This window comes from Echinococcus granulosus (assembly GCF_000524195.1).
Source record: "Echinococcus granulosus chromosome Unknown EG_S00026, whole genome shotgun sequence".
In the NCBI taxonomy this organism is placed as follows: Eukaryota; Metazoa; Platyhelminthes; class Cestoda; order Cyclophyllidea; family Taeniidae; genus Echinococcus; species Echinococcus granulosus.
Window position 1 is genome coordinate 864,035 of NW_020170406.1, and position 66,292 is coordinate 930,326.

Here is a 66,292-nt window from a genome sequence, read left to right on the forward strand (position 1 = left end):
AAAATTGTTTATACCTAAACTGCCAATCCGGATAGTAGTTGCATCCTGGGAAAAGCATAAATGCGGGTAAAGTTAAGTAATTGTTACTCTCCAAAATTTGTTCTTTTTATTTATACGCCTAGAATCGCCGTTTGGTTTGAACGCTGATGAAATTGTGCGCATTCTCAAATTTGGCATTTTATTTTGATGTAAACAATGCGTCCTGTATTAACGCTATGATGATTTGAATGCTCTATTCTTTGACGCGGAACTGTAGTTACTCCAAGAGCGGTGTGTAAACTGCATTTTTTACTGTACTTTTCTTATCAATTCCACAATTTGAGCTTGTTGAGTTCCATCTGAGCATTTTCATGATTGTTGAATTTCCTTGTGAGTCATTTTTATGGCATTTCATTATAAGTTATAAAATGGCTGATTTGCTACTATCGTTCGTAGGTGCATTTGCTCCTGCACGACTTTATTGTACAGGCTTCCGATGATAAGAAAAATTACGTTTATTTACCCCAACGTTCTTTTGTTGCTTACATGTTTCTTCCGTTTGGCATCAGTTTGATGCGCTTTTGACATTTGCATCGTTACCCACTAGGACCTTTGACTAATCTCGTTGGTTAACGGGTGGAAGCGATCCTAATAATGACGCTGATTGTTTAGCTATTCGTCACTGGGATCGCACATGCGTGAAGCTCCGATACTCCAACCTGGGTTTGAGGGTCACACATATGCGACATTTCATTAAAGTGGAGTGGAGCAGGTTTAAAAGGTAGGCAAAGTCGGAACAGGAAGTGCTATACTGGAACAACTATGAATATAAGTTCTGAGCTGCTGATAATAAAGATGTTAGACATTTGTTGACATGGTTGGTAAAACAATTTTTTTCCATTTTCCGCTTCACTACACGTTAATTGTCTTTTTCATAGTCCGCGATTCATCTTTTCGGATTTATCACAGATTTATGACACAGCCTAGGTGGCCTTTTACTTCGCCTATGATCTGATTTACTGAGTTCTTCCTGTGTTGAAAGGCCTACTCTGATTAAACATATCAAGACCGCCTAGATTTTATTTTCTTTTTAATCCGCTATTGTTTAAATATGCGACTTTGTTCACAAAAAATTTGAAATTGGCCCGCATAAAGCTACAAGAATTGGACAAGTTCTGTGGATTGAAATTTACCAAATTTACCAATTACTCTGGCGAAATCACAAGGAGCAAAGTAATTTAAGCTTGAATTGTCCGTAAAATTAAACTACTTACTAAATAATTTCAATATTCTGAGTGTTGCGTCCCGGGTATTACGTGAAGACAAAAGATTGCATAATACTCGGGCAGAATATACATATTTGGTATACAGTGCAACTTGGGGCTGCTGGCATGGCCCGGATGCCAGTCTACCCCTCAAAAATACAAAGGCAGAGACCCACATTGGACCCTTTACCAAAACCAAGTGTTAAACAACCAGCCAACGCGTTGCACTTATATTTTACTATCCCATTCAATTCCCCTTTGATATTGCATCAACGGCTTCATTAAATGTAAGGCAAGGAATTTATTTTTTCTTTATCAAGGTAGCTTCATAGATGGAATTTGTGGTTTCGCGTATTATTCATCTTGCGAGCTTATTTGTCACCAAACAGGAGAGGTGGGAGATAGACAAGCTGATGGCCAAGACACCGAGATGGTGGTAAAATCTCTAGGCACTGAAGAACCTACACACTTTGGTATAAACTTAAATTAAGATAGTTTTACCACGGCTCTTTTCACCTTTTGAAGCTATTTTTGGTGTTTTACGTGATCATTTTTCGGCCCATCTAAACCAGATCTTCCAAAAGGTGTAACGAGTGTCGTGTCAGGATCTAAGATGGTTTAATGGATTCACCTCATGATTGCAAGGGCGCCCACTAATATGGTATAGCCCATAAATTTGTTTGAGATTTCCGAGTGCCGAATTTCGTACAAGGAGGGCTGTGTAGCGGTAGGGTTGACTTGGGATGGTACTAAAGGCTAGACGGGGTTCTACGGTGAACATGACCCCAACGCTAACCACTTAATCAGGGTCAACTTAAGGTTAAAGAATAACAATTCTCAGGCTCTCATATCAACCGCTGCATTTGGGAGCATAGATTACGCACTTCTTTAAGGCTGATTTGAACTTGACGAAATCTATTCTCTATTAGTGGTCGTTATGTAGAGCTATTAAAATGAAGATATTAATGACAATTTAACGCCATTTCAGCCACTTTTGGGGAGACTCTGACGCTGCAATCGCTCCCATTTCACATCTTCGGCTTCAGTCAGTAAAACCAAGATGACTGTTTACGTGGATCGGGTTTGCCTACCACCGACAGTACGCTCCGAACCGACGATTAGCCTAACATTCACATTCTCATTGGGGGGATTAAATTTAGTCTATATAACGCTGTATGGGACTGGTGACACAGGCTCAGATGGTGTATACAAAGACCTTACTTGCATTTCATCTCATTTGCTCAATTTTATAGCATTACAAATTACGAATATTTACGAAGTTAGGTATTAACACCCATTTTCACTGCCTTAAGGGTTCTTACCGTTTTGTTTCTAACTTCGAGCATTTCTTTTTTTATAAACTGCTGTTTATGTAAGTGAGCATGGATCCTCTGGAATTATTATTTAGGCTAATTTGTTGTGATTCAATACGGGCGTCTCCTGCCAGTCCATATGAGTAAACTGTAGGGAAAGGCGTGTACGTTCAGGAGTACTGGAGGCACGGGTGGTTCTCTTCATTCGTCTTTGTAGCATTTTGACCGGCTTTGCCATCATAACAATTACCAGCGCCTTTCGAATCCACTTTTACTTGATAATGGCCAATTAGAGGACTGGACGAGAGGGTAAGCCTTGGCGAGACAGTATGCGGAAATGTTGACCAATGAGTATTTCTGTGTTATTTCTCTTTCAATGCCACAAAAATTCTTGTTTATGCCTACAGTACCCTTCTGTGTGTTAATGGGAAATTGCCCTTCAACCTGTTGTCTTTTAACCACTTCAGGAAAGAAATAGGACGTTGCGTTGGTTGTAGCAGTAATTTTACCTCCCTACATTCTGAAAGTGTAGGTTACAGAGGAATGCGCTTGCTGTGAGCGGCTAGGCAGAAAAGTTCCTCAGTCAAAGCCATGTCCAGCTTTTTCAGCTCTAACTACCTCGTGCTCTATAGCAGAAAATTCAACGGTGGAAGTGGACACCAAGTTGGAATGACGTGAAAATCTAAAAATACCCCTACTTTTGGACAAGTACACCTCCCCCAAGGTCCGCGAAACCAGTTAAATGGCTAACCACAGTATTAAAAAGGAATTTCTTCGCAGTATTCATGTGAATTGGCGTCTTATTTCCACTGTTCCAATAAACATTGTATTTTTGACAGCATGAGTGATTGTTTACCGGTGCCTTATAAGTGGTCATTGGGCTTGTTTACTGCCTTTGGCAGTAGCGGCTAGTAGCAAATAGTGCCTAATCACATCATGCAAGCATTCCCACCTAATAAGCCGGGAATTCAAATGGTTTGAAGTAACATTTGCCGATTTATCCAAATGCTGTTCAAATTGTCAAAAGCGCTTAGCAACCCATGCTGGCATGTGTGCCCAAAGAAGAGACAACTCCCTTGGGTTATAACGTCTATAAATGAATAGGATGTTCCCAAAATGCCCATTACAAATGAGATAGATGCAACAACCAGTTTCGTTGGGACAAATTGGTAAATCCGTTTTTGATGGTAGAAGACTAAAATTTAAGATTGCATATTCTACCTACTGAGCAATGCATTGGAAGTTACTTATTAATAGGAGCTGTGCATTCTGCTTAAGAGGATTTTCAACTAAGGAGTTTTTAAGTGTCACATGGAAAGTCGTTGCGAAGACTGCTGTTTGTAATTCTAATCGAGCTTTTCTAATTTCTTGGGTTCATAATTATAATTCATTAAGGTGTTGTAAAAACACTGGCAATTGCATTTTCCTACGACTGAGCCCCAGCAGTAGTGGTGTGAGGTGTTGGTACTGATTTCACAGTCGTATGTAACCTGATGATAGACGTGTGTACTTAAGTCCCACCATATTTATGCAAGGATACAGATAGCGAATTGGATGGTAATGTGTCGTTTTCTTGGAATTGAGACCTCTTTTTGAATCAAACCTGGTCTTTATCATTCTACAGGCATGCTTGTGAGAGAAATAGTTTAGTGGTTGCACTACGCGCGGTGATAAAAGGTAAGTCTGTGGGTGGGTCAATGCAGACACTACTTATCTAAGCAGCAGGAAACAACTGTAGAAGTGTTCGTACGCATCCTACCTTTAACTAACAATATTCAAAAAACAAAGTTCTTTCCCTCTGAGACGCTGTATCTGGAGAAGATACAGCGCCACTCACCAGCTTGGCTGTAGCAAAACGCCAGATTGAATGTTGTCGACGATTCAAAAACGGCCAACTGTGCATTCGTATAGCAGCACTGGAACACCTGCCGGACCTTGAATGGCCGACAGAAGCATAACTAATCCATCTTTTGACGGACTAGTACAAGATATGAATTTTGTTGTGTGAAAGGTGAAAGTAACACAACCATTTACGAATAAGAGCAGTCGCAATTTCGAGAAGTGGAGCAGACCGTCTTAGGACGACTCTGTTACAAGGAGAGGATTCATTCCTAAATGAAAAGTAGCTTTAAATCTAAGTCTTCTTATCATTTTCGTAAAGTGGCTCGAACAGGACCTCACATTGGCCTTTTTTTGTTAAAAAATAAGGAAAATAAATGGTAATAAAGAAAGTCTATAAGAAAAATTATCCACTTAGTTGCCAGTAAGTTTCCCCTGATAGAACGCATGTTTGAAGGTGACTGCTGTAAGCGAACGCCAAATCATGTAGCATACATAATCTCCTTCTCACCCAACTTCATCCAAATGCCAGGATGTCTGGATGACTCCATTTAATTTATGTTCTCCTCCGACCCCTTTCCAGAGAGGGAGCCATTACGATGAAGGGAATAAGTGCGGCATCAATAACACTTTTTTCAGTAAAAGGTGGGCAGAGGGAATAGCTTTTTTCAGCTTTTCACCAGGGCCTCAGTAGAGCAGTTTGTTCAGCGTAGCATTGTGTTCACTCTCGCAATTTCGCAAGGCAATACAAGAGGCATCTTTGACTAAAGGTCGTTCCAAATGATCTTCTGGAAGCATAGATTTCACGGACTTCCAGTATTCTGCCTAATAAAGCAAAAAATTTGGTCTTTCTTGTTATTTTTTGCATTCTTAGTACGTAAAACTATTTGTGTGAGGAGTAATGGATATAAATTCGTCATTTTCAAAGACTGTTGATTATTAGGGGGAAGAATGTAGGTAATTGTGATAGTTTGGTTTAAGTGTTGTATTTAAGTGCGCCTGCTCCCCACTCTCAGTACCTTGTGCTTCCATTCTGCCAGCGTGGTTAGGAGGCCGTACCCATAGCTTCGTGGTCCAGACCACTAAACTCTCGGCAACAGGAAACCAACCCAGACCAAAAGAAATACTATTCTGATTTCTTAAACTGATCCCCATATTGTCGTTACAGAAGGATACATTTTACTGTAAATGTCTGAATTCTCAAAATTTCCTTAAAAAGTGTTGAAGTGAAGTGATGCAGCTGATATTGTGTTGCTTACACCAACTACATCCCTAAATCCACAATGAAATTTTTAATAAATGACATCACTCCAAGATGACTGGCTCATCCAGGGAAGGGGTAAGCGCTTAAATGTGCTCCATCATAATCAGAGTGACTGACAAATAATTGTAAAATAGTTTCAAAAATTTCTTCGGTTAAGTTGTCTTAAATTAAAAAAAAAAACAAATGCAAGCTGGTGCTGTTTACGGCAATGAAATATCTTTACACCAAATCTCCTATCAGGTTTATATGCTGAATGGTGCGCAAATTTTGTTTTACAGCTTTGCATAGCCATATTTATTAGCTAAATCCGATGCCTGGGTTGTGTACTTCAGATTGCTATTTATGGCTTGCGATATATTAGAAGATCGTGCGGTAGGCTTGTTGTACGTTGTGAGAATTTGTAAAAATGTATGGTATCTTATTCATTCATTCATCCCAGCCTAACCAGCGTGCAAATCTTCCCATGGGCAAGTTTTTAGTATGAGGCATGAGTTATTGTGCTGTCTTGTATGACCAAGATTACGACTTTCTTCTCATTCACCAATCGAGTGGTCCTAACAGTATCGCAGGGGTAAGAAAAAGGGAAGAGGAAGAATGGAAGAGATAGGTTGGCTTTGCACAATTTAGCGATATATCACGTCGTATCTGGTAGAGAGACCTCATCCACACTACCCGATTGGGCTTCAGCAGCGCATTACACATTAATAGTGTGGACTGGGGTGTTTGATGAGTGGGTCATCTGGAGACAGCCAATGCAGTGTTCCTTTGTGTGAAGAAATTTTGAGCAAAAAAGTCGGTTCGCATAAGAAGTAACAGAGTAGCAGGACAGCCTGTCAGCCAGTCACCAAAAAACCTAAAATTCAGTGTTTCAATGAGGCGAAGTGAAGAAGTGAAACACAACTGGATAGTCTTGGATTCATATTGTCGCCTGATGGTGGAAGCAGATACAGTCGGTGTGCTTGTGTTCTCAAACTTCCTCTGCTGATGTAGGTGCTATCAAATTATTCTATCCTCACTCATGTTGAACACTAACAAGGATCGTTCCCGATTCCCAACAGCTACAGGTAATTCCTTAATATTGTTAAGATTGCAGAACTTTTTAAAATGAGATGCCAATTTATTTAAACGATTTACCACCGGATTCAAGTCTTTTAAAACACTTTTGTGTGGCAAATGCTTCCGCAACCGCGGAAGCAAATTCACCTTAATATGCAAGGCAGGCAAGTCGAATCACATCCAGCAGGTTCAATCTCTAGTTTACATCAAGTCACTGTATCGAGCTACATCGAACAGAACAAGAATGTCTAATTATCTGACATCTTATTCAAACATCGCATTCTCATGTGTTGTAAATACTCTTTTAGGACTTTAATAAATCCATGGTTTTACAATTTAGACAGTCTAGAAAATCATGTGTCAAAAGTACCATTCTATAAATGTCCATTCATCTTAGGGCTTTTCAGCTGACTTTACGAGGTCTTTTAGTATCCTAAATTGCTTTTACAGTTTTACATTTACTTAATTAAGAAGTGCCTCAAAACATAAATGGGACTGTAATGAGATGAATGGCGAATTCCTATCTAAGAGGCAATTCTAGTTTTTAAATATGATTCTTTCGAAAAAAATCAAACTTAAATTTTAGCTAAAAACGGATACACCAAAAGTGGAATATATTCATTTCAAACTACACACGAATTAGTAACATCAGCATTTGACCATAAAATTCGAATCTTGTGACCTTAAAACTGATCTGCTCCTCCACTTACCCGTTCCTTGCAACGCTGGTTAAAGCTCTCCAAGCGGTAGGGAATTTCGGGTAGAATGTGTTCGGCAGTTTCCTCTCCTGAAATCCACTTGTGATTCGTCGTCTGGATGGCAGTGAGACGAATCACTGGTTCCACGACAAGAAGTCGACGAATGAGATCTTTGCAATGCATACTAATGCCCTGCCACTCTGCTCCATCAAAGCTGAATTCACCCTTGAGAATGGCTCGAAATGAGTCCATCTCGTTCTCCCGCTTGAAAGGCTCTACTCCAGAGACCCTGATCGTAAAGCCGTCCACGGTTGAAAATTAAAAGAAAAACGTCTACGTGAGCAGAGTTACTGCATTTCAAGTTAGTCTATTCATTTTTCTATTCACCCAGAAATCGTTTGGTTTAAGGTAGTGTTTTCGCATTTTGTCTGGTAATGCTTGAGTAAGCAGGAGGTAAACCGCCAATTAGAATTTTTTTCAAGGTTCAGACAAACTCAGTATTCACACAAATTCCACACTTTGCGATCGCCATTATTAACTGATTGGATAGATTTACAAATTGTCTATCCAAACTGTTTTCTACTCGCTGGGGAATCGCATCCGTATTTAGGAAGGTCTGGTTTAATCCTGTCAACCAATCAATCTAGTTAGATGATAAATTAGTTGACTTGATTCAATAGAGTGGATGAAGGAAGTTATGGCCCACTTTAAATAGATCAGATTGAGTCTGTGTTCATCAAACTGAAAAGCACGATTTTGAACAGACAAAATGCAGGACTCTTAACTAGAAATAAAAATAGTCTTTAGTTTCATTTATTTCACCTTAAAATTTAAACAGTGGTGAGATATGGAGATAATGTAGTCTATAAAGAACAAAAAAATTGCTAAAAATCGGAAAACAATCATTCTACTTACATGATAAACAGTAGCACTCCAAGCGCCCACATATCTACCGGTGGCCCATGCTTGTGAGTGAGAAAGATTTCAGGAGCAGTGAATGTGATATCACCATTAACTAATTCCATTTCCATATCCATACCAATAACTGTTGAGAAGGCAGCATCAGCTTCAATTAACACAGAAGTTTTAGTGATAATTTATTTAAGAAATGTTACTAAAAAATCGTCTTAAAGTGCTAAAGAATTTATAGTCTTATGTTTTAGGAAACCATAATCAGTGACTGGTATTAAAAGTCGGCTGTACGCGGTGGAAGGGAAGTACTCTTTTGTCTTTATCCCCTGCACTTCCCAAGTTCTAAGTGATTGGCATTTTCTCTTGGCAGTAGTCTCAGAGAATCTTATGCCCATATGCAAAAAAGAGTAGACATTTGAAAATTAAGGGTGAAGGGATAGATTCATCTCGACCTCGCAGAATATAACCATTTTAGGCAGAATTTGCAATTTTGTATTACATTTGGAGAAGGCATGCAGGCAACAATGGCGGGTGTTTAAACAACTGCAATATTTGTGATTAACTTCTTATTGCAATATGAACATTCATTCATTCATTCAGTAACGTACAAATTTTTACGATGATATTTTCACCGACCTTCTTCACCAAAAGGTTATTTGGCTAAAAGCATTAATGAAACAATACAATACCATAAATGTGGTCTGTAACTTGAAGAATATTTTCTCCTACTTTAAGATCTCGGTGGGCAATTCCAAAGTCATGTAAGTACATTAGGCCCCTGTTAATCTGTTTTACTGCCGAAGACATCAGCGTTTCGCTCAATTCTTCCAGACAGGCAAAGCTAAAATTCCAAAAATACTTGCAAAATTTAAACCTTGCATTTGTGTTTACAAAAATCAAAACAATACCAAATACTTTAAACCGTATTACGCTCGCACTTAAAATGTCATTTGGAAAAGAGCAGTAAATCCACGCTAATTCTGTAGCAATTCCTTTGCAAAATAGGTGGCTGCCTACTATTAAAGTCACTCCTAATTTGTTTACGAAAACGTCTTAAACACATTTTCATCATTAGATAATTTGGCCAAATAAATTACTATTCAAATAACGGTCTTCCTTCGACATATTCGGAGACCATAAAAATGTAGGCGTCACTTTCGAAGACCTCCCTTAACCGAACAATATTTTTGTGTTCTAAGTGCAATAGGTGTCCAAGTTTGACAGATTTAACATAATTCTTAGTCTAAATAGAGGGAAATGTTACAAAAATATTGTCAACCTTTTTTTGGAGAGATTTTACGGTCCATTCAAGATTTGTTAAATCTCTGCAGTGGAAAGTGAAGGACGCTGACCCACTAGAAAGCAAATAGTTGATTATTGAGCATAAATGAAAGATGTAAATGCTCTTACATTGTATATGATTAATGCAATTGTTTTTTATTAAATGTATAACTCGTAAAACACGCATACTTCTAGTTCTAATTAATGAATTCCTCTCGAGTTTTCATAAATGAGGTTGTAAATATTGCATAGGGGCATAAAACGAATATGGCTATCATCTGTTTCTAATAACGACAAATGTGAAGCATGGCCAGATGCACAATCAGGAAACTCTCCAGCTGACTTAAAGCATTAAAAATTTCGCTCGAAATTAATGTCACTTATTATATCTTAAACTACGTTTAAGACATAATTTTTTGTCAAACCTCAGCAATAAAAGCCAAAATTTGGCATTTATAGCTATTTATCAATAACATTGGCACGACAAATAGTTCCTATCATAGGGAAATAATTCTCCTGTTCATCTGACACATTTTAGGGGTATCTTCTTAAAGGACTCATAACCCTACATAGGCTGGTACCAACGGCGGCCGATTTCTTTTTTGAGTTTATAAATGCCTTCGAATTTCCTGACTTCCTCGCTTTCAATGAACCAATATCGATCACACATTTCAAATTGAAGTCGACGCGGAGGTAATGCTATGGTAATAGGTCAAATTGGGAAAGTAAAATAAAGTTCTAATAATTTTATTTTTACATGGTGGCTACTCAATTTTGACAGAGCAAAAGACTTCGCTGCACTTAAAAAAATAATGCGACATGTCAAATTACACTTTTTTTGATTACCATAAACTAATGAAGAATATCAATTTAAATCTTAAATTTACCCATAAAAACATTAAAACTAGTGAGTTGCACCATTTTTGTTTTGGATTCATTTGAATCTAAGCAAATCCTGGAACTTTCGACGAGGTGTAGAGCCTACGCCCTATATTTTTATTTCTGCTAATAGTAGTCTGTGCATTCAAATAGAAGCTACTTGAGAGAGCTGCAACGATTTTAGTCAAAAAAGGTACCTTATTTGAAATTGTGCCCAACACCCACGGTTCGTTACCAGTTAATTATCACCTAGGTAGCGCCCCAGACTTCCCTGAAGGCAAAGGGAGACAATACTCTGGCAGAATATATATATTTAACGCACAGTAGGAGTTAGACTGCTTACGTGGCCCGGGGGCCAGCCAACTCAAGAAGGTGCAATGGCCACGACACAAAGGTGCCCGTTACCAAAACGAAGAGTTAAACAACCAAGATACTACACCTTAATCACTACTACGTACATCCACCCCTCCTAACCGCTCCAACGTCTTTATTGTCGGTCATGGTAAACACGCCCAGGTTTGAGTCGCCACATATTGTGTACGCATGCCTTTCATCAGTAAAGTTGACGATGTGATAAGCCTCACCTGTTCACTTATCCAAAACCATACTTGTTCATGTATGATTTGATAACTACCAAGCAATTGCGATAAACTGATTGGCCAACGCGCTGCAGGTTGCATAAATTTTATTCGTATAATTTACAGCTACTTACGAGAACCACCAGACACCGCTGACCAGTCGGCAAAGCACATCAGATGCTGATCTTAAACAACCACCTCATACACACCGGATTAAAGACTATTGCCAAACGCCACAGGCAGCGTTGGATACATTAATGCCTTATGAATCTTGTCGACTCCTTTCAAATATTATTTGTGCCTGTGATACTCAGGCTTGACAAACTTCTGTTTCCTTTCTAAAAATAATCCATACTGCTGACTGACACTATTCGTTCCATTTCAAGAATCATCTAGATTAAGTAATTCATTTAAACTAAGAAAATTGACGTCACTTTCTTCTATCGTGTCATTGTGGGTTATTCATTACTTTGTACCAAATAAAAAACCGTATGATGAGTAGTTTCCATGAAATATCTAAGGATATTTTTCTTGTGCGCCATTTTTAGTTTTTCGACTCATTCTGTATGAATTTTTTTCAAATTTCAATTATGCATACATTGGAAGCAAGGGAGTCTCTCTGGGATGTTATTTTGGCAAAAATAAATAAAAGGCGATGCTCCCTTGTTTGGTTAGCACCTCAAACAAAAATTGACTTCGTGTGATTGGAAGAACCATTTGCACTGCGGTTATCCTGGGAACGCTTTAAGCGCCAAACTCGATTGATATGACCCCATAAAACCCCTTCAGAATTTCGTTCCTCAAAAAAATTGCTTATAAGTCTGATAGCGTTAGCAAGACCAAATTTGCTCACTCCTATGGTATATCTTTCTATGCACAAGGCGGAAAAATTTAGGAGAAAATGGGTGGCTTTTGTGGCCTGCTTTTGTCAGTCAACGCATGTGGCAGTCATTTGTTTAATGGACCCCACGACTTTCTCCGTTGATGTGGATGTAAATGACTGGTTTAATCATCAACCACTTTAAGCTTTCCTGAAGGCTGTTCTTGACCCTTAATAGCTATAAGTGATTCTTCATTATTAGTAAGAACAGATGACTCTGCCCAATGATGTGCACCTAAATTTGAGTGATTTATCAATGAATTCAGTTTTTAAAAAATCGCTATTCAGCGGTTTTTATGCTAATACTTTGCGCACATTATACTCAAAAATCAAATTGGACCCCATTTGTAGAGCAAACAAGTCAGAATCAAATCTGTCAGGTTCAGCCAACACCCAGTAACATGAGTGCAGATTCAAAGAGAACAGTAAGGAGTACAGGATGGAGAAGTGAAAAAAACTAATGAAGTAGAGCAATTTCATCTACGTTTTTTAATGCAATCCTATAAATAGTGATATGCATTGTAGCGAGCTACAGAGAATATCAAGAGAAATTTTTCGGTCTCTCAATGGTTTTTTACTACTTCTACTGTAGTTTTAGTATGGTAGTGTTGAAAAATTCTTCTAATAAATTACATAATTAAAATTTCTTCCATATTTACTAAAAATCACTTCGCACACATTCGACAGTAAGTTTGACCATTTTATGCTCATATGTACTTGTAACTAACTCCATCCAGTTTATATTTGCCGTGCAATTACCCATTCGCTTTGTCATTTAGTAGCAACTTAGAATACTGGCCTTCCTAGCCTCCGTGGCATTTATGGGATTTTTTCAAATTTGATAGATCATGACCTTTTGAGCCGCATATACTTTGTCAGCTTTAAAGGTAGCCAACCCCTCTTTAAATAAAGTCAGATTCAATTATTCGGCTTTTTAACCTCAGCTTTTTTAGTGCAAAATCGAGAAATTTGCGAAATTTATACATAAAGTGTTCTTTCCGCAAATTATTGAATCCATTTAAGTAATTTGACAATTTGAAAGGATCTGTTAAAGATGTAGTATATTAAATGTGGGGAATGTGGCATTGCTTGAACTGTGCATTTGGTAAAGTGTGGCTTTCAGTCTTGTTATCCTGATCTTCTGTACACCTCTATTAAAACTGTTTTTAAGATGGTATGCCTCATGACATCCTCTAAGAAAACTCTGCTGCCGCGGTGAAAACTTTGACTACTCCACTCTGTTGGAATAAAAATTACGTTTTTGTTAACTTGATCTTACTTTAAAATCATGGAAAAAAGAGTTATCCTAATTCAGAGCTCCATTTAATTATCATCGGTAAAATGAGACAAGATTTGAAAAGGATTAAATGGTTTTATAAGAAACGAAGAAAATATTTGCTTAAATACATCGAATTACAAGCCTCGTATAAAAAAAACATGAATTCCTTTAATGGACAGCAAATTATTAATGAATGGAAAGTCAAAATTAGTGTATAGTTGATTCATTTTATGCACCCAACTAAACATTACTGGTACTGAACAGTAGTACCCACGAATGTCCATTGACACACGAAGTATTGCCTCTTTATGCTGTCGCTTGGCTTGAACCGTCATTATCTGCTTGAAATTCCTCTTCAATAGAGTTGGCCTACTAGACCAGTTCAGAGTCTCCCAGCTCTTCTCCAGATAGGTAGATCTTGGTGAAAGTAGATAAATCCCTAATATTATAAAGACACTGTCGCTATAATTTATTCCTATAATTATTAAATCCGCCGTTGCATCGCCGTAGGAAGGTGACATACTCTTAATGCGTACTTGGTAAGAGCTATTTTTGACAAAAATACACAGCAAATTTTACTACCCTTTATTGTTTAATACTTTTCACTAGATGTTTTTGAAGTATTCCATAATTTCTAACAAAATTATTTACTGTATTTCTATGAAATATGGATCCACCAGCACACTTGGACTACTATGCTCGCTTACTGATCCTAATGATAACCAAAATACAGTAAATGACTTATTTGCCAAAAGCTCGTTGTGAATCGACTTAAAAATTGCTTATACTGGGTGGGTGAGCTCCATTTACATGAAGAATCGAATAGAAGAAGCATTTTATCCAAGAAACCATATCGTCTACGCGTCATATGTGACTACTCAACTTTAAACAACCATATAAGAAGTATTTAACTTAAGATAAAACTCGCGAAAGGAGAAACGGGAATAAAGTTCCATCTAAAAACCGCCTTTTGTATCATTGTGTAGTACTCTGATTGCTTAACTCTCGGTTTTGGTGATGAGCGCTTTCTGACTTGGCCAGTATACCGCTCCCGGTGGGGTGACCTTCGGGCCGTACCAGTAGCTCCAGTGCCTTCTCTATGTCAAATACACATATTCTACTCTAGTATTATGACTTCTTTAGAGATGATAAACTGCTTCTAGTAGACACTTTCTCGCCACCAGGCCTTTTGGAAAACTCCTCCGTACTTACTGTAAGAGGCATGCCTAGACCGATGGAGGCGTCCATACGGCTATCAACGGTACTGACGGAGCCGGTGGTGGGTGGACCACACGGTACTCGGCGCTCTCCTGGCAGATGATGCGCCGTCGCACTAGCTGTGCTTTCGGCACCGCGTACTCGCCAGGCATGACGTAAAGGAGGGTTTTAAGGCATGCCTATGATGTTAAGTGATTAACGAGGCACGCTGATGGTCGAGACCTGATGTGCTTTCTGGAATGGTAGAGGAGCATCGAAATGTTCCTCCCGACAATGGAAAAATACTGGTTTTTGGGTCAGCTCTGAAGAGGTGTGCTGCTCAATCATAATAATTTCGTTTTCACTCATCATACAATTTATTTTCTCTGACAAATTACAATACCTCTCCCCCTGGCTGAGGCATAGAAACCCGCTTAATTTCTTATGTCACCGTGACATAATTTAAATCCACTTTGTAAATTGATTTTAAAAGATGACTGAAAATTAATGATTCAAACTAGGAAACTAGTGGTCCTCTAAGAGGACTTGTACTTTCTAAAATTTCTTTATAATTTGGGCAAGTTAATTTAGTCAAAAGGGACACGCAATATCTGAGGCAGTAGAACTTCTAATGCGATATTTTTTGGTTAAATTATCACTGGAGTCGATAGCAACACAAAATAAAATAAGGTATTATAATTATCTTAGCCGAATAAAATAATTCTGAAAGGTCGCAAATATGTTGGAAATCTATGAAATTACCTACGATTATTGAATAAAATTCGTTCTGAACAAATTATAAATAATGCTGTTATCGTATTGGCTATTTAACTAGCTAATTAGAGGAATAAATGTGTGAGCATTTTATCAAAAAATAAATGTCATTTTCGCATTTTTCTTTTACTGTTTGATTAGAAAGCATTCCTATTCACCCCTATCTACGCTAAGCTTCCGATTTTACCCGACAAAGAAAGCCGAAGTACAATACGTCATTTGTGTGATCCATTGCAAATTATTTTATTAGCCCATATAATCCTCAAAAATTTCTAAAATCATTTGGAAGGATTACACTCTAAAGATTAAATTTGGAGTATTTTAAAGTTGATGGAAAAATATTGTCCATGAACGTTCATCGTTTTAAGATAGACACCCTTCAATTCACTAATTAATCATCGGATTTGTTGTTGATTTAGCTTAGGAATTAAAGTTATCTTTTGTTCATTCACAAGCTAAAGAAGGCTAGTTTTTACCAATGCTTGTCTAAATACCCAGTTTTATTTGTGGGCAAGCTGTTGCACACTACCGTTTTATTTCACAGGTCAGTGGACAAGTCATTTATTTATTTACAAAACTACCAATTGGCTTCCATCGCTGTTAAAAGATATCTGATGCTGCACTATGACATTTTGGAATTAAAATAATATATAGGTGTACATTTTTTCGCACACCGGGTGTATAGTAATCACATACCTGCACACCTACTGTGTGACGCGATAAATAGATGTGTTCGTGGCACCCTCAAGTTTTGTGTACACGAACTTTTGGTTCTCAATATATGCACACTAATACTTCTGCTCACATGCTCCCCCTTGCAAAATTATTTTTTAAAACAGGTGGTTGGTCAAAAGTAATGGGTCCTGTTTGATCATGCGTCCTGGATTACCGCATAAAGGATAGGCAAGGATTATTTCAAATAATATTCGAAGAAATTGAATGATTTTCTTGCCATTAAGCTGACGTAGTTATTGTTTACCTCAATTCAAGTTAGACTTAAAGATTTGCTATTGACAGGCTTTTTGAGATTCATATTTAAAGTAAATGAAGGGAAATTTCTCATTATGTGGTCAGTAATCCAGTATTTATCGCATTATTTTACTGAAGAAATGCACATTATGCCACAAAATGGAGATGGGAAAAGTGTGATTACAATAAATGTGTGCTCCATACTAGTATTAAGCTAAAGATTGATCGATAATTTATGGAATTTTTTGTACAGGTTCAGAAAGGTGCCTGGTTTGTCAGTCTGCTGGCGTTTTAAAGTCACATTTACGAATAACTTTACACTTAAATACATTAAGTGGGTAAATATTAACCATTATAAAAACTTCTGTAGTTTTTGGGTAAAATTAGCGAATCCACAGGCAGGTGCTGTTAGCTATTTCCGCACCCGAAAGAATCGACTTATAGCACGCAGTCCAGGGTCTTATTCTCTCTCCCTCTCGCTCTTCATCTACCTATCCATCTTGCTCTCATCGCGCATTGTGTAATAATTCTGGTCACAGGGCGGTAACCACCCGTCAATTATCATGTGCCGTTGATATGCTGAACCTGCTCAGGCACGCAAAACAATTTTTGTCTTTCGCTCTGGTCATGTATCATGAGCACGCTCACGCGTGCACGCACAAACGCACGGGCCGCATGTCATAATTGCATGCATGCACGCGTGCGCACGTACGTGCATGCCCGGGTGGTGCGGAGGCGCGAGCCCAACACCATTGGCTGCTGACTTTTGCACACACGCATGCGCTTACGTCAGCCACTGGGCTCAGTGAGCTCACGCGTAAGCCCGTGTGATGGCGATAATTGCATTATTACATACGAGTTGCGGTATCTTCACCACTTTCCTGTACGGAAACGGGTCGATAGGGGCTACAGTAATGCCAAATTTGCTACTTGCTCACTCGTACAAGGTCCTGTGAGTAAAATAGTGTCATGGCCTTAAAAGGATTCTCTGGTCCTCTCGCTCCAGCTCTATGAAGAGTCGTTGAATGTATATGAGCCCATCACAGGCAGTAATTGACTTATCAATAACAAGGTTGCCCCCAGTTTTGGCTGGTGATCATGGCTTCTTCCAGCAGTATTTGTGAATGCACAAAATGCCTTTGTATTAATTGAATAGCCTATAAGTGGATTTAAGCATTTATTCCTAATAGACAAGAATAAAATGTCACTACCGTGATAATAAATTGAGCACGGTAGCTTCCCCATTTTAAAATGTCTACCTATTCTTAAATTATTATAATCATTTAACATTGAATTTACTGCAGTACTGACTCTTCTAAGTTTACAAATAATATTCGGGTATTTATCTACTTGGGAATACGCTAATTAAAGCCCACCTCGGATTTTTGTTGAAGACTTGGGTTTGTTATTAAGCAGCCCAACCAGTTTAATAGTGAGATGGTCACATCTGTGACGCCAAATCGGCTATTTTCACATAGAATAAAAAACGAATGCAGGTAATTCCGTAACTACTAGATTCTGCTAATGTGCAGCTCAGAAGCACCAAATAAATAGGATGCAAAGTAACTTCGGCATTCGAAACGAACCTCTGCATTATAAGGTTGCGAATCCTAATTAACTGTTTTACCAGCCTACATTAATTACTTTTTTTCGGTAAAATTCGGAACGTCCAACCATCCGCTTACATACAGGATGAGAAGCATGTATTTTCGGACCAAATTAGCACTAAGATTGCAAATGCATTTCATACAAACAAAGTATTTAAAATATAACGGAGATTTTTGTTAACTTTTTCGTTTAGCTATCAGCTATTGTAAGGCTTGTGAGCCTGGGCTGGCAATATTGGCCCTACCATGGATGGTTAAAGTTGCCTGCACTATTTTTTCCCCCTACTGGATTCGAATTTAGATTTCATAATCTCCTATATTGCATGTGAGAAACCGAAGTAGTCAATATACTTAACGTTCTCTTTAAAGGCTCCAAAGGAGCGTCACTATATTGTGCGATTATTTGGTCGTACACTCAACCATTCCCCTAAAAATTAGCGCTACTATTTTCTTAAATGCACAAAGGCCTGCTTATACATGCTCAAATACTGATGAAGACATTGGTGCTGCTATTTTTTTGCTTTTGTTGTTGATGTAGTCGATGCTGCTGTTGTTCACGGACCTAAGCCAAGTGAGCAGAAAAGTGCGTGTGTAACTGAAGGGGTGGATATGCTCGTGCACATACGCACACAGCATTCTCAATCCTATCAGTCAATCATTCGACACGCCCGGGCGTATGCGCGCACGCGCTCTCGGGACATTGCCCATTTTCATTGGCTGAATGTGCGGGCGTGCACACACGCCTAAATGGAAGCGTGTGAGGATGTGTGTGCGCATAATACGTGCACCCGTCAATTAGGCGTGCGCACGTGGCGCTAATCCGATTAGTGATGAAGCGTTCAAAAACAGGTCGATATCTCAAGTACACAGCCGTGTCAGATTTCTAGGCAGCCTGCTAAGGCTCCTCCTTGTCACAAAACCATGCACACCTACGCGCTCGCCTTCTCAAAACGCAACCGACCTTACTCAACCGAGCTGTTCGTTGACAGACCGATAACGCCGAAGATTTTTTGCGCTAGCTTTTACACTACTTGTTATTTGTATGGTCAAACGTTTTTCGTGCTGTAGAAGGTTTTGAGAACTAAACCTTTCTATTGACTCCTTTTCATGCAAATGCAAAGGTATATAGTGGTAAGAAAAAAAAATGACGTTGTGAAGGTCATTAATGCGGCCCGTACAAGTAAGCCTCTTCCAACTGTCCATTTGCACACCGTGCGATTGAGTGATTCAAGCACTTTACTTTTTTTATTTTTCGGCGTTGGAATTACATCACTTTACTTAGAGTCAAAATTTCACGAAATAAAACCAAACAATGAATATGAGCAACGATAGTTGCAGTGGGAACGGTATCATTTGGGAGCCGGCAGGGATGGGGGAGGGGGAGGAGCCAAGCTAACGTACAAGCACCTTGTGAAATTGACAGCAAAATCAGAGGCACGTGCACCACTCCATCAGAAAAGCATCCATTTTAGAATTTTCAAGTTCGTCTTTTTGGGATGAAATATTGGGCAGTTTCAAACTTGAAATTTGGTGAAACCTCACTCTATCAAATAAGTATCTTTCGACCAGATGGATCAGAGGGTCAATAGGCCGCTATAAAGACTTCAAATTAGTCAATGCAATTCCCTTTTGAATTCCGAAAAAGATAATAATGTACTTTTAGATAGATATTTGAAAAAATAATTACAGATATTTGTGCTAATGACATATCTCACAGACGGGACTGAAAATCTGCTGAAAAAGAACACAAATACATACACCTAAAGGTTGTGAACTCCAGAACACGACTACTGGACAGGTACATTGGTGCTGACGGTGGCGGGTTAGATGGTCAAGAAGTCACAGTTTTCTGTGAGGTGACAACAGTGCTAATTGTACCAGCCGTCTAGCATGCCACGTAACCGTGAAATAGGCGGCATGAATGCGTGCGTGTGCGCGCGTATTCACCACTGTTAAACCTCATCAAGTAAGTACCCGTTTCTCTCAGCATATGGGCGCCTTATTGATACTTCTTTAATTTTCGTAATATGTTGTTGGTACTAATTACACAATTAACAAAAATATGCATTTTAGACAACTCTGCGTGGTTAGGAGATGCAGTCGTCACAAGGTTAGGAGGCACGATTTTAGGCAGAACTGCCTTATCTAGTCTCCATCACCTCATTGAACCTGATTCAATGAGTTGTATGAACTCTTTATAGAATAAGCACTTTTCATTTAAATTGTCAACAAATCAGCTTGCCAATCGGAAAGAACTCGGCAACAACTTGCAGCCCTATCGAACAGCAAATGATCAACCATACGACTATAAAATTTGATCAATTTTTCACGATGATTCCATCAAGGTGATGCTTATCTCAAACGCCTACCTGCCAACTGGCGACTCCAATTACCACAGCAAAGAGCAGTCTGACTGTTTGAAGTACACTTGCAACTTCTATCGTACCAGTGATGTCTGAAGAGTTCGAGTGTTTACGCGAGAAAAAAGAAAAACCGCATAGTCATTGAGAAGTAGGTTGCAGTGGCTGAAATTACTTGCTGTTTGTCTTGCCCTCTGAAACTAAGTGTTCACACTTCACCTTTTCGATATTTCACCTGCATAACTGATTGTCTTGATGTACAACACTTTTCGGTCGTGAAAATATCTTTACTTTTTATCATCTTATTCTCCATCGCATTTTAGTTTTCAAAACAGAGGAATCAATATTACCAATTCTAACCTTTGCCTCAAATCTGTCATTCGGACATAAACGAAAACTACATTTTGGGAAGACCTTTCATAAATAAAGAATACCATTAGGTGTAGGGTCCTCACGTGATGCCCCTCACAAAAGGACATAAAGAGTGCATGCTAGTCACACATCGACAACAATGATCAGGGAATGGCGCTTCATTGAGGCGAACTTGAAGTTTAAAAGATACTAAATAAAAACCTCAGAACTACCTACCAAAATTCACTTTCTAGTAAAATGATCCGAAAGCACCCGCCGCGTCGTTGTATATGAGGAATACGTGTCTTGAGTTGAAAGTTGAACATATTGTTTTAGAAAAGAATTACTGAGGGCAATGACTGAACCTAAGTGTCAGGGAGTAGGTTACTTATTTCACACTAAATTCAACTTTTATTTAACAACCAATTCATCGTAGCAACTACACATAAAACTGCTCAAAAAATCACCTCTACGGAATAATTACGGAAATACCGGAGCACTTTATCTACTGAAATCAGTAGCATACGGACAAAAAGAACGATACTTTGGTCGGATTCCATATCGACTGACCTTACTAGACGTCTAGAGTAAAATCGACAACTGAGTAAGGCACCATGTGAGCGTGACTTCCTGAAGCATTCAAGGGATCAAATCCACAGATCGTTTGAACAAAATCAACTATTTAACACTCCAGTGAATTTAAATTTTCGAAAATCGGTGCACCGCTAAGCCGCCTTTAGCCTATTTCTAAAGTCTTCACAAAAGACGGATTTGACAAATTAAATGGATATGAATTTGGGACAAATAGGGAAAAAACATGGTTTGTTAAAAGTAAAATAAAACTCCTAAAATTTGAATACATCTCAAAGATCTAACGCAATGCACTGCTAAACAAGAAAGGATAAGACGAGCGCGTTGTAGGAAGACACAAGTTATTTTCACAAGTAGAATATTTATAAAAGAACACGGATTAGACGGGACAGGTAGAGAGCGAATGGACACAGTCGGTAAGGTGAGAGGGAGGGATAGGGGTAAAGGTGGTTGTATGGAGGGGACGAATGGATAAGTCAATTAAGGACAGAGTTGCTATCGCATCCAAGTGATAAGGAGGGTCTACTTGATAGCGACAAAGGAAGAGAGAATGTTAGCGAGCTGTTCAAAGAACCCTGTGAACAGCGTGATCGCTTGACCGACGCTTGAAGTACAGGTCATCTCACGACACGAATGCATCGCCAGTTGCGCACCACCAATATCTGCAGTCATTACGCCTAGATGCGAGGCCATGATTGGACCGATAGTACGGCCGCCTGGCTGATCTTGACGTACCACGAATTCCTTCAACGAAAAAATATGGACTTCAAGAGACCCACACGCTTTGGGATAGCTTGAAAGCAAATAGTTCTAGAATGATTATGTTACATTATTTATTGGTAAAGTCGTCACCGAAGTCTCAGAGGAAAATCGACAAGCACAGCCCAGATGCTTTATTGTTAATAATATGACGCCAACAATTTCACAACCATTGAAAAACGACAAACTCAAATATTACCTAAACACAACCAATGCAATTATTCAAAATTCGATCAACATACTTATGAAGCGATTCGGTGCGCCGAGTTACCCATAAACTGGTAAAAACGGTCACATATGCACCACGTCAGGCTCAGACACAATTCAAGGCAATCGTTACATGCATATGACACCGTGAGAGAACTTGCTACGCATGAAGCATCAAGACTTAACACGATTCCTTGAAGCTCAAACGATCTGAAATAGTTCCATACGATAACTGCCATCTCCAGGGTAGGGGCTTAAAAATGACAAATTCGGAACGATTTGAGGGCATAGGATAACATGAATGTTCTCTTAGATTGTTATTTATGAAACTAGGGATGAAGCACCATTCGTGTTATTTTTGAACGTGAGTTTGATCCTAAAATCACTACACACAAACACGGACAACTCAATATATACCATACCGTTTGTTAATGAACACTGATAGCCCAATTTAGACGATTTCAACATTGAAAACGGACGGCAAGTACTACTGCCTATAATTAATTAAAACTAAAATGTTCATCGAGAAGCTGTAAGGATTATTAAATCTTTCACCCGACACGAAATTTCATGTTTATAAACACGAACTTATGACCTGCAAAAGTGCAATGTCCGGACCAAAAACGGACAAGTGGACACATGCTAGCACTCCTGTACTTATCTGACTGAAAAAAAAAACAAGATAGATGAGCATACCCAAGGTACTAATAACTGAGACAGGACAAAAACAAGAAAAGCAATTTTTATACACACCTGGAGTGGGACATTCGTTCGCCTAGCGACCTCTTTAACAATAGCCGAAGTTAACCCGTTAGTAGCATAGTTCTGTGAGCAGTGGTGCTTCAACACCAAGCCTTGGTGAAAGCCAGGTTTGTGTCCAGGTTCGTGTTTCTCAGGCCATGAGGGATGTACCGCGTGGGACTGGTCGGCCGAGAGGAGGAAGGAACGCGCCATTGTGCGTTCGAAGAGGCATCGCTCCGATCCCATTCCGCCGCCAGCGTAGTTTGCTGCGTCCGCCCCTCCGCCAACGTTACTTGCTGACTCTGTCGCTTCCATAGCACCCGCTGCCAACGCTTCCGTGACTCTTCGGAAAAGACATTCCGTGTAGATTGATTTGGCACCCTGGAGACTGCCCGAACCGATCTCTTCGTGATCGTAGAGACACACCACCCGTACGAAGGGTTCCTCCTTCAGGCTGGGTAGGGAGTTTACCAATGCACGAATTGACGCGTAGGCGTTGAATTGGTTGTCCAGTCGTGGTGCATGAATAAACTCTTCATGGAGGCCTCCTATTTTCGCTGGTTGAGTATCCGCTAAGTAGAGCTCCAGTTCAACTAAATCCGATGGTGTGCATTGAAACTCCGCAGCTAGAATACGCAGCAAACCTGCTGGGTGTCCTGAAGGCACTGTCGCATCCGTAGAAGCATTCAACTGGAACGACACGTAAAAATAGGACACCATCAATGACAAATTGAGCTGTCGAGTGTTGAAAGCAGAAAACGCACCTGTTCAGTAAGAGTGGTACACAGAATCGGAGCCAGATGGACCTCTGGATCAGGAGCGAAGTTCTTATTAACGTTGCGGTTCAAGTGGATGGCCAGCGAGGGCACACAAGCCAACGGGCGATCAATGTGGACAAGACGTTCTTCTAATGCACCAGTGGTGGGATTGCGGACGATGCAACGACCAGCAAGAGTGAGATCGCGATCAAACCAGGTGTACCACAGCCCACCACCGTAGGTCTGAACTGCGAGTTCGACGAAGCCTTCCTTTACGCGCTCTGACAGGGGTTTCAGTCGAAGGCAGGGGCTATCGGTGTGTGCGCCAATGATGCCGAAACCCTCACCGGGCTTATAGGCCCCACCCACAGCAATGGCGAACAAAGAAGTGCGGTTTTTGGTCACGAAGACACAGTCGTTCGGCGCCAACTTCCAGGGTTCGTTCTCGGACAATTCTCGAAAGCCATTGGAGGTTAGAATCTCGCTTGCGGATCGCACCACTACAAGAACACGTACAAAACACAACCCGAGATGCTTTTAAGCAATTGTGATTTAGTCAAAAAGACCAATGATAGATTTTAAGTAATGCACATTTCTTAGTTAAGAAGGTAGTTCTTTGAGTCATTTCTGGGGATCAACGTTTATGAATGCAAGCTAATGAAACCCTCACAGCCACATTGACATTCATTTGTAAGAAGCGCTGTCATTTAGATTTTTTCAAAGAATATTTGAATGTGCCCTATGAGATCAAGAAGCGTTATCGGGTTCATCTAAGAATGCCATTCAAGAGTAACATTTCACAAAATAATGTAATCTCGCGATCGAATCAGGGATTCAGCAGCATAGATCACTTCAAGACTTTTTCTGAGTGTGGAAAGATAAAGCATCTAAATAACTCTGGAACACACTTAGGCAGTGGGTTCGAATCTCGTATTCACGAATAGTTTGGGACAGATGAGAGTCACAGAGTAGAACGCCTGTCCGCTGGAACTTTGAATAACCAAAAAACACACACATAGTACCGGCTGAATTAGAATTACAAAGTCCGGAGGTGAGAAATGTCCGCCACCGCCACCACTACAACTGCAGTTGGAAGTAGGAAGAAGAGTCAGGAAGTTAAAATTTATGTGCAAGCGTTCGCATAAAAGGACGCTTCATTAACATGTCAACAACTTGTCACAGTGGTACAGCGCAGCCAATTTCACATGCGCACAAAAAAAGGTTGCGATGAATGGACGGTAATGCAGTAGCGCTAGAAACTTCTGGTTCATTTTAAGCAATAAAATCTATCCGACACTCAAAATTTACCACCAGGCAGTTTAAGGGGATTATAAAAATTCAACAGAAATCCCATCATCACAGACAATGAATCAGAAAATGGTGAAATGTGACAAATAATGCCATATAAACTAATTTGAAAGGCTTGTCGCTAACGCACCGATTAAAATGTTAAAACGAAGGGCAGACTTATGCTATCACAGGAACATGATAATAGCTTGATGCATCAGAATGTTGCCTGATTGGTTACGCAAACTTTCCCAAACTCCTACGATTTGGCCTCAACGCTTGCTGTTTTCACTAGTCTCCAAACCCTCCTATATGCCTACAACAAGGATTTTTCAGATTTACGTGCCTCACAACATCTGCATGAATAATTTTGATACTCCAATTGTCAATTTTTCGGATTTGGACAACTGATAACCACTGCCCCATTAGAATTTTAGCTGTGCTTGGCAGAAAGGTTAGATTAAAATGCTCAGCATCAGGATCTTCAGGAAAAGATTGATCATCACACCCCAAAAGCTGCTAAGAAAAAATAAAAATGCGATTGTCTTCCGAACAAGAACATCTCATATCTGTTTTATTGTTTTAAACCCAATCAAATCCGTTTACGACACGAGATTCATTGCATCCAGTTGCTGTAAACAAAGAACGCATGACACACATTTGTGACACCAAGTTCAGGTAAGAGGATCAAAGCGTCGCTTATCTACGACGCTGATAGCAAACGTACTAAAAATGCAAAGCTCTGGCCACAGTGACATGACCCGGTGGTCCATGCCTAAAACAACTTTTTCTCCAAGCCCAAACAAGCGACAGATACATAGGGAGATAGGTAGATGGACGAGTAAAAAAAATATTCAAGTAGGGAGATAGGGACGCATCAATAGGTAGAGAACCGAATAGGCAGACAGGCAAGAAAGTCGATTCTCAAGCGGAAGGGTAGATGGATGGATAGATACGAGGTCATTGGAGCGAGAGGACAAGTGGACTAGAAAAGCGTAAAAAGTACACACGAACTAGGGCGGTACGGCCGAGTGAGCACGCATTGATGGTGGTAGTGGTAGCAGCAATATAAAACCAGGTCATTCCATGACCTCAGATACCAGCCACCCGCAGGTGCAAATGTGTGCATTCTCTGTGCTCGTATGCGAGCGCGTACAAAGGCAGACCTAAGGCACGGACAACCCAACCTCAATTCTCCATACCCATCTATAACCCAAAATCGACGTCTCCTTGCATTCCTGTCCCCACATTCACAAGCATCCTATCCTAAAGACAAGCCCCATGGGAGTAGCGGACGGTTGAGCAAGTCCAAGTCGTAGCAAATTAACAGCAGTGATATTTAGATTTTGTAATGTATTGAAGCGCAGGTGTTTTCAGTCACCTGTGATTCAACCCGCATGCCTTGTATAACCTATTCAGGAAAATTTCGGGCGCCACAAATTCCACCTATGAGGCTTTTTTTAATCGTCTGCGGTTCGGCCTACTATGCCACCAGTCCCCAGTTCTTCTGTACGCGTATAATAAAGCCATTCACATACTCGAATACCTTGTAACGCTTTCAGAGATAACTTGTGCGCCTCAAAAAACCAGTCATAATGCCACCCACTAGAGTCAACGAATATACTACCAAACATAATGGCAGAAACTTGCTCGGGAAATTGCACGTCCCTCTTCTACAAAGAAAAATACCAAGGGACGCTAACTCGAAATCGTACTTCTGAGCGTAAATGAAGATTGAGGGAGCGGAGGTGTGAGCACAATTACTCAACAGAAAACCTAAGTTGGCTTGCCGGCTAATTGAATTAGCCGAGTGAAGGAATAAAACTAAAAGACGATAAAAAGGTACAAAAGCGGAGAAACCAAGTGTGCCGAAATTGATTCAGCATACAGGCGTGTCCCAGTACTAACACATCATGCATCATATGATTGACCCACTGGAGTAACTACCACTAAATTTCAAGCAGAAGTGTTAAACGGCTCAAATGGCCAGCTAAGAGGGCTTTAGTCCTTTGGCAAAAAAGCAGTGGGAATGATGCAACAAGTAATGTCACATAACCACATAGAGGATGGGTTGTATAGACAAAACCCCAGCCCTTTTGGTAGTACAACAGTATGACTGCTGAATGACCCAGAGAGAGCATAGGCGCACATAGGCCAGGCTGCTTAAACAGGTCTATACCCACGTGCACCTTGAGAGGTCAATCAACAGTGGGTGTCAACCTCTGAGAAGGCTCGAGCTTCACTTTCGCATCGTACATCGCGTGCGTATACGTGAGTGTAGTGAGCTGTCTTTCATTGGCTCAAATACATCAGCACAGAGATGAGGCTAGATTGAGACGGCAAAGCTCAACGCACATATTAGTTCAGTTCAATTTGACCGACCGGCAAGAGGCAAATCGCATAATTTATTCTAATGGGATGCACATAGGCATGCACGCACGCACGCATAGTGTGGAATAAAGCGGACAGCGTCCGTGCACACTTTTAATTTTGTTAATTAACAGTCAAAAAAACAAAACTAGAACCTTAGACTATGCCTTGCACCTAACCCCACATAAAGGGCCCAAGCAGCTAAGAGCACACGAAAGGGCCATTACTAAGAGGGGATTACCCACTACTTTGGCGTTCTCTCAGTCGCTCAGCAAGAGATCAAATGCAGCCATGAAAAGCGCACGTGTGCACATACACACAGCACACACGGCCAAGTAAATGTGCAATCAAGTGTGGAGATGGATCACACTTGAAGGGCACTGAATGAGTGCGAGAGAAATAGAGATTAACAGCCTACAAGAGCGCACGTAAGCACGCACACACGCACGCACGGTTTTGTGGCTGTGAGCAGGCGCACCTACATACACACACACTGCCCACACTGATCAATAATACGAGATCTGCTGCTGCCACTGCTGCTTCTGCAGCTACATCTGATGCTACCACTACTACCGCGGTTCTTGACAATGGAAATTGAAATACTTGGTCCATGCACACGAAGCTCACTTATGGCATCAATCAATGCCACCTGGAGCCCCATACACGCACAAGTGCGCGAGCGCTCGGGTTTACAAAAAAGGGAATATGTCAAGAATACTCACATCTCGCCCTTTATGGAAGGAAAATTCATCATCTAACCTGTCAAAACCAACATTGTTTCGACTTGGAAGATAAATGGCGAATAGTAGTCTACGGACACTTCGGGGCTGTCGGACCAATGAGAACTGCCCTTGAGTGAATGATGGTCCGGAATGCAAATTGACTTTCCACAGAAACAGAACATAATTTTTGACAACTCGACGCTAGACGTGAATAAGGAGGAATAAAAGGTGACTAAATTTCGTTCTTGCTCAATAAGAACCAAAAAGTAAAGAAAGTAGGCCACATTTCCTCGAATTTCTTCTTCAATTAAACAGACAGGAATTTCGGAATTCACTAAAGTTTAAATCATGAGGTGATCTTGACGAAACAAAAACTTATAAATCCGTATTACTAGTAGAATTCGTAGCCGGTTGAATCAGTCAAATTCGTTTTCGAGTAAAAAACCGATATATGAAGTCGGAGGTTTTATGTGAGAAATATAAGGCAAATCCCGAAAATCCAATTATGTATGTGAACTGCTGTAAGAAAACAAAATAAAAAACAAACCTAACATTTTCAGCAAAAATAGAATTGCAAATTTAAATAAATTAAAAAATGCGTAAACGAGAAGAAATTCAAATCGCAGATTGGACGTACGCAATTTGACGCTTCTTCAAAGGAAGACAAAAACATCGACCCAGAAAAGAACAGGAGATATAAAAGAAAACATCGGAGCGTGATTCACTAAGAAACCCACTTACCATGGAAAGGCGAAGGTGATTTGTTGATAAAGTTGATGAGTTCCTTAGCGAAGACCATTTGTGCTTGGGGTAACCGCTACAAAACAATCACAACAGGGGAGGCAACATTAAATTCCATACTTCCATCACGGACAAAATAAGGAGTTAGGACCCATGCTCAATCGATTATCGACTCGGACACGAACCACGACTCGAAAAAACCATTCCCAAAAAAGACTAAAACTCAGGCGGGTGGAGGGAAAAATAGAGCAGATTCGCTTGGAGGCAGTGGAAGGATCGGTATTTTCTCAAAAGCGACCGTAGCACGAGGTGAAAGCAATGTTAGCTGAGAGGGACAGTAATGGTAATGGTGGTGAGTAGTTAAAGTGGTCTGCGCGGCTTACTGCAATAACAGCAACAGCTGCTGCCGCTGCGGCCGCAGTGCTGCCACCACTACTATTGGCGACAGTGGCGGCGAGAGCATTCGGTGCTGCAGCAGTGCTGCCAATGAGAGAATTGAGGCAATTAGGCAACTGTAGTTTACGAAAGAGGGCACCGGCTGCGGTGGCGTTGGTGACAGCGGCGGGTGGTGGGGGTACAGGGAAGCCCATTGGTGAAGGGAGGTCGAGGAGGAGGTCTCCAAGGTTTGATGGCAGTAACTGTTTTCCGTCAGTACGTGTCGCTGTTGCTGCTGCGGCGGCCAGCAGTAGCCTCTGTAGCGAGTCTACTACCACGCTTGCTTCGGCTGAGTTAGATACACCACTGGGGCCAGAAGAGGGAAAGACAAGAGGGAGTTGTGACGCGGTAGCGGCGGAAGGGAGTGGAGGCACCTGTTGTGTTGGAGGGAGCGACGACGACTGCAGCGGCGGTGCTTGCGGTGGTGCCGGTGAGTAAATAGAGGCGAGGGAACGCGAGAGTGGAGTGGGAATCAGCGCCTCCGGAGCGATGCTTGTTGGTGTTTGCAGCGGTGGTGGTGGTGGTGGTGGAGGGAGAAGGAGGTGAGGTGTGGCGGAGGCAAAGTTGGTGGTCACAGCAAGGGTAGGCGGAGGAGCGGCGACAGTGGGGGAGGCAAAGAAAGATGTCGTGGAGGTCATGCTATCTAGAACATCACTTGAAAGCGGCGCACAAATAAAGGATGATGTAGAGGAGGGGGTAGTTGTGAAGATGCTTGTTGAAGGCAACTGATGCTGCTGTAGTTGTAGTGGTGTGCTGGTGTTGCTATTGTTGCTACCACAATCACCACCACCACCCGGTGAATTCGACTCAGTGCTGATGCCCAGCAGGGACTGTAAGTGAACAAGGCAAAGCAACATCCAATCAACCTTCAACTTCTGTGATATATATGATCTGGTTAGTTAGGACAGCGCCTCAGTGGCTCACAGCCAAACACTACGGCGTCATCTACCTACCCTCTGAAAATATGCCATTCATAGCATCGATGGTCTACAAATGATACAAAACTACAAACCAACGTTCTATTTTGCATAACTATTGATATGCACTTGAACTATGAGTGATTCCAGTCTGGAGGTTCAAAAAATAAATCCCATTTCATATTCTCTTGAAAAAATTAGATTGAATATTAAAATGGATGTTTAACAGTTTACCAACCAAAGCTTCGATGAATTGTTTGAATGAAACACCGATTCAGCTTCTAAAAAACGCTGTAAGCGAACAGTCTAACAGACATAAAACGAAACTAGTAATTCCTTAAACTCGATGTAGAACAGCTGAGGACGAAAATAAGATGATATCCTTAATAAAGCAGACCATAAATTTCAGTGGTAAAAACGTACTGAAAATTAGTGTATATTATTGGGCTGGAGCATACAACACCTCAAAAAACACTTAAACAAAAGCTAGTTTCAGGTCGTCATAAAATTTAGGTTGATAGTATGTCGAAATGACGCTTAATGGTTTACGAAACACCATCCCAAAGACCGGACATTGTGACTGTGGCACAAATTACAATGCATAAAATCGTAATTGAGAAAAATTTACAGCAATTTGCAAGATGTGAATGTCAAATGTCTTGCCTTGATAACAAACTTCAGTAATATTTACTCGAATGGACGACACGGCAATTTTACATCAAATCCAGAGGGTACGAAAATCACGAACATGAGCAACTCACCTCCGTCTGTTTTGGGGAAGACGCAGCCGAGGCCTGGGACAACGAACTCATCGATTTTCCCTGGGCCGCCAAGGAACTCCAATTCTGCATTCGCACTTGGGTCGGTAGCCCTGAAACGTTGTTCCAAGGGCTCTCTAGACGAGACAAAACACTACCACTACCGCCACCCCCTCCTCCTGGAGGGGTAGCCGTGTGCGTCGCCCTCAACAAACTTGCCGTCTCAAGGGGAAAACTGAAGGATCCGGTTTGTGTCGACGGTAGGGGTGGTTGCAATGCCACTGAGGTTTGGGGCGCCCCGGTCACCGGTCCCGATGCAGCATCCAAACGAACATGATGATGCTGATGGTGGCAATCCCCTCCGCTGGAGTTATTGGCCGCGGTGGCGGCAGCGGCAGCTACAGTGACCGAAGGCTTACACCGATTGTTGGGCAGAATAATGTGGTTTTTGCGCACATAGTCACATAGTGAGGACTTGGCAATATTGTACCGGGAGGCAGCTTTGCGCATCGAAATCTTCTGCTCCTTTACATCCCTAACAGCCTTCTCTAGGAGCTCCTTGCGTTCCTCGGGTTTGTGTCGTGGCCGTTTTAGTGGGGTGGTAGAGGGCGGAGTCGTAGGTGCAGGCGCCTCAGGTTTGATGATCACTTTATTTGGTGCTGTTTGTACAGGTGGTAGTGGTGGCAGTTGCTGTTGGGATAGGTTAAAGGACACTTCTGCGGGGATTGTGGAAGTATCCATGAGGGTGGACTGACTCGAAGGGGAGAGGGGGGAAGGGTCTGGTTGTGGGGCGGCCATGTTGGACTCAGTAGGAGACAGAGATGCGGTGGCGGTGGTAGTAGCAGCAACAGCAGAGACAGTAGAGGGAGTAATGGGGTCGACACTAGCCATGTTCTCTGGGTGTGAGTGCGCCGAACGTGCGATCGCATGTGTGCTCAGGGCGTCTGCAACCGACTGATATGGCGCACGCTCTGTGCGTGCGTGTACGCCAGCACGTTGAGTTGAGAGCTTCAGAGTATCGTGCATACGTGGGTGCGTGCAAATAGACACACACGCATGCACAATGAGTGCTCTTCATACCAATGGGTGTGCGTATGTGTGCTCGTACACGCATTGGAGCGATTGGCTAGAGGCCTCTTGAGCGATGGACGCTGGTGCCTATATGCGAGCACCCCCATGGTGCCAAGCCTTTGGAGCTACCGCCTTAATGTAATCGCCATCGGACATCGGCCATTCGATCAACTCAACCTCACTCTCTCACGCAGACAACAAAAAGTAGTACTTTAGCACGTCCGCCATTATCGACTCTTATATGACGTGTTCTTTATCCATTAAAGGTAAATAGTTGAATTTACAGCTATAAACGCAGCACGTTATTTGTCTGAGGATAATTTCATATTCTAGTTTATGAGCAGCATAGAATGTATCTTTTGCGGATTGAGGTGGTCAATTTTATCTAAGACCTAAGAGCGACAGCGTACTTTGCCCTAAGTGGAGGTCAATTCAGTTCAGTGTCAGAAAAATGCACAAGAACTTCGAAGAAAAATCGAAAAAGTAACCAGACACCAGAGGGTGACCTTCGGAGTGGATAAGGGTTGATTTAGTAGAATAGTTCAAGAATGACCCTTGAGTGGTATCATCTTCTATGACGAAACGAAAAAATAAGAAAATTCAATGCACTCTCAAAGGGATGGGAAAGCGGTATACAGCCTTGCCAACGCAGATTTTGAATTGATCTTCTAGAAATAAATACAAGGTTCAAGTTTTCCACACTCCTTTAATGAAGTGCGGCAATTTAAGCGGTAAAGTCGAAACGATGATTCAAGATAAAGGACACGTAAGGGTGATGATGGCGATAAAGTCTTTGTTGAAATTACGAAGCATCGAAAATGAGGATTATTTAGTCGAAAAGTTTGCAAAGTAATGCCACGGAATCACGCATTTTAGACAACATCAACAATGAAGTCAAGTTTCCAGTGATACTTCTTGAGTAGGGCAAAATCTTTTGATATTCGGAGACCAATAGCACATTCTTTAGATGCATGAATGCTCAGAACGTTGTTATAAGGGATTAGATTCCATTCATTGCAGTGGTCGAGAACAAGCATTTTCACAATTGCTTTCTTCGTCTGTGCACTGCTTTTGGAGAAAGCTCTATAGACTGATCTTCACGATACAGCTTGCTCATCCACCACACCCTATCCTCCCGCCACAGTTGCCGACAACAACGAGCAATGATGTAGAGACACTGATCCCCACTTCTTCTAGTGGCTCCCTGCTGCAGCAAAAAGTGCCGATAGCAAGCAACTGCCGTTCATGAATCGCAAAACCCTCTCCCAGATCCCTCTTCACCGACTGGAGACCTACACTTCCACTCATCACAACCATTACCAGTGGTATTGCTTTCAGCTAACACTTCCCGATTCGCGCTACGTCCGCACTTAAAGCTATTGATTTTCCCACGACCTACGGGCAAACCGAGCGCCATCCCGCCGTCTATGTACCTATCCCCTGTCCGGGTTTTGGTTGTGGGAATGGCTTTCGTTTTGCGATTTGTGTCCAAATCGATAATCGATCAAGCCTAAGGCGCAAAGGCCAAGGGGTGGAGTGGAGCACTAAACCCCGGCATTACTTACCTCAGCCTCTCCGTTGAGAACGATACACCTAGGTAAGGGAAAAAAAACAGCACATAAAAATGAGGATAAAACGTCCATCCATGATAATCAAACCAATCGAAAAGGAGAATGCAAACTTTTGCCTTGGTCAGCAGTCATAGATAATCGGAGTTTACAAATGAAGGGCGGATTTTGCCGGTGTAAAAGCCACCGAAAAAAAAAACTATGTATAATATCTAAGCCTTCAGATTTAGCTACACTAGTACAACTGTCTGTCTTGCTTTAACTCACAGACATATGCATTTACCTCGTTAGTTAAGTGACGGTTCTTCCCAAAATTCTTGAAGCACTTAGGGATTAGATTAGCTATGGAAACTTGCGGAAGTAATATAGAAAAGAGGCATAATTTGCAATTCTTTACAGTATAGGGGGAAGGCGACAAGTCCCAGATATATGTCTGCTACCCGTACTTTAAACATGGTCACAATTCATGTAGAATAAGAGTTGGACCAGATCAAAATGGTCAAGTTAGTATAACAACTTTGCTAGAATTGGACAAGCAATATAATACAGAAACAAACATTAAGAGCTGCACACAATTCCAGGAGGATCGAAATTTCTTCCGATGAATTAGTTACTATGGCTCAAACAGTTGGCTGTCTTACCAAAATGAATTACTAGTTCTAGGGTATGTTTGTTTGCATAATTTTTTTTGAATAGTCAAGGAGATGTCGAAAGTACACCAGTGATTCGAGATCTTAAAATGGCCCGAAAAGAGACGTCCAGCTTGGATTTCGATAGCGGAAGAAAGTGGCGACTTTCGAAAAACTTTCATAACGATGTCTTGTTTTGAATACAACAGCAGAAGAATACGACAGCGAGACACGAAGATATTTGGCTTCGAAGACGACACTGAAGAATAAAGAGGCTTTTATAGTACCTCTAGAACCATTACATACCATAAAAATAAAGAACTCAACTTTGATTACAATGACAGAAGAGTACATCGGTCCCTTAACAACACCAACAGGGAAGCACCAAATCTTTTAGCCACGAATACGGCCAAACCCACAGCAATTTTGGGATTTGAAATGGAGCCGCAAATAACAAGAAAAAGTGAATTTACGTCCAGCATGAACATGCATCAACCTATCAAAACCTGAACATACACAGAGGCAACCGCTTTTGTCATAGCGTCTTCTGGAAAATATCACCGCATCAGCCGGTGTGACCGCCACCGCCTTAGTCACAGCAATAGCTACAGAAGCAGTGGCAGCTGCCAAACGCAATTAAAGACGATCCTATGTACACGCGTGCCTGCGTGAGCGCGAAAAGCACACACAGACAGGCGGATAGTAGACATGCTCAAACAGGATCAAAGAACTGCTGAGCCTACTATTCAAGGCGCGTGGATGTACGTGGCTTGCTCGCTCGCGCTTTCTACCGCGTCTACGTCCTTTCTCGCTGTGCACACACGAACGAACGTCTACTTGAAATGGGTGGGACTGATTTCAAAACACCCGGTGACTAATTGCATGTGTTACGTGTGTGTTTGTACGTATGCATGTGTATGTGCATCTGAAAAGACTGGCGGAGAGGGGGGGGGGAGGGAAAGAGGACCCGCTAACAGCAATATACTTAAATCTACAAGAAGCTGCTGTAGTTGAGAAACTAACAGCCATGTCTATTTATTAACTAATTTGCAGAATAAGATCTCACTATAAGTAGTCGGACAGTTCAGGTGAGCACGTTGTGAGATGGCACCACGAAAATGACCGGACAACCAAGAGGTGGAAGAGCAATTTCATTCAAAAAAAGGATTTGTACTTCTGCTTTGAACAGTGACCTGTTTGCAAAGTAGCCCTTCTATAGGAGATAGGACAGACTGGACGCCTAAGAATAGAGGCATTACTTACTACCTTCGCTACCAGTGTCAAACATAACGAAAGCATTGTTTTCGTACTCAAGTACGGCGTTGAAAGCAGGCGATAACCGATTGCAGAAGAAGAGTAGCGCGAGCAGATTTGCCAAATTTTAAACAAAAAGACATGAGCCAACTTTTATCTTTGAGGAGCAATTGAATTGGCCAGAAAATTAATGACGATTGATGCATTCAAAGAATAAAAAATCCAGGAGGCGGTGAAGACTTCCACTTGAGACCTCAGTAGAGAACTTATTAAAAATAGAAAGGATTTGGGCAGATAAGGTTGGTAATTTGAAAGTGGGTAAGAAAGGTGAGTAGATAAAGAATTTCTTATGGGATAAAAGATGGAGGATTAAAAGAGGCCAAATAAGCCTTTAAGAACCCTGGAAACATCTCAGATGCTGCAAATTCTGCAATACTGTTAACAAATTCCCAGTTAACTTAATTTCTGATAAAGATAATTTATAAGAATTCTTAATGGGTGGGCCACAAACCTCACAGATTGGTGTCATAACTGCGACGCTAGAATATACATTACCACTAAATACTATACATTAAGGGATTTTGAAAGGAAGATTGGCATTCCCTGTGTCTCGATGCTCAATTTTCAGAGTAGAAATACAATTTCCTGAAGGGCAACTGTTTGCGTGGGTTGCTGAGACCAATCAAATATTTTCTAAAGTTGCACATATGGAAGTCAACGGCCGACGTATTCTGGACAATCGGTTCAAATTTACCGATTGATCGAGCCTTTAACCTCCATGAGTATTGGTAGGAACCACAAAAGTCGCAATTAATACAGCATCCTGTTAAGGATTATCGCTTTTCCGCTGATGTCTGTGGAGAATTTACCAGAAGAAAGCATTAATTGCTGAGAGTGAAGAACATTTCCAGTCAAATGAAGAATAATGAACCAATTCTTGACAACTTTGGGCGAAAAAAAAGGCACATTCGTGCGACAGAACTACAAAACCTTTAACATCTTGAAAAAATAGAAGAGAAAACCAGGAAGATTTCGATTTGCTCTTCAGTAATGAAAAATCAAATCCGACCAAACTGCCTAAGGTTGACCTGCTCTGTTCACTAGCCATGAGGATATCTATGAGTGAAATCACCCAAAAAATTGACATCAAAACATGAAACCAATGGCCAAGAGCAACGCAGCACAACACAACATCATGACCTTTGAGCGCGTTAGAGCGTAAGCATCGATTTGCCATAGCTTTGGGTACAGCCAACATAATGGAAATGGCCAAGACTTTGGAGGTCGATCCTAAGCTTTATTTACAAGACCTGAAATTTTATGGTGGGATCGTGGTCACAGAGCATCAACAAGTTCTTTTATGCCAACGGGTTAGAATAACCGCTTTTCTTATGTCCAAATGTATCCTCAGAGAACAGAAAATCTCCCCTATTTAAGAAAAATAGCAGCCACAAAGCCAAGAGCGGGCGTGTACATCTTGCACTGACTAATAGCGATGGGTGGAGGCAGCGGCCGAACATTATGCTTGTGCGGGTGCGAACACTCACTTTAATGTCAAGCCACGGAATTCCATAAAAATTATGAATTTAGTTCCGTTTAGAATTATTGAGACCAAAAGATCCCAGCTAGAGGCATTTCTGCCGCACTTCTCTATCTTATCTGACCACAGTAATGATAATGGGGAAAAATGCCCCAACCATGCCAAAGTTAAATATATTGGGCTTATATACTTTGATTCATTTCAGAAAGCAAAAATATACGTCAAGTTGATGTTGAGCTAATCGAAGAAACCTTTCGGCAGGTAGGGCCAAGTATTTATGAATCCTTCAAACATATCTTTTCGTCAAGTTGTCTTTGGGGGGACACTAACGGAAGCAAAGAGTAATCTGCCAGCCCAGAATGAAGACACCATTTAATAACGTTAAGGTTATTGTTTAAATCACAAATACGGCCTAAGCGTAGTCAACCTGTGCCAATGCATTATGCAATAGGGTGTGAAATTGTGGATTACTATCGAGCACTAGACATACTTGGGCAAATCTACGGGGAGACACACTACCGAGCAGAAGAGGGCAACTATGACTGCCACACAAGCACCGTCGCTCATAATGTGGCCGAAAGCCTGCCTTGACTCTCTATTATTAGTTCTATCATGTCCATCGGACCTTGTAACAATCAACTGCCACGCCTTCTAGACCTAAGCACTAAACTACCTCTTGTCAACAGCGAAAAAAAACCCTCATAAAAGATAGGAAAAATACGATATTGACCAATCACCATGCTCCTTGTTGACTTGAAAACCAGACATTAGACCTAATGAAGAGATTCATTCGTATGTATTTGTGCCCCGTGGGTGAGGAATATCACGTAAGGACGACGTCCACGTCTACGGAAGGCGACTACAAATCAAATCACTAGAGTTGACACAAAATGTGGTGTGTTGGGCTCTGTAGCAACCCTTGACCGAAAAGGTGAGTCAGAAGTACGCGATCACTTCCAGTTCCCTTAAATTGAATAGTTCACATCCGATGACCGAAAAATAGAGTTCGATTTGAGACACCCTAATATGTTTCAGGGTGGACTCAGGTACAGCAGTTTCGATAGGAAAAGTTCGACGCGTAAGAGAAGGAATGCGACATATTTTAGAGAATAGACAGCGAACAAATTGAAAGCTTACGGATACCTAAATCAGTCAAGAATAAAATCAAAAAAAAAACAAAATATACCAACAAGTAACAGATTTAAAGCATGGCATGAGGGATGAGTGTTAGGCGCGGTGAAAACCATCGGCTAAGGGGAGACGAATTTGAGGCACCCAATATTCCCACTTCCAAAATAATTTTCAGGTAAGAAAATGAAAAGTGGACCAAAGCAAACCGACTGAAAACATCCAAATGCCCACCTGTACTAAAAATGACCTAAAAAATGAATTGGAAGTAATGGTGCCACTAGATTTGAAGCCCGACCAAAGGGATGGATCGTTTTAGGTTCTATAAATTAGGCATCTCATATACAACCTAATAGGTGTTTACGCATTACTTCAGTAACAGCGATCTAGACAGGAAAAAGAAATGTCAAAGAGAAAGCACAATACAGTTGGAAGAAACCACAATGAATCAATTGAGTGCTTCTAAAAGGTCGTATCTACTAAAGATGACCGAAAAATGAAATACAGGCAATAATATCACGAGATTCAAATCATAAAATAAGGGGTAAATACTACCTTTCATGACAAGACAAATCAGACAGTTTGGTTTATAAGTAAGTACAGACGAGCGATTAGTAGCTTCGAAGGAAAAGGCCGGGGAGATCAGGAACAAACATGCTACACTTCGCACAGTACCCAAACGATCGCGTTTACTTGACGAACAATTGGAATACTACAAGTGGCACTCCTAAGGCACAAAAAGTGGGGTAAATTCAAGGCCCAACAAAATGACTTGTTCGCAAATTTTGGCCAATACACCGCCCTCACAAGTGATTGAATGTGTGCCTGTACGTGTATTTGTATGCATTCACATGTACGTACGCATGCACGTGCGTACACATAGAGGTGAAGTGTTTTCTTTGCGATTGTGCTCATCAACACGAAATCGACCGAATTTGATACACACACGGGCGTATGGAGAGCATGAGAGGCCAGTGCACGCGAGTTTACATGGGTGAGCGAGTGAGCATACACACAAAGACGCGATGTACACGCGTACAAACAATCGTGATGATGGTGATGGTAAACAGGAGTTAGCCTGTTCTGGCCAAACTACTTGTTTTCGAACCCGCATACTGTCTCCGCAATCACTACTACTGGTGCGAACGACTAAGTACTCGGGTAGGGTGTACCGCGTTGTCTGGCATCTAGAGAATCGGACAAGAGTATTTCAACTGTAGAAAGACAGCTATCTCGCAGTTAAGATAATGTCTCAGTGTGGATAATGCCAAATCTATGTGAACACGCCTTCGACTGCTCTTCATACAATATCCATTCAGCTATCCGGTCTCCTCATGTGACAGACTTGTTTAAGTGGCTCAGAATCGCTCAGGTCAAGTCAGGACTTTGTGACGGTACTGCACACGGTAGCAAATGCCAAGTGAGTCCTACTACTAATGACCAGAAATAGCTAATTAAGATGGCGGGTGGGAGTGGTAGTGTATGCAACAGAATCTGCTGGTAAACTGTTCTGTAAACTAAGGTGTGAAACCCGTGGACACCCACTTGTGCGGAAGACTTCAGAAACGGTACGGTCAGTTATAACGTTTGAAGTGTAAATGTTACGCAGGCAAATGTTCTTCAGAAACGGTTCATACCGTCATAGTTTCGTCCTCAACACAAGGGACCCATGGATAGACGATAGTGAAATTATACAAATGACGAATTATTCTGGTGAAAACGGTGAACACAACCGTTAACGAATACGTGATTCCAAAAAGTTAGCGCAAGATGGGTATCAAGACAACATTACGTTTTTAGCTAGCGCAGTAGGCTGTTCAAAGGTGATTCAGCCAAATTGACAAATTTCCTATCCCGAGACCTTTCAGGTACCAGCTAGACATCAGAATAAGCGTGCAAAAGTAGGAGAGGACTACGTGGTTGTTGGCATTTCGAACTAACTGTTGCGCAGTTAAATTTAAGGTGAAACAGGCATTCTAAAATAGCATATTGTGGTGACCCATAATGATGGACAAGCAATACGGGAGCGGTTCCGGTAATTAAACTTTGCGGGAGTCCAACATTTCATAACATGATAATCGGAAACAAACCTATGCTCGCGGAGTTAGTTTGTGAATCTATAACCTAGAATACAAATACCACAGTAAAGAAATAAAACTACCCAAATTTACCCAATACCAAATGGCCAGAAATAACAGCGCCCTAAGAGTGATAATTTTAGTTAAAGGAGGCTCTCCAGTAACGACGCATAAAAAATAAGGGTATCAACCTCCTTGAGGCAACTTGATTTCCCAAAACGAGTCCGAGCATCTCCATTGCGAAAAAAGCTTTGAGGTGGACAAGTTTTGAAGCAACTTTGTCGTTTTAAAAACCTACTTGCAAAACCATTCGCTAGAAACCCAATGCCTAGATTAACTATACAGGCCAAACCTGTACAAATAATAGCAGTTTCGATGATGTGGACTCAGGAGCTAACAAGCATTATACGTTCAAACGTGTTCAGACGCCTCACGATTTGCTATTATGCTCAGCTTGAACTTTGGATCCCTCGTTTGAATAAAAAGTCATCATTGGCGGACATTCGTTATCAGTAACAGCCAGAGTGCAGACAATGAGATGACCTATATGGATACCATCCCAAATTAGCAGATTTTATCTAAATTAACATATCGAACCAACCGAACAATGCCTGAAAAAGAAATTCCGCGAGACTCAAAGTCTATCGGCTGCAAGTTTTCATTTACTGTACCATCATCCATCCCATCTTTATGGTGTGATTAAGCCAAGACCACATTTTTTCCACTAGCAGAAGGCTTTTAATGGGAAGTACAACACAAAAAGCAAGTTTGCGCTAAAACTCCTATTTACCAAATGGCCGAAACCACAGAATCACTGCGCAAATAATATCTACTAATTCCCTTCAGTAACAGCATTACTTAACCAAATTTGTCGGTGCAAAAATCGAGTTGTCTATTGAGAAAAGGTCCCTAACCTTGAACATTTAATGCAAAAACAATTTGGTAAGAATTTCCAAAATAGAAGCAAAATTTGTCATTTACTGTGCTATGGGAATGGAATTTCTGAGAAAATGTGAATTTCCGATGTTAAGCATAAGCATGTTACGTATTTTCAAAAAACAACCATAGCCAATTAGAGCCTATGAATGAAGGAATAATAAAGCTGCCGGCTATCTCAGGCAGAAAATGTCTTTGCTTGGGAGGAAAAACAACATTAGCAACGGTAATAGCCATGATACTAAGCAGCTGCACGCTACAGAATGAGCACTTTTTGTGGAAAAATTTCACAACAATTACGCACCAGGACAGTCTACAACATAGTGATTGCGAAGATTTTTTTTGAAAACAATGAAAAGCAAGACAGAGTCATGACAAAATACTGAAAAGCCACAGCTAGATAAGTCGCGATTACTATTAGCAATAACAAACATTTAACGACGAGGACACCACCTCCATTACTTCCTAATGGTCAATTTTCAGTACCTTTGCATGACCATGCTAAAGTATACAGAAGAGTCAAATTTTGCTATACGTTCAAAATACAAGGTGTATGTATGTAAGACAACCCGCTTACAATGCTAAGTTTAGTGGTATCTCAGGGAAAGGTTAAAAAGCAAATCGAACGGAAAGTAGAGGTTATAAGCGCGCCCCGATCCCACAGACCTATACACTGCTATCAGGAGTCCAGAAATTCAAGTCCGAACGGCGGCAAAAAATAGATTCGAAACCGAAGAGATCTGCTTAGCAGGTACCTGTAGGCTAATGCCTTCTAAGCCCAAAACAGCCACTATAACACAAGGTAAGCATAGAAGCAATGACAAATTTAGTGAATACGACAAACGCAACACTTTTTGAACAACCAAACAAATCAGAAGCAATCCTTATGTGCGCGACGCTCACATGCACGTATTTATAAGGAAACAAAGAAGCGCCATTACTAGTGCACGTCTTGTCATATGTGTCGAATTTCCAAAACCTCAAGGAGTAAAGGAAATTGCAAGGTTAAAACACACCTTAACACAGAAATCATACAGTTTCGAAGAAGTAGCACAATAATTAAGGCAAAATTTTGACATATTATGGCCCAGTAGGTCAATCAGTGTTAATAAAATGAGTAAAATCGGTCCAAAAAAAGGAACAGTTTTTACAATTTACGAAGGCTTATTGTTAGCACAAAGGGGTGAATACACGCAAATATCACTAGGTATAGTAAGAGTAAGAAAGACTAATCCTAAAGAGAAGAACGAACATAACAAGAGCAGACATTATTAATGGATCATAATGACGGAAGAAAGACACAGACAACTCAGCAAAAAAGTAAGAGATGCAAAACAAAAACAGGTTTATGCTTTATTTGTTAATTCGCAAGCAAGGGTAGTCGAAAAAGTTTACTTGCTCATCTCCCGAAGTTGGCGCCCATCAAGCACAGAGCAATAAAAACTTAAAAATTGCTTTGGATAGTAGACAAAAATAAAATTTGTGTTATATAACAAATTCAGCGCAAGGATATTTAATTTGAATGTAGTTCGATATCTATGTAATAGTTTGGTCCTTCTTTCTAGCAATAAGTGTACAAATAGACTAGCCATTTCTGTAAATGTATATGAGAGCCTTCGTATTGAACAACTAAAAAATTAGACCACCTCGTGTTTTTTTGAAGTCTTGCGAATTAACACGCAGACCCTTATGTAATTTTCTACATTGCAAAACTGCATAAACTTTATTACTAATATATGCGCAAATTTGCGCAGAGACGTTTTTTTCTGACATTACAGGAAAGTAGCAGTGTTGTTTATGCTTTGCATTTAATTTCATTTTTATTATGAAAGGATCTACTGCGACACTTTAAACTACCCACTGTCAGAAAGTCTTGTGCAGGCACTGCTTATAAAGCTTAATTAAAGAATTGTTCCTCTTAAAATATGCTTGTTAATTTTCACTTCTTCATTTTTAAAGGTATTTCTGCGACTGATTACCAAGTACACGATACCTGTCACTTGATAAACACATTTTCCTGACTGACTTGAATGCTGCAAATTCTTTTTATGAATAACTCTCATTATTGCATAGATCTTGAGTAAATTACTTCAATGCCATAGACTGTCACTATTGGTTTAGCACTAACCAATCACCGTCGGAATTTATTCAGACAAAAATTCTTCTGTTCACTGAATGGATAAGTTGTTACGTTGTGTAAAACCGATTTTGACATGTAAGTGAATTTATACAAGAGTTAAAAATGCTAGTATCCAGGTCTGCAAGAGTGGCAAGATATGTTCGTCCATACCTTCGCGACTTATACTACAGGCGCCTGCTCCAAGGTCCAGAAAAATACCGACCTCGTTCGGTCTGGAAGCCATGGAATTACGACTCTGAAATCGCGGCTTTTAGAAGTAGAATAGGTGAAAATATCGACGCTAGTACTCTCCATCTTTGCTTCACTGATAAGTCGTTCGCGTCGTATACTGGCCAAAAAGACGTCGCTGGTAGACTTCGTGATAATACAGCTCTGGCCGAAGCAGGTATTGTCTTCCATAACTGACACGATATGACTTGATTGACAACAAAAATGACCTTTCGGATGGGTTTTGTCCTCCTGAATTCTAAAAAAGTGATGATTTAAGAACAATTTAACACTTTCGTCTACAACAGGACGTCACATATCGGATACCTACATCAGGAACTTCTTGCGGAAATTCTATCCGCGTCTGCCAGAGGAATGGATAGCCTGTGTGGGAGACCGTCTTTTGTCCAATTCTGAATTGGCCTTGGTTGGTGCTCATCTTGGTATCGTCGATGTCCTTCAGTACGCCATGGAGGAGGAGCGGTCGGAGGAGTCCCCAATGCTGCCAGACATTACAGGGCCACCATCGCTCTGTGCCATAGCAACATCTTTTCTTGCTCTTATTGGGGCATTGGCTAGTGATCACGTATGCAGTGGTTTGTTTACGCATAGAATGTGGATGTTAATTGGCAAAAGTCAGATTTGTCGTGAATTTCACCTATTTTAATTTCTCAGACCATCAACTTTTTGTTGATAGGTGGAGCCAGTGTTTACGAAAGTCTCTATCACATCAAATACATGTATATCTGAGATGGCTCCGTAGGCGGTTTTGTCCACGTTTGGAAAAGCTGGGAAGCTGATGCTCCGGATAGTGGGGAGTACCTTACCTACAGCGCCATAATGCGAGAGACCAAAAACACCCTCATAATTTAGCATAAATGTGCAGCGTTTCTGTTTCTCTTAGCAAGCTGCGGACCTTTTTGTTCGGGATTTTATACTCACGCGACTGTTGGACCTGGAGTTCTGCGCCGACTTCCCCTTCCCTCTGCAAGACAAGCCGTTCACCTTGCTGGAGGGTGTCCTACGGTTTGATAATCGAGGTCCCCCTGAACCGAGGTTAGCTTTACCACCCTAAAGTTAACTGACAAAACTTGCTATTTATTAGGTTGCAGAAGCAGAGCAGCATGAACACGCTACTTGCGTGCTACCAAGTCGGCATTTACAGTGACCACCAGCTAGTCGGTGAAGGTCGGTTCAGTTACAAATAACTCGTTATCGGCTTCGCGTCAACTCACACCACTGCCATCACATTTATTTGTACTTTAGCACCTGGAGAAACGATAGAAATTGCGGAGAAAGAGGCGGCTCTACAGGCACTGCGGAACCTTTTTGGAATTCAAGACAACCGTCCATCGCTCCCTCTTAGTGGTCCATATATCCCTGTCGATAGAGTAGCTCCAAACCCGTCGCTAAAAGATTACCTAGGAGCGACGGTAGCCGAATAGGCAAATATTCCCCAAACTCGTTTGTATATAAATGCGAAAAAGTGGAAATTTTCCGGTTGTGGGGATGTAGAATTTACAACGGAGAGGGTCGGGAAGAATAGGTTAGTTTATATCCATTTCTAGACCATGGTCGCTGTTGTCTGGGTCGCTGCTACCACCACTTTCCTCCGAGATGTCCGAGACCACTGCTTCGTCACACACCACTTGTGAGGAACATGAAGATAGGTCGCACGCAGCGGGAACTTTCGCAGTCAGTTCAATAATTTGGTTGATTTTTCCAGCTAGGTGAAGAGAATAAGCTTCGGAGATAAGATCAGCCACATCGAAGTGACTGTCGTCTTCACACAAGACATTTAGAACTTGACAGAGGTATTCGTTTAGCCACTCGGCTATGTTGTACGCCTGCGTTTGTCTTGTGAGGCGTTGCGTAATGTAGGGAACGAGGTCTCGAATCTTCCTTGGCGTGTCCATCCCGCCACTGCATTGTTGTTCAGCAATACGTAAAACGGTCCAGGAACTGAACACTTTCTGTATGTATCGTGAGAGGGGGGTATCCATTTTTGCAATGCTAAGTGCTAAAAAGTAGAGTTCTGGGTAAGTATGTATTGCAAGGGTGCCTAGTAGAAATCAAGAAACGACCACGTGGCTAGGGTTAATGTGGTCTAGGGGGTGGGAGGGGGGAAGAGGAGTATGTTTCTTGAATAATGGCGGGGAGAGGGCAGACGTACCGATGCCTGCATAAACGGGGGGGAAGGACCGTACGAGGCGCCCGCCAGAGTGGGCTGCATGTTAGTGCTTACAGTTAGGTAAAACGCGCGATCAGCGTTAAGTATGGCTAGACAGAGGGCTTGAAAGGTTACCTTTTTAATAAGTCACAACTAAAATTGGCCAACATTTGCCGCCATATTTGAGGTCAGAAAGGGATTTTGTTCTGAAAATTCATCTTGCAAATCATCAGTTATTTATCAGCCATAATAGTTTTCACTTTTTAAAAGGAGGTACCACGAACTGAACAGTTTCAGTGATTAGCTATTTTTTAAACCACGCTGGTTCTTGATATCGCACCGACATTACACGCCCCACGGCATGGTCTTTAGGATGTGCTAGTAGAAGTCCATGCTATCTACACATTGGCAGTACATACGTATCATGAAACTGTGGCTTATTTGGGTGTCAAAAAAAGGTTTGGGCATCATAAATGCAGCATCGTAACTGCACCAGCATTACTGGACGGCATAATTACAGCGTGTTTATGTTATTGCAAATACTTTTCTTGAGCATGTAGCATACTTCAGTGATTTTTTTCGCCCATGTAAAATGGCTTGCGTAGCATCTTTTTTTTCAATTTTGAACAAAACTTTTGAGCAGCTTGTTTATTTTATTGCCTAACCTTGTTTTGACCAATTAGCGGTGGAATTTAGTTGAACCAATAGAAGATCGAGGCATTTGAACTGGCAACCTTACAAACGTGTACAGTTTTGCTAATCCCAATAATGGCACTTTTTAATGCGGTGTGTAAAATGTAGTAATTGACACTTTTCCATTTTACTGGAAATAATAATGTCTGATCTCGAAGCTGTGCTTGCTGATGTGAGCTACTTAATGGCGATGGAAAAAAGCAAAAACATCGCCACTAAGGCTCCAAAGAAAAATATTATTCCTGACTCCAGGTACTTCGCCTCTACTTTTTTGGACTTGAGTTTAGCATTCGAAGCATCATGGTTTCCTATTTAAGTAGACATGGAAAAATAACCTTCGAGAATATATTCCAAGAACGACTGGGTTGTCTCTTCCTCTTATTTTTAATTATATAGGTTTCATATTTTTTGTCAAATTCTGCAAATCACAAGATTCGCCTAATGTTCAACTTATTGAATTTTATGAAGCAGTATGCTCTTGTCGTCTACTCTTCTTTCCTCTAGATCAAAGATTTCGAGCTCATTGACTCCGAATGCGATCGGGTCAGGGAAGCAAAGCGAATTTATGACACTTATATTATGAAGGAATTGCTATCTAAAGTCCATGTACTTTGTTCCTTTTTTGAAACTCTCTTCTTAGCGCTTCCCTTCAGAACATGTTAGAAGTGTACAAAGCAAGTTAAATGAAGGAATGAAGTTTAATTCTGTTTCGCGTCAAATCTTTTCGGTAATCTGATCATTTGCTATTAATCTGGCATGCAATAGGTCTACATAGATGACTTAAAACAGAACATCAAAAACGTTTTTTATGAACCCTTTTTGAAGAGGTAATTTGAAATTGTGTCAAGCGCATTTTGTAGCAAACATTTTACTCTTTATTTACAGTGGATGGACGTGCAACTTAATACTACCGTAGGTTGCTACAGTCAGTGCAGATACTTTTTGGGTTCAAAAAATATGCAGACATTATCTCTTTTTTAAAAATTAGTTGACGATGTCAGACTTCAGCGTGCATAGAATCATTGGTAGAGGAGGATTTGGCGAAGTTTACGGTTGCAGAAAACTTGATTCCGGAAAAATGTGAGTTTTTTGCAGATTTTGCATGATAGAATCAAATCTGACTACTGATCCGTTTTCAAAACTGCTTTTTGCATAAGTATATTTGAGTATGAAACATTCGATTTTCACCCCAAATTTTGCATGGAACATACATAAATTTCTGCATTAGACTTAATACATAAGTTGCGATGACTTTTGTGGTAAAGAATAGGGCGGGGTACCAGAATATCCTGTTATAAAATGGTCTTCTTGCATAAAGGAATGACAGTTGAGTAAAGTAGCAAAGCTATTTGCTAAGTTTCTTTCATAGCACAGGACATCTACCACGATAAATCAAAGTGTAGCCAATGTAGGCGTCTAGCCAGAGCCCAAATTATCGGTGCTACTGGGCAGACGTGCCTGGGCTTAATTGGGGCGCTTGATAGATCGCGTAACCCTTATACGAAAGACTAACGCCAGCAGTCTGTGGTTGGGATCGGATCCAGCTGTTTGCGCTCAGAGATTTACATTAATCTAGTTTCTACTTTACCCATTTAGCGGTACTAGGAGATGAAGTTGTCATAGTGGAATGTGAGGAGAATTTGATCATTGACGATTAGGGACAGAAATATTTAAATTAAATACTACCTTCTCCACTCAAAACTTAGAAATGAATGGCCTCTGGTAGAAAAGAAAACGAATGCAAGGATGAATGCAATAGACACCCTATAATATGGTAGTTAAGCGGCTAACCATTTGTCATGGCAATACATAGAGAATAATTGAAAGATCCAGCATGGACGACTTGACAAATAAAAAAATTTAAATAGATTTCCCTTTAAACGGTTTCCAACGATTACTTTACTGAAACTTATTTAACGTGAATGTTTTGAAGTACATCGATTGCACTTCTTTTACTACAATTGGCTTGTTTCACTGAAAGATAGGCATGAGAGCAACGTCTCAGCAACAGAATCAAGAACTGCTTCCATGGAAAGGAGTCTACATTCGTCAGGAAATGGATTTTTCAATAACAAAGCGAATTTTAAAATGACCAAAAGTTTAGACAATTTCACAAAGTTTGTTTGCATAGATACCGTCAGATTTCTCTCATTCTACTTAGAATTTCTATCTTTTATTTCTGAATTTACCTTATTATTAGAAAAAACCTTCAGTTTTGAAGAGAACGTCAAAATCATTTGACGATTCTCGCGCAATACAATGAGTAAATAGAACAAGTGTTGATGTAATAACTATCAAAATTTGCACTTCTTTCGAAAAGGATCGAATTTCCCTTTAGTAGGTCAGTAATATGGCTTGAGTTTTATTTTAGAGGAAGAACGTTATTTTCTTTTGAAAGGAAAGTTTATGATTAGAGCTGTCTGTACCTATCAATTTAAGCTGGTAGTATGTTTTTACTGTTATCTTTAATTAGCACTTCCTTCCGGTTCGGTAAATCCTATTGCAAATAACTTATTCCTTTTTGAATAAAATTGTGATATTCTAGGAAAGTATCTCTTGTATTAAAAGGCGGAAATCGGTGTAAATTAAACATATCCTCATATATTGCTGTTATTGTGACGCAGAAATGCATTAGATGGAATGCATTTTTACGAAAGAACAGACAAACTTGGTAAGGCCCAAACGTTTGCGATACGCAGGTACACAGTAAAACCGCTGAATACGCCTCCTGGGCACAAAATGGAGGGATCAGTCCTGAATATGGTAAAGATTAGGCGCAGAATGTTGGAAACATCCTACCGATTGCTTTCAATTACGTTGCATCTCAGCTGTATTGTGAAAATATACTTTTGACAGTACTTGATGTTAAATGACTACACCTGTCATGGTTTATTCTTAGCACTCTTGCTGTTTCTTTTTAGTGCCCAGTTAGGATTGGTTTAGGGTGGGAGATTATGTGGCGGTTGTTCACAAGTATCCACCAGCAGACCAGCAATCAACAGTTGTAATACGAACTTCTGAAATTTATTATAAGTACCAATGGACACCAAACAATTTTTAACTTTTTTGTCGTTGTTTTATAAATATTCTCTGTTTGGCTAGGAAAACCCTAATTTTACCTATCGTCTGGCATAAGTTAAACAAAACCACGTTCAGCAAATCTAAGGTCAGCGGCATATGTTTTGCAATCGGAAGCCAATCCCACATCCTGCCCTCCTTTCCCTCGATCATACTTCACAGGCATTTCAAAGTGTACCTTGAATGAGGATGGGAATTCACGACTAAATATACTCTATATTTTTGGAAAGATTAACATTTTGCAGAGCTACGCGTTTTGGTCATGCTTAGTGTATATAAAATACTCACCACGCGTTAATAAGATTATCAAAAGTTCATAAAATATCGCTTAATTCCCACTCTAAGTAAAACTTTGTCCATAGGACGTCAGCGACTTTAAATACTTTTTCATAGTTTTGTAGTACCTTGGGTCACATGCACCTAAAAATTGGCATTTGTGACATTGTTTAAAAGGCATCTCTTTGAAAACTAGAGTAGTTAGCCTACCAAAATGGTCATTTCTATAAAACGCTAAAACATTTCATTACATTTCTGACCGATTCAATACCCGCCATAGATTGCGTAAAAACACTTAAGTAGCCAAAGTTACATGCACAAAGCTTGACTAAATAATTAATAGCTGTTATCTTCTAAGGTTGTTCTTTTGTGGTTACAAGTTTGATTAGTCAAAAGAAGGGCTTTTTCTGCTCACCTCACTGGAGTATATTCGGGATTATCAGAGTACTAGAACAATATCCCCATATGTGCTACTTAGAGGGTGCTCCAAGCTTATAGTCAAGAGCTGCAAGACTTCAGAGGCTAAAACTTCATTCATTTTGTCTTAAGAAAACCTTTTAAAGATTAATGATCTGACTAAGACAAATTGTCTAATGAAAACTTAACTGGTGGTGGAATTAGCTGCATAGTCTTTGGCACACACTCACATGAATAACCGCACTTCTTCTCGCAATTTCTCAGATTAGATCCAAATTAGATCGTGCTTATGGATAGCGAAACCTAATCAGATTATGTCAGAATGGCGGACACCGTTGGAAAAGTGTGTTCAATACCTCGTAAACAAAATTCGTCAGAATAATGAATGAGATTAAGCTCCCTCTTTATGCTCCTCGATAAATACTATTAATCAAGTTAAGTTTGTAGTGGTTTGTTAGCTGTGAAAAGGACATTAGCTCGACCATATATCATCTTGTGTGGGTATAGGTACGCCTCATTAACAATCTGTGAGTTTAGCGGGTAGTTTTGAAGTGCAAATTACAAAATTTGGCAATCAAGCATGAGGACTTTAAGAAAGTAGTAAAACTGCCATTGTTCAATCGTAGAAATGTAACACAAACTCGATTCGAGTCTCGGTAGTAAACCCTTATTTCATTGTGCATTAGGAAATACAATGTAACACTGCCCAATAACATCCATTTATTTTGAGTTAATGGGAGGAGCAAGCGAAAATAAAGGTGAGTTGAAAGTCTTAAAAAAGCTTTCGCTTACGCCGCTATCATTTTTTAGTAGTAACACTAGCTACCAGCGTGACACACGTAAGCAACGCCCTGATTTTGTTATCCGAGCCATGTGTCACAAATAGGTGACACGGTCATTTAACGGTTTATGATAACCGCATGATCCCCTTGAACTGAGGGTAATTATATTTCTTTGATTTGGAAGCATCATTTGGATTAGTCAATTCTGTTCTATTTGAACAATGAAATGCCAAGTGTGTGATTGAATATTTTCCTTAGTGAGCTTCTAATATTCTAAATATTGGGGTTAGTTCTAAGGCTCATCACCCACGTTTAGATAGGACGCAAATGTAGCAATGGATCAAGAGTTCCACAATTTTTGAAAAGATTGCCGAAAAATACAAAGTTCTGCGGTCGAAGGCAAAGCTAAGGCCAATAGATGAGAGCTTTAGAGAAAACATATGCATCTGTCCCATTTAAATTTGAGTAAGATGACATTTAAAATGTCAATGAGACATTTGAATTTAATGAGCATCCATAACTTGACCGAATTGGAATGGATTGCTTCTAATCTACACTATCAGTTATAATGTCAAGTCTCTAGTATAGCCAACTGAAGAACTTGATAAGGGAGATTGAATGTAATCAAGCAGTCTAGGGTCTTTATTGATAAAAAGGGTAAATCGTTGTCTCATTACTTCTCAAGGAAAATAAATGAGGGCCAGACCTGAAATCTCTTGCCCTTTTAACCTGATCCTTTCGATAGCATTCTAGAGCGGTGGAGCCGTACATATTCACAAACACCCTATTAAACAACTAGCACCAGTCCATGATTATTCGATATTACTGCTCTGTGTTTACCTCCAGTCCACGAAAACAACATTTGCATATAACCTTCTAGATGCTTCAAATTATTACCAACTTTGTTGCATTCTTGCATCAAAGAGAATTTTGCTTTATCACCGGCAGACCTAGTTTAGTATCTGTTTTAAATTCACGACCGTGATCTCGTGGTCCCGTAAATCAAAATAAGCTTATTATTATTTGCTCAGATTAAAATTTAACCCCGAAATTTGATTTTTTTGAAATGAAAATTGTGTCAGCAAAGTAGAAGTTGTTACAAAATTTTGTACATTACAAATCAGCCAAGAAGTAGTATTAACAAGTTCGTTACCAGCGTCACTCACACGTGGAACTTCAATTTCCGGAGCCAAGCCCGTATTTGTTACATTAGACAGTCTCCACCAGAGAGAAATAAATTGGTTTGAGAACCAAAAAACCCAAATAAAAGATTGGCTAGCTTTTAGAACTTCAGTATTTGAACCGTAGTTGACGATTTTTCCTCTGAGATCCTGGTGCTCTCATGCAAGTTCTGCCGGAAATACATGATTAAAATATGGGAAACGATGGTCAAATTATACTTTTTTACTGTTCTTATAGGTTTGTAAAACAGTATTTGCAATCTACTGAACATCTGATTGCAAATTTTTTTCGCGAATGGGATCGCCATACCCTTCCAGTTGCCAAACTAGATTCGTTTCCACCCTAATTGATTCCCTTCAAAGCACGAAAAAAGGAGTAGAAAATAAGTCATAAATTCTCTTTTTCTCCCCGTAGGCGTCAATTTTAGCCAGATTGACCTTGATTAAAACTCTTTATCACAAGGTTTTTCATGCATAGTGCAGGTGGGTCCCTGTTTGTTTCCTTTTTCGTCTTCACCACCAGGATCTACTTGACTCCTCCGATCTTAAGCCAACTGCCAGTCCACTTTGGCTTCCTTCTATTGCAATACTTTTTTGTACTGACCGCAATGTAATTTTTAAATGAATATGAACTCACCCTACTTGACAAAACGCTGTTAAATAAAGCGGGTGCCAATCGTTCTACACTTATTTAAAAAAAATAATTGAGTGGTTTAAATCGCCTTATTACGAGTAGGATAATGCAGTACTTTTCGCATGCATTGTGTTTCCGGTTTGCCGCTATATATTTGCGACGTTTTATGGTGTACCGAAATTGCATTAATTTGCCATTATTTTGTTTCTTTCGACAACGAATGTCATAAATTTTCAAAATACTGGGAACAATTAGTTTAATGCCTGCCAAGGTGTTAATCCAACAATTTACAGGCCCTTACTTAATTTAGATTGTTTTCAGCTTATCAAACTTTTTTTAAAAATTTTGGGTTATTTTTTAAGGTTTAGCATTAAATCCGGAGTTGTCCAACTTTTTCCTTTTCAAATCGAAAATGTTAATCAGGGTCATGAAGAAGAAATTTTCTGAAAAGTCACTTATTAGTTTTAGGATAGGAACGGATGAATGGCCTAATGCTATTTATTTGTTTGTCTCCGCAAACATTCCAGCATCTCGGCCACCAAGAAATTATCGTCTCTTATAAACACTCCCAATAATTACAAGTACCGACTTGTAAGACTGATTGTATATCAAAATCAAATTGAGCTTTCAAAATACAAAATATCAGATGGTGCGCCGACATTTTTTAATCGGTTGCGAATCTATCCCATCTGCTTACATGTAAATATTAGGAGTTTGTTGTTAATTGGTGGCTAGCATTAAAAAAACATTTTTGTGGACATTAAGTGCCCTTCTGTCACGATATACCACAAAAAATCTCATATAAAAAACCAATCTAACTGGTTTCAAAAGTCACAATATGCTTGAAAAGATGTTGCATTTAACCATTCTGCTATCCTAACAAAAATCCGAATTAGTTGAAAGACCTTTCCTAGGGTATTTTTAAAAAACCCCAAAAATATTACAAAATAATCTCCAAGGTGGACCTAAGTTCACAACTAATCTATTTCAGATGCCGCAGGAAAGACCGCTTGGTAGGGCGTTTTTCTCTTCAAAAGTAAACGGCAACAACAACGAAGGTACTAGGATTTTTGCAATTAAATCTAGTCACAGCGGATGAGTCTTCTATTAGGAGTGAAACTGATACAACGAGAGGAGTAGGAAAATGAAAACCTCCCTCCCATGTGTATAGGAGCACTGGGAATTCATTGCAGCTGTCAACGTGCTCGTCGCAAATTATTCACAACCATATCTCGATGCAACGTTTCGCTACCCGAGTCCACGAGTGCCAATTTTTGCCTCACCGTGACAGCCTCTTTATGATAACAACTCGATTTATGAGTGCTATAACTTTTTCTCGCACTAGACCTTTACAACACCTAGAATCAAATACCAACTTTAAAGTCAGTTTATGTATTAAGTAGTTCATTGAATTAAACCACTTTGGGGCAAAATATCTTAACTACGTTTACTAATTCGGCTCGAAGCTATTTCCAAATTATGTTTCTTGGGCAATAAGTGCTGTCTGAGAATGAGAAGATATCCAACTTCTTCTGTTTTGTGAATTGATGCATACTGAAAGCCATTTTATTAAGAAACAACTGGTTTGAATTATCCACACCATTTTTTCTCAAACACGTAGTGTGGCCTGCTTCTTTATTATCTGACCTAAAAAGCCATTACTACCTCTACAATCAGCATCATTTAGTGGGTAAATAAATAAACAAATAAGCATGTCAAGCTTTGTAGTAAGTTATTTAAAGGATTGCTCGTTTGGCATTTCGGTAACTAACTTAGCACCTTTGTGGAGGGCCACAAGGTACGTACTGCTTTACATGGAGTAAATTCCCCATTTTATTAGAATCTTAAAAGCGGAAAGTGAATAAGCAGGACTCAGGGTAAAAAAGAGCAGGAACTCAAGCTTATGATGAGAGATGCGACTAATGGCATTATAACCTAAAAGCGGACACAAGTGACCCTGATATAAGGGACAATATTTGGTCTATTAAGGGGTAACTGTATATGGGGGTGACATTTCCAACACATTTAATGCAAATTTAAGAAAAATCAAGGGGAAAAATAGTCACGAATTTTCAAAAATTAAAATGTTTGCAAGTACACATTGAGTGAAAGTCATAATTAGAGGTACTTTGACTCACAATAAAGGACATTTGTCTTTTCCTTTGCATAATGAAATTAGACAAAATAGATCACTGCCATTCCACGTCTATACTATTGTCGAAGGCTCAACTGATGTGTCTGCAAGGTGACTTTATTTAAGCATTAATCATTAACAGATAAAGAATGTCTGTCACTTATTTGTGACTCCAGCTCGAGTTTAGGAAGTAAGAGCGTCACACATACGTGACGCTGGAAATGTGCTAAAAAAGTCACGAACATAAGTCTTAGGAGAGAATAACGGTAATCCTTGGTTAGGTAAATAAGGATCTGAATAGGTCATGCTAATAAAAATAAACTAATTAGTCGATATTGAAGAATTCGCTGTTTTCCGCAGAAAAGTGAAAATTTGGTTAAAATCCTATTTTTAAAGAGACTGCCTTATGGATGAAATGTTAAAATGTTTAAGATGTGGAAAATCCGATTTGTCGCTGATCCACCATGGTACAGTCTATGGATATTGCGACAAAATAATTTTTAAAAAGTGCTTTTTAGGTATGCAATGAAGTGTCTTGACAAAAAACGAATCAAGCTGAAATCTGGCGAATCAATGGCCCTTAACGAGCGAACTATTCTTTCCAGAGTTAGCTCCGGGGTGAGTTCATTTCCCTCCTTTCACCTTCGCCATTAAGCTCTTAAATACTACATCATTCTACGGTTAAGTTGATAATCCACCTTCTGTGGGTTGGGTGCAGCTTACCAAACAAACTTTATAGTCCAATTTGAGGGCAAAAGAAGATGGCTTGAGGTTTTTTTGCGAGAGAGGAAAGATATGATGGAATTAAGTTAGAGCAATCAACCTGCCATTCTTAACTCTTTTAGTAAACAGCAAAAGTGCTCTAATAATAACAGGGCTTGAAGAATTTCTTGCCTGACATGCACGCTTGTTTCAACATCGGCTTAAAAATAATTACATTTGTTGTGTGGGCAGGTTAACACGAACTCCTCCCCATCATTTATATTGGCAATCAGTGGCGTTTCTTGAAGAGTGGTAATGTAAATTAAAATATTCCATTCAAAAGTCGAAACATTTTTGATGCTTTGTGCTCGGTCACTCCTGACACCGCAAAATAACATTTCGTATGCATTCATCTCTATTCAAAAATGGCTTTACGCAACTTTTGGCGTCTCCAAAGTCATTAAAATTTACCGCTTAAACATGGAAAAGCTATTAATAAAACAGATCTTGCTTGCTTAATTAGAGCAGACAACAAGCTGAAGGCATTAGTGGTAGTCGTTTTAACGTTTGCCTAAAATTTCCAGAAATTCTTAGCACAAAGGCAAACACTTGTATCTTTAAACCTTTTGGTTTATCATTGATACAGATTACTCAACGTTCAGGTAGTTTAGTCGGCAAAACATTTAAAATTTCCCTAATTCAGGGTCAGTGAAAAGTGCCTCATTTTATCAAATGAGGAGTTTTGCATTTTTTGCATTTTTCAAAATATGCATTCTTAAAAGTTCCTCAAACGTTTTGTACGAGTGTTCTGTGTTTGCGCCTTGAGTTATTGTTGCAGCTGGGAACGGAGTCAGTTTATTACGATTGGACGAAAATCTGAGAAAAAAGATATGGGAAAAGTATATGCAAAGTGTGCAAATTACTTTTGGATCAAAGGAAATGTAACCGGGACGATTAAGGTCATTTGAGGCAGATAGATAGAGGTCACGTTAGCGGTACTTTGAATTGAACCTATAATCTAACCTTCGCAAAATAAGTAATAAATACCCATTTAAGTTGACACGTCTAAACTGCTGCCCCTGTTAATTTAAAACGGCGCTCCACACTGGCAGAAAGGAAGGCTGTTAGTAGAATTTTTAAATTTTATTATAAAGTTTTGAGAAACTGGTATTCATAAAACCGAAGGGTTGACCTCCTTAACACTTTTTGGTCAGACACAAAAGAAAAACTTTTGAGGATATTCTGCCTCTTAATATCGTTGAATATATTCTACGCCTGCCCTTTTTCACCAAAACGAGCCAATATTTGTAGAAAATATATGCGTACGATTTAATTTGTCCTACAAGAATATAAAGCAAAAACACTGAAGATTATCCCGTTTACATTGTATCTACAAATTTACACCACCACTCATTTACTTTTTTGGGTGCCATACTTATTACTTGCATGATTATTAAGCATTTATTTCTCAAACGATTCGGCTGCTAAGTTGCTAATGGAGTGACAAATTAGCAACTTTAAATAAAAATAGGAGAACGTCTCATCTCTCCACTTGCAGATTCGACAAGATTTCACACCCAAAATCCCTTTTTGTAGAATAGTAAGGCTGTTTGTATTAGTTCAGAAAATATTGCAGTTTCAAATAACTTTTGACAGGAGGAAACAACTCGCCAAGTGTACATAAAGCCATTTTGTCCCAAGCAAATATCAAATAAAAACTGAAGTAATGCATATACTTTTGTACATTTGAGGACACTATTTAGACATGAGCAATATTAAGCAACCTCATTTAATTGGCATAGGGAAGTTGAAGTCATAATTATGGGAAGCTCCAGTCGGTCAAATTGCAAGCCAAAACTAGCTGGATTGGCTAATTTCGCCAAATGCTATGCTTAAAACAGATGTAATCATATGATGCAATCCTTTACATCTGTACACTAGGCACTGGAGCAGTGGTCGAATGTTCCAAAACTGTCCACTTGTTAAGATGGATTTTAATAGATGATTTTGAAATGATTAACCTGCTAAGTTGCATAGAGAGTATTAATTTAGAAGACAGTGATGCCTGTAATAATGTTCTCAAGAGAAAAGGACAGAAAAGTTGGTAGTATTCTTGTTTCCAGGTTAATTAGGCTGGGTAGGCCTGAGCTACCCATGGTGTAGTCTAATTATCCTGCTGCCTTAAGTAATTACTAAACGTCAATTTTTGATTTTTAAACTTTTCTGCTAAGAAGTCTTGCTTACTTGTGCATCCGAACCCGATATCCCTCTTACGCATGACAAGCAGCCCTCCTACTCACACTTAAACACTGCATTAGAACGTCACTAATACATTGCGTGACCTACTCCTGAAGACAAAAGAAAGTGAAGAACAGAAAAAGTGCACCATGACCAACCTAGAAATTTGGCGCATCATAAACAGTCCTTTTCTTTTTCAATAGGACGCCTCACCGTTCATAGTGTGCATGACCTACGCATTCCAAACACCCGAAAAACTTTGCTTCATCTTAGATTTGATGAATGGTGGTGATCTGAATTACCATCTCAGTCAACGAGGCACCTTCAACGAAGAGGATGTGAAATTTTACGTTGCTGAGATAATTCTGGGGCTGCAGCATATGCACGAGAGAAACATTGTGTATCGTGACTTAAAGGTATCCTGCATACTCCCTTTTTTGCCATAAAAATGGGCTATTTTGGCTCCATTTTCTTAATTATTTTAATAATCCGCGTTTATTTTCCCTTCTGGAAATTCAAAGTAAAGGGAATATTGGTAATCTATTTGATGTGCTGGAATAATTACAATTTCCCTACAAGCCATTTTATCATTTTCTGCCATACTCATCTTAATTCACACTTTTTGATTGACTTACCCTTGAAATTAATTAAAGATAAAGGAGGTAATGCAAATTCATTGAGTAAATAAAGAATGCAGTGGTAGCTATGTGAAACTGTTTTAGCACCGCCAGATGATAGCTAGAGATATGTTTGGTTTTATGTGCAAGCGCATCCCTCCAAGCTACTTAAAAAGTGAACTTATTGTAGAAACGTTGTTGGTAGTGTATGACACGCTTTAAAATGCAACAGTTTCCTTGAATTATTCAAATTAAGTTTTAAAAAAACCTTTCTAGGTTTTTTATTGTCTGCGCATTTCATAGATGAGTATCACTGAGAATTGTAAATACCCGACAAATGTGTTGATGGTCATCTTACGTGAACAAGCTTGGTATGATTTGGACGAAATGCTAGGCAAACTTTACATGTGTGTCATTTCGGTGCCAAAAGCGGAAATTTTATATTCCAAATAAATAACATGCCCTCCATTTTCACATAAATGAAGAGTCGCATTTACAATGGAGTTTTTCGTAAATACTTAAGTGATAGGATTATTTTTTCTCATATAAAAAGTTTTAAACTTCAAAAGTAGAACAAATTCTCTGAGTGATTTGCGAAAGTAATGAATAAATCCGGCTGGATGCCCCCTCTTTGTTAATGTTCTTAAAAAGTTGGAAAATCATTAGCACATAGCAATTTTGATTAAATCAAATCACCACTTGTTATTGTGCCCAATGAGTCTTTTACACACAGCCAACGGATGAAATTCCGTTTTCGGGAAAAAAAATTCCATTGAGTCGTCAGTTTATGAAGCGTGAAACGCATTTCTGGCCATGATACCGATGTTTTTAAGGGTCTTGGGAAATAATAAATGAACCTAAAGCCAGTGGAAGTGACTTTAAACATCAAATCAGGTTGGAATTTTGGACTTTTAAGTGCCTAATAATATGCATAGCTATTTTGAGCTGACTAATCGAGTTAATGATAATAGAAAGTCGAAAAATTTGCTTTTTAATCCGTACACAAACCTATTGGATATAATAAACACCATAATGATTGGTTGCCTAAGTCTATTAAATTTTAGCATATAGTTTTAGTGTCCAGTGTTCCGCCCTGACTACGAATTAAGGCATGGTAGCCTAATGTTAATCTTCACTGTCATTGCTCTGTCATTTGAAGCATACCTCACAGTTTCCTTAAACACCACGGGGTTATTCCTTCCTCCTGATTCGGGTATTTAATAGAGATAGATGCCTAAAGACGATAATATTTTGGTATTACATCCGCTATGAGTCTCTGCACGTACAATCATTCCCGACGAATACCTTCTTCCTATGAAATTTGTGCATAAAGTGGATTAATTATTGGCGCTGCTGATATCATATTCGAGTCATTACTGAAGACATTAGGGTGGCAGTGTGTTTATTGTAAACACATGGAGTGACTTAAAAAGCAGTTGGCTTCAGGAACATTGGAGGGTAGTCATCACTTCAGCTTTATGGCTTACAAACAGGGAAAAGAGAACTGTCTTAGGTAAACAAAACACATCTTCTTTAGAGTTACGTTCTTGGTGCTTCTTTTGATTACTCTTGTACCTTGAGTACATTAAATGCACTCATACGGAAGGAATTAATCCAATAGAGTGACTTTCTTTCACCACGAGGAAACCTTAGAATTCACTGATAATGGTAGATCTCATTGACTCACATGGATCCTAATTCCTAAATTCACTGCGGATGTTCATTTACTATGCGTTACCTGAGAATGGACGACGTTCTACAGCGAACACATTTTGCATGCCAATCTTTTTTAATCAGACTTATGACCTTAAAGCAAAGCTATTTAAAAGGTCATCGGACCGTGGCTGGTATTCATTCTTTTATCTAGCGTGGTGATCAAACAGCGGAGATTGAAAAGATTCTTGCAGACTAAAATAATAGTTTAAACAACTACTGTTTAGATGCATGACCACAAATTTAAAAATACTATTGAGAAGCCTGTTTATCCCTACTGATGAAAATCTCGTTTAAATTTGTCTTGATAATTCACAATGGCGTCTTCAACCTTTTCCTAGCCCGCTAACATCCTGTTGGACGAGAGTGGTCACGTGAGGATAAGTGATCTTGGGCTGGCCTGTGACGTGTCAGAGAGTTGGCCGACGGCTGCGGTGGGCACACAGGGCTACATGGCACCGGAGGTATTACAGAAAGGCGTCCCCTACGCCTTCTCCGCCGATTGGTACTCCCTTGGCTGCACTGTCTACAAACTTCTCGTGGGCTCGTCTCCCTTTCGTCAACACAGCAGCAAAAGACGCTACTGCGAGGCCCCAATCGGCAGACAGAAGGTGAGAGTTATTTAAATGTGTAAGTTTTGAGTTCTGCTGAGGTGTTCACTGGTGTCAATTTCCTCCCGTGCCATGCTTCAATTTGCATTTAGTTCCTAGCCTTTTACAATCCGGAAGGGTATCGTGTCTTCGAACCACGGCAGCAACTTGAATTTGTTACAAACTAGTATCATTACATTGTCGGCATTTACGCTAAGATCAAGAGTGGATTCCCTGCTGGAGATCGGATTGATTTCAAGTATCCGTTAATCTAAACACTTACCGAACCCGGGGCCATTCTGTTTATCCACCAAGAAATCCTGTTCTTTTTAAAAGACTTTGTCAGTGCTGTCACTGATGCAACAGTAACAGCGTCAATATAGGCCAGCACAGTCAAATATCATTCTGTTACTTAAACCTCTTGTGGGTGCTGCCGTCGAGACCCTCCTTGACTACTCTTATGCTTTGAGTACGTTGCAACAGCGCGAGGTCGTAGGGGATAACATACAATGACCTACCGCCACTGGTGACAACATCGAATTCCCACTAAAGTACTGGATTTTTTTTTGATTTTAATAAATGAATACGAGGTTGTGGCACTGTTTGCTTTAAAGCAAAAATGGCTAACAAAATGATTAGTACAAAGTTGCTTTTATGTCCATTCTTCCGTTCCTTTAATGTTCCATTGTATGCCATCCAGTTACCTGACCGGGGTACCATCATATTCTTGTTATTTGGAAAAGTGACCAAAGGTAAAATTTGGTCACACAAAATCCGATCCCACTTCATTATCGTCTTTACACAAGGCCTAAGACTAAGATTTTTACTTGAGGTTGCCACAACTAATAATGAATTTTTTTTGTAGGCCTTTATAAATTTATACGAGAGGGTAGTGGCACAGGCCGTGTGTGTACAGTCCTGTGTAGAGGCAGAATCACAGTAGACTGGATAACCCTATTTGACCAAAGATTCAAATGAAGATAATATTCAGTTACAGGCAGACCAAGGGCTCGTTCTATGGCTCCTACTTGCCATGAGGATAACCAAATATATTCAACATTCTTGTCATTAATTTGAATAGCTCCTATAACATTGCCAGTTTTTATTTTGTCTCAAAATAAATACAAATAGCAATATTGAAGCCCATATTTCAAATAGCAAAAAAAAAAACATAATTGTTTTATATCATCCGAAGTGGTGTATTAGAGTTTTTGCAAAGATTGTTGAAGGGTCCATTTTAGAAAAAAAGCGCTGCATAGTGCATCTAAGAGTCCTTATGCAACCAAAAAGGAATTAATGTCAGCACAACGTTTCTGATTGGCTTTGTGCAGTCAAAATAATCTGATCTTGATAGAATGCACAAAAACAAGGATGTACTCAGCCCTGCTAAATGTCAACGTCTGCAAAAATCCAAAAATGTTAATTCCAAAAAAGACACCTCAGAAATCATGATTAAAATTTCATACACAAGTTTTAATAACGCATAGCGGACTTACAAGGTTTTTTTATAAGATCGGAACTTTTTTTATTCCTCTCACAAAGAACAAAGGATTAGTCTCCTCTTTACATTTTTTTGGACCAGTTAAGTGTGTTCACTCTTACTGTACGTTGTCCTGATTCAACTCGGAACTTCCGTACATGCTTTAAGATCGTTTAGAGAAGATGCACTTTTACAAGGTCCATTCATCTCAATTTGATTCGCTTCTCTCGGGATAATAATCTCCCCATCGAATCAGGTGAATGTGATTTAAGGTCGCTTCCGTAAAAGTTCCTTTGAATTAGGAGCGTGTTCCCCTTTTTGCGATACAGACTGTCACAAATTACTAATTAGAAAGCAGAAATAACCACTTTTTGGCTCTAAATTGCATTGTGCGTATTAAAAGAAACTCAAAATAGCCCAAATGAGCCCAAAAAACGATATTTGCAAATTGTTAAACATTGGCTATAAAAATAAAAAGTAGATTAAATTTGCTTTTGTCCAAAAATTGGGCCTTAGTAAAAAGATAACACTGGTCTGATAAGGCTTTCCCGTTTAGAAGCCTGTTATTTTAAGACAAATAGCTTTCATTTTAAAGTTTGGTAAATTCCCCGAAATTTACAGCTAGGCAAAGATAATTTAGATGCTTTCTGACAACTTTTAATGCCTTTCAAAAAAGCAAAATAACCGGAGCATTGTTTTAGTAGAAAGCAACATACTATAGTGAAGACAACTAATACTTCTGCCTGATTTTGATTAGTTTTTAAAAGATTTTTTACTGCACTGTTACGGAACTTTTAGACTCTTGAGATAACATTGGATTCCAAGACATCTTGGCTCCTATTGAGGTCTAACTGAAGCGGCAAATGCGAGGGTAGTGGCATTTGGCCATGTCTGTGCACGTCATCTGGCAAGAAACCTGACCATTCCTGCGAAAAATGTAGTATGGGATCGGTCAACATCCCCTTATTCGCTTTTCTAGGGCAGTTGGGTGCGCCAAGTGCATATGTACATCCGGTAAGGGGTTACCTGTGGCTAGATTTTGCGGTTTTCTGGTCGTGACAAGCGCAAAGTTAACGGCGAGTGGACTTTTTAACGTCGTATGTATCTTTACAATTCATCCTGTAAATTTCCAACAGAAGTGAGGTGCATCTTTAAAGTACTAAGGCAAAACAAAATAAAATATTATATTTTAAATGCCTTCTTAATGTGCTTAACAAAAACCCACTTTTTTCTCATTTCATTACGTGACTCATCAAAGAGAGTCTATTTTTTTTCATTTAGCTAAGCATATACCTAGGATGATCTTCACTTGGAGTCAGAGAGTATCATTATGTGAGCTCATTCTTGCTCTTCCACCCCCAGGAGTATTTCAGTCCAAAGACTGAAATTTTGATTGCAAGGAAGTTTGCACTCTTTCCATTATAAGATTTGATAAGTCTCTTCCTCTTGTTCCTTTTTTTTAAACCAAACTGCTGAAGGATCCAGGCGATGCCAACCAAACAAAATAGGAGCTCTTTTAGTTTGTCAAAGAGCCGTTAATTTATTCCTTGGTAAACTGGTGAATATTTCCCGTTTACTACCACGTGCGTCAAAATCTAGAAGATGAAAAATCATCCTAAAGATTTTCATGGAGCAATTTTTAAAATATGCTTTGGAGGACTTTCGATTAATTTTTACTGGAGTGCAGACACACTTGAGTCGGATTTTTACAAATGGTGCGTGCGAAAAATGTGCAGCATCAATAAAGCTACATACGATTGCGTTTTTAATAGAAAAGTCAGTTCTTTAAATACTTTATGACAAGTAGGTTGTGAAAGTCTGGTCCACGATAAGATAATTTTCTTTGTAATCACAAGTGATGCATACATCCTCACTGTCACCCTCCACCACGGTTAAAATTTCTTCTGTAATTTATTGGTCTAAGCTAGCATGAATCTTTTTTAAAAGTTATCCCTTATTGCGTCTTCATGCGTATCTCTGTAATTATACCAAATTTTATTGCGCTTAAAATTACAGGAAATGTCAAGTCTGCTATAATCAGCCCTATCAAAATGATAGGGCTGATTGTACGTGAATGCATGGCACTGAATACGACGTTACAAAAGCATACAACTTGACGACTACAGATGATTTTTTGACAAATGTTACTCAAAAACCGCATCCATTAACGTAAGTTATTCTCAAAATAACCAAACTGAGACATTTATGGAAGCATTTGCTGCGTTTCTTGGGAGTAAAGCTGTTTTATTCAGTAATGGTGCGCTTTTAGAAGGAATTTCCTAGTCTTTAAATTGAGCAGATAGACAAGACATTAATTCTCATCCTAAATTTTAACATTTGTAAAAGGATGTGTTTAAAACCGAGTCTACTGGACCAAGAAAGGAGTGTTTAGTTAGGTTCTTTGGTTCTTAATCACGAATCCTGCAAAAAGATGCATATTTTTTTTCACACTAAGTGCAGAGATGACGTAATGAAGATAACTTTTAAGCCATTTTTGAGACTTCTGATGCTTTACACTTCTGTTGACAAAGTATTTTGATTAATTTACATGATCTTTTAACTTAGCTAAATTCACTCTTAATTTAATATATATATTTTTTAATGGCTGTTTAAATAACGACAGGCGCAACTACCTTAATTTTTACTTACAAATGAGGCGCTTCGTAAGCAGACAAAAAATCAGTTCATTTAGAACTCATTGAGATGTCACACTTTCAAAGTGCCATTAATGGGTAATTTGCACCAATAGCGGCAGATTTTGTTAATCTCTCTATCTTTTGTGTATTCGAAAGAAAGATAATAACACTGGCGGACCCTGCCATTTTGAGACTAAATGCCATTGCCATGCAAAATTAAAGGCCCATTGAGTAGAAAAAGAATTGTAGTTTATTATGAAGAAGTGGGCTATTATGTGGAAAGTTTAAAATTGGAAAGGCAAATTTTGCATTTCGGACAGCAATTATTGCAATACGTGGATAATAAATGTAGGAAGCAGTTTTTTCCGAAGCATTCATTCCAAGAAAACATTTTTACTACTTTTGCAATAATAGATGCGCAGTGAATGGGGACAATTTTAACATAACCAATGGCAACCAATTATCATATGAAAAATATTTACACTAGGTGATCTTGAAGTCCTAATGCAGTTAAGGTGGGAATGAAAAGTAAAGTCTTGAGGAGACTCAGAGGTTTGGCAAATTGCGCCGTTTGCACTGCCGGTTACACAAATCTCTAACAAAATTTGCTTTATAGCTTTTATTCTAGTGATTCGAAATACCATTTGCTTATTGCTTGACGCCTTGGAAGCAGCAACCAAAGTTTTAGGAAGGTCTGCAATCGGTTTTTCTCCACCGCTTAGGACCCCATACTGACCTGTATTTTTAAGCTAATGAAAGATCCTACGGGAGGTATAGCTAGGTTCTATAAATTATTTTTGAGCAGCCCTAATTCTTTTTGGAACTAAATAAGTAAATAAAGTCATATGTAGTAGTAACCAAGGCAATCTACAAATATTTCCTGATAATAAAATAATTATGCGAATAGACCCGAAGGTGTATCTGTAACTTGCTTTGGTTAGAAAGTGGTCTTCAGTGCTTAAAGCTGATAGAAAAGAGGAGTGAAGTTTAAAATTTGTCTCTATAACTAACCTGGCTCCCTACAAATATCCTAATATTTAGTTGAAAATTCCCACAGGTTCAAACGGATTTTGGATATATAATGAGAGATGACAATGAATCAAAACACTAAGAATGCCTTTAAGAAGGCTCTGAGCAGTTAACGGGCTACAAATGAATATCACTAGGAGTTTTATCCTGAATTGCATTGATTGGTCCAACTCTTAACAAAATAAGACAGTACATTGGGAATTTTTACCAAAATTGATGCAAAATTGAACGTTTTTTGCAAAGTATTTGGGATTTACTGCATAATTTACTGTTTTGACATTTGTCTGATATCTGTGCAAATTTTATCACGCAACTCACGTAAAATAGCCTAAATTCAAAATAAAACTACCCCAGTTGTCAATCGTTGTCGAAAACAGACGGCAACGCAAATTTACACATGGGGAAAGGTAAGGGTCATGGGAATTAGATCTTAATATTTAAAGAAAATAGCCTCATCAGGTTCTCCATCTGGAGAGAAAAGAATTGGAAGAACTCATGTTCAGAATGTACTATATAAGCAATTACGGCATTTCAAATATGCACAGTTGACTAATTGAAAGGCAAAACACCCTTACATTCGGTTTTTGCTTCACAAGGAATAAAA

At 39.7% G+C, this 66,292-nt stretch overlaps 7 protein-coding genes across 7 annotated transcripts in view; 4 read left to right on the forward strand and 3 right to left on the reverse strand. All coding sequences in view use genetic code 11, as the record gives it.

Annotated features, from left to right (window-relative positions):
* Positions 1–966, forward strand: part of EGR_04320 (Kelch-like protein) — a gene marked incomplete at both ends in the record, with an annotated part of 20,778 nt that extends 19,812 nt beyond the window's left edge. Inside the window, 2 exons of the mRNA XM_024493569.1 lie at positions 652–760; positions 918–966. Of these exons, the coding sequence (XP_024352077.1) occupies positions 652–760; positions 918–966 (158 nt within the window). The remainder of the gene's footprint in view (positions 1–651; positions 761–917) is intronic.
* A 4,117-nt stretch (positions 967–5,083) lies between these two features.
* On the reverse strand, positions 5,084–8,451 carry EGR_04321 (Calcium and calcium/calmodulin-dependent serine/threonine-protein kinase DMI-3; the record flags this gene model as incomplete). Its single annotated transcript, XM_024493570.1, has 3 exons — positions 5,084–5,221; positions 7,427–7,703; positions 8,330–8,451. 3 exons carry the CDS (start codon positions 8,449–8,451, stop codon positions 5,084–5,086), a joined length of 537 nt encoding a protein of 178 aa, XP_024352078.1.
* Positions 8,452–20,824: 12,373 nt separating this feature from the next.
* On the reverse strand, positions 20,825–42,374 carry EGR_04322 (Aspartyl aminopeptidase; the record flags this gene model as incomplete). The annotated part of the gene is made up of 10 exons (XM_024493571.1): positions 20,825–20,846; positions 21,599–21,816; positions 22,792–23,469; positions 23,544–24,037; positions 28,658–28,733; positions 29,041–29,922; positions 30,771–31,775; positions 33,404–33,431; positions 37,320–37,454; positions 42,367–42,374. The coding sequence occupies 10 exons, from the start codon at positions 42,372–42,374 to the stop codon at positions 20,825–20,827; spliced, it is 3,546 nt and encodes a 1,181-aa protein (XP_024352079.1).
* Positions 42,375–43,213: 839 nt separating this feature from the next.
* EGR_04323 (39S ribosomal protein L44) lies at positions 43,214–44,763 on the forward strand (the record flags this gene model as incomplete). Its single annotated transcript, XM_024493572.1, has 5 exons — positions 43,214–43,496; positions 43,627–43,904; positions 44,223–44,374; positions 44,424–44,506; positions 44,585–44,763. 5 exons carry the CDS (start codon positions 43,214–43,216, stop codon positions 44,761–44,763), a joined length of 975 nt encoding a protein of 324 aa, XP_024352080.1.
* A 102-nt stretch (positions 44,764–44,865) lies between these two features.
* EGR_04324 (hypothetical protein) lies at positions 44,866–45,321 on the reverse strand (the record flags this gene model as incomplete). The annotated part of the gene is made up of 1 exon (XM_024493573.1): positions 44,866–45,321. One exon carries the CDS (start codon positions 45,319–45,321, stop codon positions 44,866–44,868), a length of 456 nt encoding a protein of 151 aa, XP_024352081.1.
* A 1,002-nt stretch (positions 45,322–46,323) lies between these two features.
* EGR_04325 (Beta-adrenergic receptor kinase) lies at positions 46,324–47,265 on the forward strand (the record flags this gene model as incomplete). The annotated part of the gene is made up of 5 exons (XM_024493574.1): positions 46,324–46,433; positions 46,469–46,545; positions 46,578–46,651; positions 46,686–46,787; positions 47,170–47,265. The coding sequence occupies 5 exons, from the start codon at positions 46,324–46,326 to the stop codon at positions 47,263–47,265; spliced, it is 459 nt and encodes a 152-aa protein (XP_024352082.1).
* A 7,850-nt stretch (positions 47,266–55,115) lies between these two features.
* On the forward strand, positions 55,116–60,731 carry EGR_04326 (G protein-coupled receptor kinase; the record flags this gene model as incomplete). Its single annotated transcript, XM_024493575.1, has 5 exons — positions 55,116–55,150; positions 55,202–55,301; positions 57,827–58,039; positions 60,295–60,564; positions 60,657–60,731. 5 exons carry the CDS (start codon positions 55,116–55,118, stop codon positions 60,729–60,731), a joined length of 693 nt encoding a protein of 230 aa, XP_024352083.1.
* Between the last annotated feature and the right edge of the window lie 5,561 nt (positions 60,732–66,292).